We start from the raw sequence: 72,089 nt of genomic DNA, 5'->3' as shown, positions 1-72,089 counted from the left end.
AGATAGACAGACAGAAATATAGATAGACAGATAGAGAGAAAAGGAGAGAGAGATTTGGCTGCATCTGTCATTACCAAAATATCAAAACAACAACATCAACAGTGACATTGGAAGGTGGAGATTTGAACTCTGTGTGGAAGGTCACAGGCTAATAAGTAGAGGATCGAAACACCCCAGAATTGTCATTTTCAGAAGAGCATAACAAACCTGTGGTCTAAAATATTACCTCCCCAGTTAGTGTGGTAGTGAAAGGTGGCAGCCAATAGCAGAGAGGAGAGGAAGAGAAGATGAGTGGAGGGAGGAGTAACAGTCAAGGCCTGTGCCAGCCGCTCTGTTCTCACGTGGGACGACTGTAATTAATTTGGACACTTGGCTGCTAGGTGGCATCAGCGATCATTGTGTGTTTGTGTGTGTGTGTGTGTGTGTGTGTGTGTGTGTGTGTGTGTGTGTCTGTGTCTGTGTCTGTGTGTGTGTGTGTGTGTGCGCCAGGCCTTTCATCAGTGATGACATATCCCCGCCCTCCCACTGTATGTTGCCCTTGAGGTGACTATTTGCATTAGTATCAGTACCGGGCTCATAAGCTAGCTGACACAAAGAGAGACACACACACATGCTCACCCACACAATCACACACAAACGCATACACACACACACACACACACACACACACACACACACACACACACACACACACACACACACACACACACACAAGAAAGTACTCAAAAGAAGGTACAGTATGAAGGCTGTCCTCATTTAAGATCATTTCCAGTGTGATATTCCCCTATGAAGAAATGCTATTCAGTAGGATTGTTTCTGTAGTGTGTAAGGATTTTTCACAGGATTTTATTCAAGGACAATTTGTGGGAATTGTCCTTGATCCTCGACCTCTACTCCCCTACAGTTTGAATTTAAAACACAGCTGTTAAAAATACATACAATTACTGTCAATCATTTTTAGCTGCTTATTCCTTTTCGGGGTCACAGGGGTCTGGGGCCCCGACCCCAGCATGCATTGGGCAGAAAGCCAGGACACAACCTGGACAGGCCGGTCCATCACAGATCTAGCTAACACAAGCAGGCAGACAATCGCTCACACTCAAATTAACACCTAAGGGCAATTCAGAGTCTCCAATCCACCTTGGAATGTGGCAGGAAACCCACAGAAACCTCTATATCCAGGAATCAAACTCAGACCACCTGTTATTATTTGTAACTAAGGCGGTCGTAGTTGCAGTAGTACATGTAGCAATTGTTGTAGTTGTAGTACAGTAGTAGTACAGTAGTAGCTGCTCTTGTTATTGTTGGTGTTGCTGATTTAAAAATAAAAATGAATTACTTTTTGTCTAAATGATGCCAAACCCTCATGGACAGGACACACTTTTTACAGCTATGACTAGATTCAATACTCAGATGCCATTAGTGTGTTTTCTAAAACAAATCAGCCACATTTGATAATAATGGATTATACTGTGCTAGCACTGAATGTCTTGACAACCAGAAGGCAGTATCAAAGTGGAAGAAGTCCCAACAAAAAATTATCAATGAGGACATGTATTGACAGTTTATGCAGTACTTTTATTTTGAAAACCAAGCACTTCACATTTACATTAGGGAATGTCCTTAGAATTTGAATGGATAGAAGCAACCCCTCCTGGTGCATGGTCGATCTACAATGGCATGTCAGTTTTAAGTCAAATGCATCTTCACTAAGAGGAATTATTTCCAGTTACTTCAAAAAGAGAGATTCATTGCTTTGGTGTCTACTCAGCTTATTAGGCCACCAGATCAAATCTAGCAAATAAAACTTCCAGTAGTTGCAGTATGGCACAGAAATAATAAATGGAATTAGGCTGATGTAGAAAAGTAATATTCAATTTGTTGTTGAACGATTTAGCTCTTTATGACAAGACAAAATGGTTTTAATAGCTTTTTAATTTTATTTTAGCAATCCAGGAGGTAATTGCAAAACCTTGGTGCTCTGCTCCTGTGGATTTTTATATTTTATTTATCCAGGGAAATTCAACTGAGCACTCTTGCTCTTTTCCAGCGATGGCCTAATTTACATTCATGCAGCACCACATTCATACCTGGGAGCTGACCTGTACAGCCACAGTCTTCTACTGTTGGCCACTGAGGAGGCCATTGGAGCGGTTGGGATACTCTTGCCTCCACCTCTGGACCTGCAAATAAGAATTTCACACCTTCTGTACCCAGTGAGTCGGATTCAGAGGTTTCTTTAAAGCAGGCCATCAAAGTAGAGCAGGAAACTTTCCACCTCTGCTCCCATGGGGAATATTGTAACCAAAAGTATGATTTTAAATGAGGATTACGCAAATTTCATTGATGATTTCCGCACACTGAGTTCAGAGACTGCTACTAGGTGTCCACCACGGCAATCGGCAAAGCTCTGCTCCTGTGGATTTTCTTGCCTCTTGCATCACATATGGGAGTGCAAAGATGAAGTCCACAAGCTGTTCCACAACTTTCTATTTCTGCAGCTATGTATTATCCAGTCTCCACACGGGCCAAAAACAATGCTTTCAAAGCTATCCAAGGTGAAGGGATAGAGATTGATCCTATTGTCAGGGAGGAATCAAAGCTTTTGAAGCTACAGCCACTCTGGATGAGTTATATAAGTTGTTGATATGAATAAAACAAACAATTTGATATATTTTCAAGTGATATTTAATAGGGCAAAGGTGAAAGGGTAATCGCCCATATTTCAGAACAATTTGCATGCATAGTTCATTCTTACTGGATATGTATCACATTATGCTCTTTAATCACATCAATCACTTCTTCTATGTTCCTTCTATGTTCCTCAAGCTAAAGCAGCAATACGGGCTACAAATCATATGCAAAGTAAGAAAGATAGTCTACTCTAGTCTAATAATTTAGGCAAGGGACAAGCTTTAAAAATCAGTATACCACTGAGATGAGACAGTTGGATATTAGATTTCTCGTCTCCTTTTCAGATTGCCTGAAAGGGAACACAATCCTTCATCTAATTTTGCTCTCTATTTGCATTTCTGATTATTTTATTAATTAAGGGGGGCTTTTGCCTGTAAGATGTAAACTTAGTAAGATGTAAAACGTTTTAAACTATGAACCCAGGAACCATACTGAGAAACCATCTGGGGTGTAAAAGTTATTCAGCATGCTGTGTAGAAGACACTGTGTGTGTGTGTGTGTGTGTGTGTGTGTGTGTGTGTGGGCGGGGGTGGGTGGGTGTATGTGTGGGTGTGGGTATGTGTGTTGAAGTGGGGAGTGATTGTGTTATTTTCAGAAATCAGTGTCAGCAGGTATGGCTTTGCACCACACCGTCTGGTTGTACTGCCACAGCACCTTGAGGGCTCCTGGTGTCTTGGCTGAAAATACACACTCAATCACATACTTACACGCACACACACACACACACACACACACACTATACAATGTGATAGAGGGGATGTCACTGAGTCTATGGGGTGGCTATAGGGTATTTGATATAGCTGTGTTTACCCTGTTATTTGACGCGGTCCAGATGAGGGTCAGCACATCTGAGGAGACCGTTCTCTCCCACAAAAAGGGGGCCTGTCCCATTTAGGTGGGGAGTGAGCTGCCCCAAGTGGAGGACTTCAGATATCGCAAGGTCTTATTCCTGAGTAGGGTAAATGGGATTGTGACATTGATAGCGGTTAGGTGCAGCAGCTGCAGTAATGTGGGCGTTGTATCTGCCTGTGTTGGTAAAAAGAGAGCTGAGCCACCAAGCAAAGCTCTCAATTTACCAGTCAAGCTTCGCGCTGACCCTCACCTACAGTCACAAGCTCTGGGTAGTGACCGAAAGAATGATATCTTGGATGCAAGTGACTGAAATGAGGGCTCTCCGCAGGGCGGCTGGGCTCGCTCTCCGTGACAGGGTGAGGTGTTCAGTGATCTGAGAGGACCTCAGAGTCGAGCCGCCGCTGCTCCACACTGAGAGGGGCCAGCTGAGGTGGTTTGGGCACCTGGTAAAGATGCATCCCGGGTGCCTCTCGCTGGAAGAAAACCGAGCATGGCTGACCGGGAGGAGACCCCGGGGCAGACCCAGGACACACTGGAGGGAATACAGTTCTCAGCTAGCCGGCCATCCCCCAGGAGGAGCTAAAGGACATTGCTAGGGAAACGTTTGAGTTGCTCTGCTTGCCCTGTTGCCACTGAGACCTTGACCTGGATAGGCAGCAAGAAAATGGATGGATGGATGGATGGATGGATAGACAGAAAAATTAGCCTCCTGTCTCTCCTCTTTCAGTATTATGAATGATGACTCAGTGATTGCTCAGTTAGTCCCAGCATGAAAGGGAACTCAGCTGAATAGATACATGGTTATATCACCATAAAAAGGAATATGCTTACTTGAACAATTAACCAGGAGCATAAGGATGGTACCGTCCTTCATTCCATGTTACAGTGCAATGCACACTTAGCACTTCCAAACTTACTCTAAAATATTTGAGCAGATATTGATATTTGCATGCTTTGCACCAAACATCAAGATCAGCCAACACCAGGTGTTCTTGCAGGTAATGACATCAAACCAAGATGCACACAATTCAGCATAGGAAACAGAGGAACTATGAGTTTAAAACATCTAAGGGATGTATGGTCATGTAACACAACAGTGTTTTATATATTGTTGGCAGTGTGTCCTCTCTCAATATTGTATTCGTTTTTCCAATACATTGAAAATAGACAGGAAAGTGAAGCGTTTTATGAGGCAAGTTTGGCCCGACACTGCATGGCAGGTCTGCCAGCCTTGTCCTCTTAGTACTCGCCACAGTGGGACCTCAGCAGGATGTTGCTGACTCATGTTGACATTAAGGTTCAGTCATGCTCTGCCAAGGCCACTTCTAAGCACAGGGTGTTTAGATGGCTGCTATGGGCACCATTCAACACCACAGTCCAAAATCTAGCCTACGGCACCCAATGTAGCAGGACTGGCTGACTGATTGTGGCCAATAGTCCTCATTATAGATGTCAAGGCTGCCCCCTAATGGTCTAATGGGGATCATGACAAAAGACAAGCCGTAATCAAGAATCTGTGCTGTCGTTATATATCATGAGAAAATAACCTGCCCGCTGTGTCACTACGTGTGACAGAGAGAGATACGAATGGAGAGAAATGAGAAGGTGAGAGAGAGAGAGGAGAGAGAGAGACAGAGAGAGAGAGAGAGACAGAGTGTGCATGTGCTACAGTCCTAATTAGTCAACCTTGGGCCCCCTGATGAAGGACAAAGCATTGACAGAGGCAGAACTATGCCTGCAGGCAGACGGAAAGGGGAACACACATTGACACTGAAATACACACACACACTCACACACACACGCACACACACACACACCACTTTAATTAAATTTACAGATGTCAAAGCTCTGATCACGAAAGCAAATCCCCACCTCCCTCCTGTCATCCATCCATCCATTCATCCACCCATCCCTCCCTCCCTCCCTCTGCCCCACCCATCCCGTGCCACTAAAGTAGGACAGTTGTGAGTGGTGAGACTGTTAAATGCCATGTCATGTCATTCAAACTGAAACACATACTCTCTCTCTCCCTCTCACACACACACACAAGCACACATGGCTACATACACTCTGTCACACACACATGCTTAGAGGGAGAGAGAAAGTGATTCCAGACAGTTATTGATCTGTTATGTAGCTGATAGGACAGTAATGAACTTCCCGTTGAACAAACGTCCGACTGTAGAAAGATAGATTTGCCCTAAACATCCGTAGCACATCATGGTTTTCTGACTTTTTTATTTTTATAGTCTTCAGTGCCATTTTCATTTTCGAGAGCTCATGATATTACAACACACAGCACTGTAGTCTTGTAGTGTTGTTATAATACCTGAAGTGGGATATTATACACGACTCTCCTCAACAACATGAACCTTGGACGTATGAAGAGGTTTTGAAAATGCACAGGAAAAGTGTATGAGAATTGAAGTTTGACGCTCTTCTTATTTTTCATTCTCCCCTGCCTGATGTTTGGTTTCCTTGTGAGGGGAAACTGCACCAGAACACAAACACAGTGATGATGAATAGCCTTCACTGAGCTCTATACAAGAGGCTGTAACTGTGTTTACATGCCAACTGGTTTTGACCGCCAAATACTAAACAGTACTGTTTCCCCCTGATTTTTTTTTTTTTTAAATAGAAAAGGAAATAACTAATGTTTCCCCTTGAATTTCTAATAGAGATAAGAAAGGGATTGAAACAGCATTTAGAGCATATATCACTCCACAACTTTCCATTGAAACCAATACATAATGCAATTTGTTTAGGCTGGCCAAGGAGGATCTTCTGAGCAGAGTGGCCAGTCTTATCTTTTCAATATTAGAATGGGCATTGCTCTGCTCAAAGACAGCAACTGAAATCTGTAGGCTGCGGGAGAGTGAGTGGGCACATACACACATAAGACGATGAAGTCCCCTTTGAGTGTCAATGCAGCTCCCCGTGCCACTCGTCAGGCACTTAGGTGGACGACTCAAACTCCAGATAGGCCCCATTACATTCTCTTAAGGACACAAAATGATCATGAGAAACGCCGATAAGAGCTGACCTTGCTTCTCCTACAACCGTACAATGTACAATCTCTCTCAACTTCTCTTTCTCTCTATTTTCCTCTCTGCTCAGAGCTGTATCACCATTAAGGTAATGGAGCCTATAGAGCAAAGTCTGGCTGTGTATGTGACGCACACACACACACACACACAGCAGTATGCCCTCAATGCCCCTGGCTCATCCCCTGAATTTAGAAAGGACCCCATCAATCTTAGTGTCCAGCTGTCCATCCAGCAGGAGATACACACGGCACTGACACTATAGTATGTGTGCGTGTGTGAGTGTGTGTGTGTGTGTGTGTGTGTGTGTGCGTGTGTGTGTGTGTGTGCGTGCGTGTGTGTGTGTGTGTGTGTGTATGTGCATGTGTCCTGAGGGGAGCCACTGCTAAAGGGAATATAATGGGATGTAATGGAGATGAGGCTTATATTCTTTCTCTTTCCCTCTCTTTTACTCTCTCTCCCCCTTCCTTATTCATCCTTCCGCTCTCATGCTTTTACCACCGTCTTCCCTAAAGAGTAGCCTGTAAAGTTTCACTCTCTGACTGACAGTCGGCGTACTATACAATTAATGCTTCGCCCAGGGCAGCAACTGAACTTAAATCCAAGATATTCCTTTAGGATACGCCGCAGCCAAAGAGAGGTTTTAAGAGCGAGAATGCGGGATACACTTTCATCTTCTAACCTGTCTTGCATGGGAAGGCTGAATTCGAGCAGAATGCTAAACTGCATATAAAATATATTAATTTTGCCTCTCCGCTCTCTCTTTCTGCAAGATAGCAAGCTCTTAATCCACTTTGGGTTTTTTTGTCAGTTAAAAACCCCACCAGTAGTTTTCAGCTTGTCAGGGATCATTCGCTCCACCCCCCAACATGCATAATCTGAAATTAAAAATGTGGCTCTTCTCAAACGTTTCTACCCTGTAGTAATAGTGTGGAAAAAAATAAACCATAAAAACATGCATCGCTCAGATATTACAGTTAACAGAAACACACAGAAACAGCACAGACAGACACAAACATGCACACACACACACACACACACAAAGTGCTCGCACACATGCATACACACACACACAACCAGCCCCATCAGCGTTATACACACACACACACACACACACACAAGGTTTCACGGAGAGCTTTAGAGGCTGGTTTAATAGATGGGGATTTACCTGTAGGATTTATCATAAGAGACCTGCAATAAGAGAGAGACACAGAGAGAGAGAGTAACAAATACCATACAGCAGAGCGCGGACCGCACTGAGCTCCAGGCGAGATGCTACGTGTGGGGAGAACTAAATTATAAATTCAAACATTGCTTCCATTTCTCCCCCTCTTCTCCCTTTTCCCTCTTCCCTCCCGCTCAATTATTCTGAAACACGGTCCCTCCTCCCCTCCTCTACTCTCACCTTTCCTACCTTATACACCCCACTCTTTCTCTCCTTCCTCCTTCCCCACTTTCCTCCCTCTTCTCCTCCTCGCTCCCTTTGAGCTCTACCCACCTCTCGAATCTCGGCTGTGACAGTGTTCAAGGTCTGTGGGTAGCAAGGACACTGGAGATTTGTTTCTGGTTGTTGCCCGTAGTTTATTCGGCACCAAGCATAAAGTAAACACAACATTAATTACGCACCACGTCACTGTTTCTCTTTTCCTTTTCTCCTCTCAGCGCTGAGTCCACAGTCTTTAAATAAATTATCCCCTTATGGGTTTAAAGGAATACACAGAGTTTGAGATTTGCCCATTGGCCAACAATTGGGATGACACCAAACTCATCCATGTGTCCCCGGCAGATCATTTTGTCTGACGCTCCATGCTAACACTAGCATACACTATGTTGAGTGATTGTAGGTGACTAGCATCATCTCAAAAGTGAGAAAATGAGAATTTGTAGCTCTAAAGCTAAATGACGAGAAATTTTAAATGATATGAACGGCAACAGAAAGTGTAAAACACAAACTATGATACAAAAATAACATGCTGCTTTGAACCATCAGGGACTACTTTCTCTGTGGAAAGGTTTCTCATCCAGCGAGACTTGGGAGCGTGACTTGTTTGATTGCCACAGGACGTGAATGTGGTTGGTTGGTGATGGGAGACTTTGTTGTGCAGCAGATGAATACATGGTGGCTGACCTGAAATAGTTCAAAAGAATAAAGCATGGCTAAATCAGTTATATTAATGAATCATAATTTAATCATAATTTAATCATATTTTGTTTTAAAAATGTATGAATCTACACAGCATATAATAAAAAGCACTGTCAGTCTTCTTACATCAGATAATCCTAGTCACATCCGATCACTTAACTTAGGATAAGCTTAATGTGTTAGCACACCGCAAACAAGCTACCAGAGACACTTTGATGATTTTGAAGTCTGTGTTCCCATCACTGAATGGTGAACTTGACCAGTATCCTTGATGTAATACTTTAAGTCCAACAGCTTGTATAGCAGTCTTTTCAGGCCAGAAGTACGACCATGCCGCCATGCTTCAGTCCTCAGGCTCTCTAGCTGCACCGACTCACACACACATACACATACAGGTTAATTAGCTGCAGGTGTGCTTCACTGACCAGCTGGACTGCTCCTGGCTCTCTCTGCCCCCAGACCAAAACTCAATACCCCTGTTGCGTTTTCCAAAACCTGGTGCAGTAGTAGAAGGGCAGCACTAATGGCAACTGAACAATGGACAGGGAGCAATAATTGACTAAAACGCTTAAAAGTGGAAAGAATTTGACCAGGCATATCTCATGTCCCATTTCAGGTACAGTCATGGAAATGTGTGCATCTCCTAATGTGAAACAAGTTGGTAATGGGGCATGGAAGAAAACTGGTGTGGAACTGGCATATCATCTTGACAATTGCATAGCGTTCTACTGAGTGCCATCTAGTTTAGAAACCTTTTTTGGAGAATCATGATAGAATGCATTGACCTTCTTTCCATCGATCCTCCTACATCGGAGGGACAGCAGTAGTCCAATTGTTAGAGCAGTGTGCATGTTATTGGAAGTTTCAAATCTCCATCAGAGGGAAATCTGGATGGGGGGAAACGCACAAGATACGCTCCCCCTCCCTCAACAGCAATCATTGAACTGTCCTTGAGCAGTGCACTTAATCTCCAACTGCTCCAGAAAAGAGGCTTTGTGATGGCCAACAGTATATAAGTGTAGCTATACTGAGCTTTACCCTGGTGTGAATGTGTGTGTGTGTGTGTGTGTATACCACTCCAACAACACAATAACAACAACTTGTCTGGTAAAATAAGGATAAAACAAGAAAAATCAACTTTTCACTACATGTTCAGACTGCCTGTATTCTCTCTCCCTATTCCCCCCTTTTCTCCTTTTCCCTCCCTTCTCCCCTTGTCTTCTCTCAGTCCCCAGACACCCACCACCACTCACCATCTGTTTTAATCACCAGATGCAGTGCAGGTACACTCTTCTGCCTCTCTCTGCATGGGACAACAACCAAGAGGGTAATAAGGCCTAATTATGCTGTTTACATGCAAGGAGGTTGAACACATACCGAGTGACAGTGGCTCAACTATCTTCTCAAAGAGGGATGATCTTATCCATCCAAACAGCAGGGTCAAGATTTGGATCAAGGATCTTACACAGTGGCTGTTTGAAAACAAGTAAGTAAGTTTGGCTGCAATGATTGGTGATTAAACTCACACCATTCAAAGGTGGAAGCAGTGTGTTATCTCGCCCTGACTGTGTTAAAGTTGATGTTTTAGACTTTGGCTTCATGCTACCTTTCCTTTTTAATGAGTTTCCAATAGTCCACTGGCACTCACATTATCACCTGGAAATCCATCCCATCTCAACATACTCAAGCCTGCAGAGGTAAGGAAATTAAACATGCACCTTGCATTATAGAATCACACTGCGTTCCAACAATATATATAGGCTGTATATTTAAATTTACAGCGTTAGACGAAGAGGATTACCTTCTGAACCTCTGAACTTTTCTTCACTGAAGCAGTACATCATGAATATTTTGTGCCTTTTTCGGGAACATTAATTTCATTTTTACCTTTTAAACCAAAACCTAGCTCTATGTTACATTTTTTTCTGAGTGTAGAGTGTGGGAAACCTGTGTTATGCCAACAAGGTCAGGCAGGGCCAACGATCATCATTACAGAGTGCTTATCAAACACCATTACACACTCCATATATCCTTTTATATGATCTGTGAATGGACTTCACTGAGGAGGATGTCCACTTCGTCCTTGGTTTAATGGCACTGTAAGTCGATAGTGTTCCTACTACAGACACTATAATGTGTATGATGTATTGTATAACTCTCCTCTCTCTACATAGTCTCACAGTATGATGTAAGGTCATCAGCATGACTTCTATGGGGGTTCTTTGAGGAGAAAGGGCCCATGGACCTTGAACAGCTATCATTGCAGAGCTAATAATATTCAGGCTCTCCATATTACCCGTGACTTCTAGAAACCACGAGGTCATGATACGCCAGCAACGTTTTGCGGCAGTGTAAATGTGCATATTTGCTAATGGTTATTATCAACAATAGTTTCGCCATATGTTTGTTCTGTATAACCCACTGTGTTATGCGCAGTGATTTTGTCTAGGATACCTATTTTTACTCCACCTGCAGGGAATACTGGCCTCTGAAAAATGCATCAACTCAAACAAACATTTGTTTTGGAACAGTCATATCCCCCATGTCGCACTATTCCTGACCTCTATTATAAGAATAAGAATATAGTAGTAATACTATAGTAGTAGTGGCAGTAGTAGTAGCAGTTTTCTTTTTTTGTAAGTTAACATGTATAGCATGTATTTGAGAGAGTGTATTGAGATGGATAGATAACCTGACCACTTTCTCCACTCTTATCTGTACTTGACAGTGGTATTTAGCCTGACAGCCGCTTCTTTGAAAGTCAATGATATTTTTATACATATTCATATTCATGTTCCCCACGGTGTATCCTTCCCATGACCTCTGCATTACTAACGGATCTGCCATGAGTAAGGTAACACACACACACCCACAGAGCCTTGATCTGAATAACAGGCACTGCCTCAGTGCATTGGAGCCAGCAAATCTCTATTTTTTTCAATCAAATCCAATTACTTGTGTGGCTGGTAAAGCAGTGGTACAGAGGGAGGGAGGCAGGGAGAGCAGAGATGCATGAAAAGGGGGAATGATGGATAGATAAAGGGGTGGAGGCATGGGGAGAAAAAATGATGGAGGGAAGGGGGAAGGTGGAGGGAAATTTGGCGGTGCATAAAAACAGGTGAAGGAAAGAACAAAGGGAGGAAAAGAGGACAATCATGCAATGAGAGAGGGAGTGGACGAGGAAGGGATAGCTGTATGAACATAGTGAATTATGCTAGATGGAACAGAGAGGAACAGACAGAGGGATGGAGGTCCTGTGTAGTTCAGTAAGTAGAGCATATAAAAGGGTATGCGCTTTCGGTACTGTAAGGTGCTTTGGATCAAAGCGTCGTCCAAATGGCATATGTAATGTAGAGAAGAATAGATGGAGGGAGAAATGGACTGATGGAGAGGCTAGAGAGGGGGTGGGAAGGGCAGAGAGAAGGGCCAGAGCTAAGAGATAACACCACCTATGTGTCTAATAGTTTGTTGTGTTGGCTGCCTGTTTTGATCACCTGAGGTCAGGAGAAACTAGCATCTGCAGTGGCCCAAGTAGCAGAGACTAGCCTGCCTGTCAGAGAATTTATGTAAGGCAAGTGTGAGTATTTTCCCTTCCTCAGAATGAGCAGGATGAGTCTCCCCAACCAAGGGGCTGCATCCTGCCTAAAGGAATTGAATTGGTAAAGTTTGTAGTGGTTTTAGTGGACAGTTTTAGTGGCACATCATTTAATTGCTGTTTCTGGGACTTTTTTTTTTAAACCTTTTACACAATAGAAAATGATTGGGTAAGTTTTATTTCTGGGTTGTGTTGCATTATAAAGACCCCTAAATCCACTCACGTCCAGAAATCTGTTGCTTACACATTCTATCACCTCATTTGAAAAAAACCCCAATCAAGTTATTAATAAACTTTGAAGAGAACAAAGCAAATGTGCTACACTGCACACTCCTAATGAGCAATTGCAAAACAGACTTACTGCCCTGTATATTTGCTTCACATACAGGGCAACTGTTAAATGCTCTTAGTTAAATTTCCAGAGGTTATGAGCTTTGCTAATTAGCTCATGTAGCTTCCAAGTTCACTTGAACTGAACAGTTTCAACATAACTAGTGTGGAAAAAGCAAGAAATGGGACCAGCTGGTGGTGGCTGCTTTATAAAGTCACCCAAGGCTATGGGGTCCAAAACACAAAACAAATATGAGCAACACAAATGGTATTTTCCTCTTTTATTGGCTTTGGGTCAAAATGACTCAAAATAAATATTAACTTATGAATTACACAAAAGCAGTAAGCAGTATTTCAAAAATGACAAAAATAAAGGAACATTGACATTTTCTTTGTTGTTTTGTCACTAAAGAAATTAGAAATAGGCGGCAGATAATTAATCAACACAGCTCATAACCTTTACAAGTTAATTAAGGGAACTATCAAGGTTTTAGTCAAGATGTCAAAATTGCAATTGTTTTCATGTTTCTGCTGGATATACTGTACATATTCTGTAGGCTACACATGCCCAATAGGTGGCGCTACAAGCTCCCATAATGCACAGCTAGCATAGCAAATTAGGATTAATCAGGAATCTATGTTTATATATGCCATATTTCAGGGTTCTACCTAAGAACGTACGTCTACTGTATGACAGTTAGTCAGTTCATACAGTGTCGATCTTCTGCATGGACTTTATAAAATCTGAAGGTAATATGAGCGATACATGACAGCAGCTCCACTATAGGTTCAAATCCAACTCAGCTGTCAAAGGTAAAGCTGTTCCAGCGCGCAGTACAGAAAAACACTGATACACAAGTGACAATATCTGTGTGTGTGTGTGTGTGTGTGTGTGTGTGTGTGTGAGCGCATGTGTGTGTGAGTAGGCTTATTGTGGATCCTGGAGGGATATATTAAACTGCTGTGAGGCAGAGAGCGGAAATGTAACATGCCTGTGTTGATTTAGAGGAACACAGTAGCCTTGTCGAGATAACTAAGTCTTTGTTTCAGTCTGGCTGCGTCATAGCCACTAGGGGTTGCTGCTACCTTTGATTTTCTGCAGACTCTGTACGTGTGTGCATGTGCATGTGTGTGTCTGTGTGCATCCATGTGATTAACATTTAAGGGTTGATTAAAATTTTTGATTGAAGTTCCTTTACCTCAGTAATGAGAACAGATGTCAGATCACTGGAGCAAGTATGAACTGCTCTTGCTCTCTTGCTCTCTCTCTCTCTCTCTTTTGGCGAGTCTCTCTCTCCAGTGAGGATAAAGCTGAGTGAGAGAGAGGAGAAAAGAAAAGCGAAGAAAAAGAGAGGTCGGGACATAATCACAGAAACCTTCAAAGAGCTTTTAGTATTTAAATGTTAGCTGTTCCACTCTCCGGGTCTCACAGGTAATTTATTTAGTTTAGAATGGAGGCTTCACTACTTAACTGTTAACTCTGAAATGGTCAGCCAGCGCATATTGAACAATGAGAAACAACTAAATATTTAATGCAATAGGAAAAGTATGAGCACACAAGGGTTTGGGATGCTTTTGGCAGCAATTGATTATAAGCAGAGCAGAGAAAACAAGTAGCAGCATTTGCATAAATGACTTTTAAGAATCAGAGCACACTGGAAACAGTATGACATAGTAAAAATGTGTCTGTTTGGGAGATATCTCAACAACGTAGGTGGTTTGGTTGTCTTTCTTCATCTTGGCACAGCGGTATAGTGAAGAGTTGTACCTGAAATGGCATAAATTTTTTATTGCTGTCTCAATCTCTCTGATTCACATACTGCATCAGTATGCAGACCACTGAATACAAAAGTTTTTATATTATGAATATGTAACAAAATCATTCTTTCAACAATCTCTAAATCAGCACATTTTCTCCATCATTGCGTTTTCTTATCTGCTGGTGTATGAGTTCAGGGTTTTATTCCTGCCAGAGATAGTGACAGGCAGAGGGATGCTGAATGAATACAACATGCAGGGATTTCTGTGTGTTGATATTATCTGTCAGTTATCATTAGTATTACCTAAAGAACATGAACTGTTTTGCCATCCATGTGAACTTCAAGCATGCAGTGTGTTGCCTTAATATAAAGCATACAACTTACTCAAACCAAAAGCTTGTCTGATTTAGTCCCACAACAGCAATCACAAATCTGAAAGTGATATGAAAAACTCACATACACACAGATAACACATTAGCACTAAACACCAGCAAATACTTCCGGCTGTTGCTGGCTGTCAGTTCTTCTTGCCATGTTGGCAGGTAACCAATCTGTGTTCAGTCTACTCTACTGTGAAAATCATTCATGAATATGCCATTTTAATGAAGGCAACATGTTGCCATTACCGCTACTGAAATATGTTCCCCAATCCTCAACATTTTCTAAAAATGCAATTATAAGCAATAGGCACATACTACAGAAATGCAGAGATACAATACACAATACATGCATATATCCATATCCACCCCTGTTATGAATGCTGCAGCAGACTATGACACACACTGTAATGGAGAAAAGGCTGTGAAATTCAGCATGGTGATCAATCTCAAACACACGCATACACCTTCCTCCCTCTTGCAGCGACAACAGCATTATGTTTTGTTTGTTTTTTCGCCCCCACTTCCATCAAATTTATGCCCATCTCTGACTAAAACCTTACGCATCTCCCAAGTCAGGGAGAAACCATGTTGGCATGCTTGACATAAAGCTCAGACCCAGCTGTTTTGATTCAATGCTGCTGCACTGTGACAGAGACACAGGGAGCAAACTAATATGATGCCAGTCAACCAGGCTGAATAGCAGGAGACGAGTGATTGCGCTGTTGATGGGGATAATTGCACGGGAGCAAGTGGGGGGTTAATTTGGGCTCTGTGATTGATAAAAGTGACAGCTCTCCGTCTCAGCCTGTGAAAGTCAACAGAAGAGGGCATCACTCTAAATGAAAGACAATGAAAAATAGCAATACTGCATTGCATCATTATAGTTTACAGAGAGAAAAAGAAAAGAGAGTGAAAGACAAAGACACAGAGAATGATAGGGCGTGTTTGCAGAGAAAGTGCTGCAATCAGCATCTTGTCTTTTGGACTGAAATGAACAACAAGTTCATTATGATTCAACTGCTTCGAATGACGTGAACCGCTTCAGCGTCAATGTCGGTGTATTAAACAGCTCAGATGAATAATGTCTCCACTAAAAGGATTGAACATAATTGGTAAACAAATCATATCACACACACATGCAGACGCACACACACACACACACACACACACTCACATATTGTAATTGAAGGTAGGATGTGTGTTTTTGGCCATGAACAATGTCAAAGTTCACAGAAAAAGGAGATCAATATATTCAATTCAGTTACACTGGATCAATCTTGATGGGGTCACTGGATGTAAGACCAAACAAAGTGCTTCATACAAAAATCAGCACTGGATATTAAAACACAGCAAGCAAGTGAGAGAGAATAGGGCATCAGTCCAGAGGACAAGTACATTTTAATAAATAACAGGTAATACTGTCTGGGAATTGGTAAGCGAGAAAATGTCATTTGGCCCAGGTGGATTCCTATCTGGCTGGCTTTCTGACATTTGACGTTTGAGTTCCCGAGTGGGAAACCCATCTTCAAATCTGATTTCTTAAGACAGAAAACAAAAAAGCATTCTGGAGGCTCCAGCTGCTTATAGAGACGCCCCATACTCCCAAAATTCAGGATTCAAATCCCAGCTCATGTTATTTTATTGTGCTTCTTTCTCCTCATGTTCCTGTCTATCTAACCTGCAGTACCTGAAAAACAGATATGGATCTGGGCTGCCCAGTGTCCTAGCGTGGAAAAAACTGCAGAGTGAATTTGTGGTACCAAATAAAGACTATCTATCTCTTCATACTAATGGCAACAACACATGCCAAAACAGTCATTTTCTCCTTGACTCACTCCTCATCTCAAGTCTGCCTCGGAGCATCAATCTTGTCTTCTATCACCAGAGAGCAGCTCTGATTATTTAACTGCCATCTTAAAAAGCCTAGCTTCAAATCACAGACCCAGAGAGTGAGGCAGAGAAGGAGACGGTTATAGAAGTAGACAGAGAACATCAGGACGAGAGAGAAAGAAAGCGAGAGAGAGAGAGAAAGAGAGAGAGAGAGAGAGAGGAATAAATAGAGAACAGAGCAAGAGTGAGAGAAATTGAGACACGGAGAGAGGAGATCAGATCAAACTGCAGGGAAAGAGATTAGTAATCAGAATCTCCATAAATCCAAATATGCATATCACCACATATCTCTCTATCTATCTATCCATCCATCTATCTATCTCTACATACATACCTTTATCTCTATATATGTCTTTGTTTTCCTGTGCGTCATTTGTTACATTGCCGTTGCACTGCCGCTGACAATACCGCAGGGAATTAATTACTAAAGTACCAATCTATCTGTTGCAACATATATTTCAATTGAGCAAGCAAGGAGAGACAGAAGGGAGGGATGGTGGAACAGTGGAAGGGAGTGTGTGTGTGCTTGTGTTTTGTAGAAAGAATCATGGAAAAATAGAGAGCCCAGGAAATATATGGGCATGAAATTATACAAAAAGAAACAGCAAAAAAAGAGAAAAAAAAGAGGGAGTGATGATGTCCTTGTGGTGTGACTGAATGACAGTATCCATCCATTTTCCCAAGTCTCAGCAGTGGGCCGTCTTAGCTGAGACACTCCAGGAGAGCTGCAAGACCAGGGGTCACTTACAGAAAGAGAGAGAGAGAGAGAGAGAGAGAGAGAGAGAGAGAGAGATGCTGCATTAAGAGCCCTCGTTCTCCCAGCAGCAGACACCATTCTCCCACAGAGTGAGAGGGAGAGGGAAGGAGGGAGAGAAAAGAAAAGAGAGAGAGGAGGACAGAGGAAGGAGGGGGAGAGATTAGAGTAAGGAGTGGGTGCAACCCCCCTACTCACTGTTAAGTTTGAAATGGGCAGGTCAAGGTATGGCAGCAGAAGAGACAGTTACCATGGTAATTGGATGGGTGGATGGGTGGGCCGTTGTCTAAACCCATTTAGTGTAGTCCGAGTTTGTATTTGTGGCACAAGGAGGATCTAGTGGTTTTCCTGTGACTAGCAGGCACACCAACATGACACTGGTGATGGTCTGGACTAAGACTATAGATTAAGACTATACTACAGTCTAGCCTAAAACATTGAAACCACATCCCCATAGGAAATGGTCATCTAATTCTATAGTGCTTTGAGGTGGGAAAAACTTGAGTTTTTAACCCAATCATCAGCTGTACTCCCATGCACTCTCCCTCATCTCTCACATTTCAGGACATTTTGCTGATTTGCAAAATAAGTTTCTTCCTAGTTCCATGTCAGAGGAAAACCACTCTGGACTCCATCTGGATTTAATACCTGCAGTGGGTTAGGCCTATGAAATATCAGGTTAATACATGCTTCTGATAATAGATGATGCACTGAGGTACAACCAAACAAGATTTTTAAATGTGTTGCCATTACTCCTACTAAAACATGTTTCCTAATTCTTTTTAAAAAGTAGTAACCACCTAGATATGAAGTACAAGTCAGACTTCACCACTGGATTTGCAGTTTATAGGAGGGCAAATCCAGCTCTATTCATTTGTAGAATATGACCTGCAAAGGCCCATGGCCCTAAATAAACTATGAGCCAGAAAATCACCTTGAACAGATCACTTGATTAGAAACTATCAGTCCATTGGTTTGTCATAGCTCGTAAAAATTTCAGCATGTATAAATAATGGACTTCTATGGACTATGCTTCTCCTGTATTTTGCCAGCACCTAGAAGCCCAAGCTGTGCAGGTCACTCACTATTTATTGTAAAATATCAATATCTAGCGGATAAATCTATTGTGCAAACTGTAGCAATTACTACTGTATCATTTACCACTAGTCTCTGTCCCTCAATGTTGGAAGTCGACTCATTAGCCCAAGTCCAAACTGACCATCTCCTTGCACAATAATGATATTAATTCTCAAATCTGCCAATCCTCCAAAAATTCAAAGACTAAACATGAGGGTTTTGCGTTTTGTCTTGCTCCTTGACCTTTAACAAAACCAAATGCAACATATTAGATTTTTTACTGGCGGTACCCATGAGAGCTAGTATATTTCCATTCAACCTCAAATAAACTCTAGAGGTGTAGTTTTCGGTCAATGTAACCGGTTAAGGGAAGAAGCTTTAAAAGACTCATCTACTCTTTGTGCAGACTAGATCCTCGTTTGTCACTGAAATAAATCAGTCCATCCCCAATCCTGCTGCATGATGTGCAGCTCACAGTCTTGTTCCTAAAGTACCTGGATTTGTAGCTCATTAAAAATGAAAGGAATTCCATTTATTTCAGTTCTCCAAGCATAGTTAGGCCCGTTCAGATCTGCCGAACGTCAGCGTGTCTAATCCACTAAGTGGCCCTGGGCTTTCCCAGCAACCAGGCTGACTCTTTCCCAGAGAGAGCGAAGCTGAATACGTTTTTCCAGCGCTTTAAAGAGAAGATATGATGGGTCCTTAAAGCAAGCTCAAGCACCTGCACACGGAGAGAGGATAAACATGTAAGCAGGGAGGATTCTTTCAAGGTTTTTGATCAAAGTAGAGGAACTCAGAACCCAGATGCCCTCTTACATTGAAATTCAAGAGTTTCAGAGGAAAAAGTAAACTGTTCAGTCATTTTTGCCTAACCCTTCTCTCTAACTTCAGGACTCCTGTATCTGGAAAATCTGGTTGGGTGGGGGGGATTAAAGAGTGTCACTCTCAACTTTAACAATTTTTCTTGTTGTCAGTACCCTTGAGCATGATAGTTAACCCATAACAGTTCCAGTGGAAGTTTTACATATCCACTTGTATTGGGCAGCTCCCGGGTGAGAGTGTGTATGCGTGTAACCCTCCCTTCCCTTGCAATTATCCTTCTTCACTAGCGCACTGTTGTGAATAAGAATGGATACATAAGGATCAAAACAAGACAAAGCACAGACTTTGATCTTGAAGCACTGATACAAATCCCTAATGGTAAATGGTCAGATGGACACTAGTGCACTTGATGATTGTGGTGCAGCTCCTTAAATGTCCTGTAGACATTTTCTCCTTAAAACATTTTTAATGTTACCTGGAATTTAACTGAAGATCAATTTAAAAACCTAAATAAAGAAAAAAAAAAGCTTGCAACAACAGCCTATTTCTAAACACTCCAAACACAAAGTCAAAGACAGCATTGGGTGGTGATGATAAAACTATTTTACTTATATTACTACTAATATTACTGTATTATATGCTTGAGTGTCTCAACTTGAAGGCATTGTCTGAAAGAATGTTATGATTTATTGGCCTACATATATTTTGGAATGGCATATAAATATGAAGATGAAAAAATGTCGCTATCCAAATTGTTCTAGAGCTCCCAGTATATGCAGAGATGGCTCGGCCTGTTTACCTAAACACTTAGAGATAAGACAGAAGAGTGAGCCTCGTTCCATAATATGACACGTCACACAACTTTACAGCTCCATAGTGAATAGGGAAAGATGGAAAACTTGATTGTGCCTTTACCCAGATCACCCAGATTTTGTGGGCATAAGGGTATTTCTGGCTTAAAAATTATAGTATTACTATAATGCAGTATACGCCTCATTTGGTTGTTAAAGTTCAGACAAATCTTGCATCGAATCACCAAGATGAATCTCCCATATATTTCTCTACCACATTTACAGATTACCCAACACTGATAATACTTTGTGACAGTGTACTTTCATGAGTATTGAATCTATTAATAATTTTTCACCGACTACCCTATAGGCATGTTGTGCTACAGGCATTTAAATCCTATCTGGTTGACCCTCCATTACTGTACAATCTTTGTCGCCTGGAAATCTTTTATTTTATAGTGCTATGAGGGAGTTGGAGTAGATGTCATTGGTGACAGTGTTGTAGAAAAGTGTTTTAGCAATGACCTATCAATCACCAACAACTTCACCCCCATCTATTACCATAGCATACATTTTGAACTCATATTGACTTGATTGGCTTGCAGCTCTAAGTGTCTCCAAAAAGCATTTAAAGCACTCTCAAGAGAGACGTAACTTTTCAACTGTATAAGTAATGTTTTATTGCAGGAATCATATCGTCAGATTTGCCATCTCCAACCCACACAAATTGAAAGTGAAACTCTTAATGTTGTTTTAGATGTACTTTAGATGCAAACATGATGAAGAAACACAACGGCTTTGTTTATAACAGTATAATCAGTAGTAAAGGTGTAAGTGGAAGCAAAAGCTATTGAAGAATAATAGCAGAATGCAGAAGCACGAAGGAACACAGGCAGTTAACATCAGCCCTGTTTAATCTACTTGTTTTTCAAATTTGATCCCAAAACACATCAGTGAAGAGGATTCAAAAGCATTTTGAAAAAGCAACATTGCAAGTAATATCTTCTCTTTCAAAACAGTAAAAGGCAATGAAATTTAGGCCTACGTGTATATATGTTTTGTGTCTCATATTCCTAACTAACTGGTAAAATAGATCTAGTCGAAGACATCATGATATCCAGTTCTGTCTGACCCTCCCTTCTATACTGATCCTATCTTTTCTGTTAATGTTCACAAACAAACCTCGCAAACCCAGTTAATTCTTTAGCAACAGATCTGTCATTTTAAGGATTTTCAGACTGCCTTCTTCTTTGGTCTTCCTCTACGTTTCCCCGTGTTTTGACCTCTGTCCGTCTTTTTCTTCCTTTTTTCTGCTGGGTCAAAATCAGAGTCACTGTCATTCTCTTCAACCTTAGAAATCTTTGATCTTCCTCTAGCTCTGCCTGTGCTCTTCCTCTTTGTCTTGCTTCTCTTCTCTTTCTCCTCTGTTGGGTCGAAGGCTGGGTCGCTGTTGCTCTGCTCCCCCTCACTCTCCTCATCACCACCCGTCGTTCTCTCCGCCTCCGCGTTTGAACCCCCAGCCTCCGCTTGCACCGCCTGAACCAAGCTTGCACCCCTGACCGCTGCATTTCTCTTGGGCCTTCCTAAAGGTCTACCTGTGGACCTCTTTTTAGCTTTTAGTGCATCCTTCTTCTTCTCCTCCTTCTCCTCCTCCTCTTCTTCCTCCAGTTCTTCTTCTTCTTCCTCCACATAGTCAAAATCTGGGTCTCTGCCGCTCTCGCTATCCTTCTCCTGATCATCACCAGTGTTGCTCTCCATTTCATTCATCTCATCCTTTTCAGACTCGGACTGATTCGGGTTCATCTTCTCCATCTCTTGCGTTGTCCCGGAGCCAGGGGCTTGGCTATGGTAGCGCTGGACATGACTCTTCAAGCTAACGTTGTGATTGAAGCTCTTGTCACAGTGCTGGCATTTGTAAGGCCTCTCCCCGGTGTGCAGGCGCATGTGGGATTTGAGGTGTCCCGCCTGGTTGAAGGAGCGCTGGCACACCTCGCACACAAACGGCTTCACTCCCGTGTGCACGACCGAGTGTCTCCGGAGCTGGTGCACGTAGTTGAATTCGATCTTGCAGACATTGCAGGTGTGTTTCCTGGGGCCTCTGTGATCTCGTAGGTGGTTGTTGCGTGCTTTGCTGTTAGTAAATGTCGCTGAACAGTCGGGGCATTGATAGGGCTTTTTTCTACCTTGGTGGGACTGCTCATGTGCGAGTTTGTCCAGCCTCGTTTGAAAAGACACAAGGCAGAACCTGCACTGATGCTCATAGTCTTCCCTGTGGATTTTGCTGTGAGCTTTCAGAGAGACCTCAGTAACACATCTCTTGCCACACACATTGCAGGAATAGGGCTTAATTTTGTACTCACACGTGTGAGGCTTCAGAATGTTGAAAAACTTTCCACACTCTGGGCAGAGCTGATTGAGTTTGAGGCCAACCGGGGAATCCTCGTCGTCTTCGTCTTCACAGAGTTCCTCATCAGACTGTTTTGTAAGCTCCTCGACCAGCAAATGGTTGTCCGGGGGATTCCATTCCCAATCTGAGCTGTAGTTCTTGTCACCCTCCTCGCTCTCTTCCCCTCCTTCGTCTGAGGAATCACTTTCGTCATCACTGAAATTAATAATCTCAGAGACAACTGGGACACTGCTGCAGTTGAGGCTGTCATCTGATGCCGTTGCCTGGAAAAGATACAGATCAGAAGGTTCAAGGCTCATGGTTCTTTATTGTCATAAGCACAACAAAACAGCAAGATGCAGATAATGCTATCTGTGAAATTATTAAGCCTAGAGCTAGCCACAACAATGTAAACAAAGTAAACAAATAAAGTATACAAACAATGCAATAATAAGATAGCAAGAGCAGTAATCTCCACTGCAACTGGAACGCATCTCACATGTTTTTCACGTAATCACACAGGCTGTGTACTAAAGCGACACATGCTTGCAAAGTGATGAGTAAAATTTTACAAAGTACAGCATAGTTGGTGTATTGAAGATTACAGCCAAATGCCTGAAGATGAAGTGCAAGCAGAGGAAACATTATGCATAATTATTACAATTAAGCTATTTATTTTGAAAGAACCAGCACAAAAACAACCACACCCAACAATTCTACATTCTCAGCAGTGTGCAAAAACAATGGCCAAAATACTTAACTGTAAAATATAGATTCTGCATGCTTCCGTTTTGGAAATTTTCTTGGAATGGCTGTATTGGCTGTGCACATTTTCAGCTGTGATGGGTCCGTTTGGATACGATGTTGCATATTTACCAGGTAAAGTCCTACCTGTTCGGTCTGTGCGGTTAATTCTGCGTCTCCCGTCAGGTGTTGCCCCTCAGCTGTTGGGAAGCTAGCATTGGCGAGGCTCTTCCACTGGTGTCTGTACTCGCACTGAAGGCACTGCTGGTTCATGATGAGGAGAGACCCATGGGTGATCTTCTCCAGCTTACACTTACTGCCACATGACGGACAGTTCCGCCGGAACAACTGGAGGAGGCAGCTTTCATTCACAACATACTTTCCTTTCATTTGCAGAAGTGCAGCTCTAAAAAAAAAGAAGGCAAAATTAAATATTGTGAAATACAGTTTGAAATAACTAAGCTCAAAACATTCCTGGCAAAGTTAGAAAAAATGTCTGTCTGCTTATTTAGCACTCTGACTTATGCTGGGTCCTTTCACTCTCTCACACCACACACACACACACACACACACACACACACACACACACTTCACTGGGTTTGAAAGGTTGACTTACTTGTCCTTGCTTAAGTCGCTGTCCGCATTGACGACCTTTGGCTGTGTCTCACCCGATCCAGTGGTTACAGCATATGAAACATCAGTTGAACATGAAACTGAGACGCCACACAGTACTGGGTTTACTTGGGCAGCTGCAAATGAAATTGAAAAAAAAAATCATTCACATGAACAGAATTTTATTTTTTAATGGTCTTTGCTGTAAAAATATATGTATGAGTAAATAGCCAGTTCATTAATATTTCTATTAATAATGTTACGTTTCTTACCCTTTGAATTTAATGTTGATTCTTCGGGACAAGAAGTTGAACGACTGCACACTTGAAGTCGATCACACTGAGATCCAGCATCTGTGGTTTCCTCCTCCTACACAAATAAATAACACAAGTTAACAAACGCTACATACAATACACTCAAAAAGGCTGTTTGACTGCTGGATGGATGTTTCCATCAAAAGCGCCTTACAGTACCATGAATGCATGTTTTGGTCACTATTGGAAAATGGTAAATGTACGTCTTGTATCATTGACTGGCCAATGTGTATATTGATATATTGAATATGGGCAGTGGTATGACAGTGTCTCACAGTCCTTGTGTTATATATAGCCTTTGCACCAATGGCACGGCAATTGCACATCATCTGTCCCCTCCACAGCACTGTACAGGTACGTCAGTATGCCATCAGGCGCCTGTCAGGACAAGATTTCGACTGGGGGCAACATGCCAAACAAGAACACACAAGATGTGGACCTGCAGTACATGCCAATTTGTGGAAATGAGAATATGTGGATGTGGATTTCTCATGTTGTATAAAAGGGGGAGGACAATGAATTTCTATTGTTTATTGCTTACTGTGCCAAATGTTGATTTGTACTGGGTTGGGAGTCGGGACAGAGTTCATTGTGATTATTGTGTCACATGTTGATACCTGAATAGCTCTAGTGATTGTATGGAGGGCTTTATTACAGGCTCTTGGTGTGTCTCAAATGTGTGTTTCTGATGAATTTTTGGGATGAAGAAATAATTAGGTAAATGAATAACGACCTACTTAAACACCTACTTCCTTGCATCTATCTATCTATCTATCTATCTATCTATCTATCTATCTAACAAACCAATATAAAATGCCTGCACAATTACTGTACTTGGATATTACTTGGAGATAAAATTTCTCACTCTGACATTATTACACTTTATATCCGGATAAAACGAGTATAGGTTTAAAAACAGTCACGCTATACTTCATGGTGTTGGAATGGACTCCGACCGCTCTAGCCGTCCTGAATCCAAAACAAGCAAACCCTATAGGAATTATGGCGCCAAACAGGTAGGACACGGCAGTAGGTGGTATATTGTGTGTGTGTGAGTATGCAGGCAATGTGGGAGAAGATCAGATATGCATGTGTGTAGAAGATATTGCTGTGTTGCAGACGTCTAACCAGACTCACCTCACTTTTAAGGACTGCGAGTGTGGGCTCTGGTTTGTGTGACTTGGGACCGAGCGATGGGACAGCACTCGACTTTAGTTGAAGCTGGCGAGCCAAACCCTTTTGGACCCGAGTCAAGTTTTCAAAACAGTCGTCGGTAAAGTGGTCGCTACAGATGCTGATATCAGTCCAGGACGCCTCTTTGAAATCTGTGCATTGCTACTGGCAAGGAAACTGCACCCATTCCAGTCGTTTCTCTGGATCCTCTGGTAACTTGAACCGTTGCGCAGTGCCAGAGGATTCACATCCCATGATGGAGCACATCCCTCCCGGACTTTATTTCGGTCCCTCCACGTCTCACAAAGACAGAGTAGCGTTATATATTAGTAATGAAGACTAAACTACTCGTTACAGGCTCGATTGTTTATAAGCACTGAACTAGCTAGCCAGTTTTGCAGCGGCGGCGGTGGTGGCCGAGTGGGCGGGGTTGTAGCTTTGGGTGTGCACGTTTTGTTTTGAGGCGCATCCCGAATTTAGGTTCACGTGAGATGATAATCCTTACTCTTGAAGGGAAGAAGAGGAAAACGATCTACTTTACAACTTTGGAGAACTATAGGTCTATTTAGTTTGCCAGGAAACTAGATATTTTGAACACAAGGTCTGAATCACGTTATTGAGATTGAACTGACAAACAAGACAAAACGTGTGAGACAACACTTTACTTAACAATATCCACTGAAAACGATTGCTAACCTAAGGTGCTACATGTCATAGCTCCTTCCTTTAAAAGTTGTAAAAGGTGCGACTGACGTTATAGACGAGCTATTACTGTTTTGTGCTGTGACTTTATAGCACATATCAATTTTGGCCACTTTAGCTACCCATAGCACCATACGGGACTTTACGCTCACGCAATGTCGCCTGTGGGCGGTGTCTTACGTCTTACGTCACAAAACATGTCTGCTGTGCGTCCGTATGATTTTTTATATCACCACAAAATATAAGTGACTTCCTTGAACATACACAATTGGAAACATTAATAAATAATGAAAAACTATGTTAACTATTAGGTGTAATTCCAGACATGTCCACTGTATCTGCAAATTATGGCCAGTGGAATCAAGATGAGAATTAGGTCTAATGTGAATCTGTCTGTTTTATGTTACATGATCTGTTTGATCTGCATTCGTCCACAGTTATTTATTTTTTTCACTGTTTGTTATAATTATGAATCATTTTGTTTGTTTATAATAACTATTTTTTCAGGCTATTTATGTAAATTGCTAAGGTGTTTGTTCTAGCCTTCTGTTTACACTAGTTAGAGTATTGTGTGGACCTTTATGAACGTACAGTACTTTGAATTGAGTGTAGTCCCAATGCTGTTCTCTTGTATGGAGAAAACAGCCCCAAACTCCTTTAAAAAATCTTTCAATTTAATGTGGCCTAGTTTAAAGGCAAAGTACAAATCTGTAGGTTACTACATTAAATGACTTTTTACAAACTCTTGCCAGCTCTTATTTCAATAAAATTTCTGCTTGTGGTTCACACTGCCCTCTGCAGTGTAGCTACTTTACAATTGAACTGATAATAAAGTTGCCCTTTTGTTGAAATAAGTGTTTCTTGGTAGTTTATATGTATGGCAAACAAAAAAGAGGCTTCTAAAGATTGAGAAATGGTCGTATTTTATGGTGCATGCAGCTACCTTTGCCAATAATGAAGGTTGCCTGGCTTATGCTACTTACAAATATTTTCTACTTTTATTTCACACTGCACACTTTCACACACACATTTTCCCGTGCAGACTAAAACAAAACTGGCCCTCCTAGACAGATTTTGAACAGGGGAAAGCCAACTAGTGCTATGTGTGCAGGTTCAGGAAGATACCAGCAGGTGGAACTATTTAGCTTAGAAAGATAAATTGCACATAATGTGTAGCCCAGTGCATAATGAACCTGAATTACACTTTCCACCATAGTGTATAGTATAGTATAGCATAGCATAGCATAGTATGGGATAGTACATATTGTTTGAAGTAATTACTCAGTTTTGTGGGCTGTATTGTCAAGGCTCATCTTTAAAAAATTTACTTTATTATTTATGTATTTTTTGTATATTAATCAAGTCACTTACACTATAATTGTCATCCTATGTTACACAGCAAGGAATTTGGAATCATCTGTCAGCATAACAAAGCCAGGAGCTTTATAAAAAATCATCCAGTCAATACCCGTAAGCTGTTTTACCAGGATAATTTAGGGACCTTTTGTGGAGACAGACCAGTTCTCTCAGTCTCTGAACATGAACGTTTTATTTACTATATCAATGAACACTGCATTATCCCCAGTGCTTTTTGAGTTACCTGATTGTCACCTGACTACATGAGCAGCTGTAGAATTTTCCATCTTTCAATTTCCTGAAAAAGGTTAAAATGCACACCAAACCCTCCTGAGGGTCATCGGCCCCCACACATACTTTCACAAAAGGTGAACTGTAGTTTAGTGTTGAACAGGAGGAGGTTTGGTTGGGTGTGGGAGGGAAATGATGCCACTTAGTGCTGTGGGTCCTCTCAGAAGTGTGTGCGTGTGTGTGTGTGTGTGTGTGTGTGTGTGTGTGTGTGTTTACCTTTGTAAAGCAGTTAACACACAGATTTAATCCCCCAAGTGAAAGAACACAGCTTCTTTAATGTTTCTACACCACGTATGGTGGAAAAATGCTTTCCAGGAGGTGGAGCACATACTGTAGCTACATGTGGTTTTGCTCATGTTTTTCCTTGTGTTCTGCCTCTCAGGGGATCTTTAAGTGAGCGTAGAGCTCAGCAGTCACTGGATTCCATCTCTTAACTATTTAACGCCTGCAGCCCCAGTTGTCAGGAGTTAAAATGAAGTCATTTTCTGGCTGTATTGTCAGTAGTTAATGATGCATAGACACATAATGGCATCCGGTATGTGTACAGCAATGCAGCTCTGCAGGTCAAGGGTTCTCAAATGTTTCCATCCAGAAGGTTCCTAATAGATGAACAACTGGTCAAGAACCCCAACATACATAAATATTTGACAGAGGACCTACATTAGATAAATCATAGCCATTTTTTCAAACTGGATGAAATATTTTAACCATTCTTGATTTCTCTGGAGAACCCCTGGGACCCCTCCAAGGACTCCTGCTTCTTTTAAAAAAATAAGTAGAAGGCTGTATAATATATAATAATGCTGATTTTAGACCAGTTTTTCACTCAAGTTTAGCACAGGGACATATGACTGAAATATGGATTCGGGGTCACTGGTGTGGTGTTAAGCAAATGGACTCTGAAAAAAAAAAAAGAAACAGGAATGTCATTCACAACTACAGTGTTTGCAGCAGGCTCGTGTAGCAGGTGGTGACAAGTTACTCTCTTGCGTCCCACCAGGCATAACACATGTATTACCAATGGCCAAAAAATGCTGTGGTTTTTATGACAAGAGAAGCAAATGACGAGACTTTGTCGATTTATTTTCCCTCTGGGTGTTTTGAGGATCTCTGCTAGCTGGGGCAGACTGAGTCTCTGAAAAGCTATTCCATGTGTCCATTAATCAATGCTGGATATATTTACCCTGAGGGGGGGGGGGGAGGGGGGGCAGTCAATCAATATTTCAACACTGAACACATCACCACACTAGAACCCTGTCTCAGCATTTGTTTGTATCCTGTGTTTGTTTGTGGTGTGTGTGTGTGTGTGTGTGTCCTGTGGAGAAATGGTTAATTTTTTAAACAGAATTTTGGATTAATATTTTCTCACTCTTAATGAGTGTTTGGCCTTGTTTATACCAGAATTGTGTCTACTAATTAGCCCAACGTGAGGAGAGGAATGTGACGGTCGGCATTCCAAAAAACTCCTCCTCTCTCTCTGACTTTGATATCAGCGTTCACCATCGACATGTTTGCTGAATGTGCTGAAACTTCAAAGCCTGAAGCTTATTAGGAATGTGCTGTTAAACCGTAAACATCAAGAGAGGGCAATAAACTCGGCAAGCGCACACGAACACAGTGTGTGAGAAGTGTGAGAAGATCATTTCCACAGTTTACACACCAACAAATCCATTCCTTTCATGGTGATTGAGGTCAATGTGGAGTTCTCATGTGACTGAGCAAGAGAAAGAAGGGTGAAAAAAAAGTCTTTAAAAAATGTAGCAAAATTAATATTCCTGGCGTCTGCTGACATGCTAGAGCACAACAGTATTTGACCTCCAACCCCCATTTACGTTCCATCCGTCTTCATCATATTAATTCTGGGAAAGAGAGCTGCGGTCGAAACATGTCAGCCGCCTTTCACATTCACAGAGGAATGTTGGCCTGTCTTCACAATGTTGTCAGTCAGTACGCTAGATAAGCGCTCTCAGTTCATAAATAAGATTGATGGCATTGCATACCACCAGTTCCTGTTCTGTGTTTTCCCATACAAGTTGCTCTGTCAAAAGCATCCATACTATCTTGCCAACGAATATCCTCTCTTTACAAAAAGCCGCCCTCTGTCCAAGTCCAGGCATGCTTGGGTGTTTTAACACATCCCTTATCTAATTATCAAACCGCACCACAGCAGTATATGTTTTACCTTCGCTTGCTGGAATGTGAATGTGGTGTGTGTGTGTGTGTGTGTGTGTGTGTGTGTGTGTGTGTGTGTGTGTGTGTGTGTGTGTGTGTGTGTGTGTGTGTGTGTGTGTGTGTGTGTGTGTGTGTGTGTGTGTGTGTGTGTGTGTGTGTGTGGGGGGGGGTGATAAAAGACTGAATGAGCTTGGTGAACAAATGTTTCAAAGCTGGCATGGAAAACTGATTGTAAATAGCTTGGTAAAGGTATAAGTTAATGGATAACTTTAAACAACTGTCTGTTTGCCTCATCAACCCACTGAGTCACATTAAACTGGAAGCCATACGATTATGAATAAGCTCTGGAATTGTTATGCAACGGTAAAAAGTTGCACAGCTTTGGTCCATCTGACTTGTTTTGTGATTCATCTATGAGTAACTCACAACCAGAGTAGCGTTACTGTTAGCTTCTCACTGAGGGATAATAATGTAATACTTTATGGATCCCCACAGGGAAATTAACAGAACTACAGAGCTGCATCCCCAGAGCTGGGAGGGATTCAGTGTCTTGCTCAAAGACACTTCAGCAGGGAGGATGCTTGCCAACATGGGGGCTTGAACCCAGGTCCTCCAGTTGAAAATGGGTCTCTCTACTCACTACTTAACCCCGCTGCCTGTGGACTGATAAAAATATGCAAAGGCTTCTCTGCCACAGGCTTTTTTTATATGACGAACACACTCGTGCGCCTGCAGTGGGACGATTGGTGGGACATGTGAGTGCACCTCTCTATTTGTCAATCCACAGCACTGATGACACCAGAACATTCATTGTCACTGTCATTGTCATGGTCATTGTCCTGCTGCACTGTGAAGTCTCATTGTCAGGGCTGCACAACCGCCCCAAACTGGTACAAGTCGATATCTGGGGCTCTCTTGTGTGTGTTTGTGTGTGTGTGTGTGTGTGTGTGTGTGTGTGTGTGTGTGTATGGGTGTGTGTGTGTGTGTGAGAGAGAGAGAGAGAGAGAGAGAGAGAGAGAGATCCATACAGAAACAGATGCCACATAACAAATCTCACCATTCTATTCCCATCTTCATCTCAACCTCAAAATAGCACGTAAACACCTCTGTAAGTCTGGGTGTAAGCTGAATCGGAGGCAATAGAGGAGGCAATTAGGAATGCAATGCATGTTAGCAAAGGTGTATTGCAGTACACAGGAATTTCAGATGGCATTAGCCGTTAATCTGGGAGAAACCTGTCTTTGTCACGTATATGGTTACGTGTCCCTTTGAGAATGCTATCTATGTCAAGCATGCTCTTCATGGCGAGGAGAGAACAAGAGAGCAGGCCACCCGAGAAAGCTGAACCCAAAAGAATGCGGCTCTGGTATTCATTAACGAAGAGCACTCTGCTCTGTGGAGGGATGTGAGAAGAGGAATGGAGAGATAGGGTGACAGTGAGAGGGCGGGTTGGGAAGGAAACAGGAAGAGAACATGCATAACATTTACCAGCATAGTTCTTCTGAATTTTTAATACCAACAAATTAATTGCATTAGACAGAAGATATTTTTTGCACTTTTTGCCATTTGCAAATTTCCATTTTACTGAAACAAGTCACAAGTCAGGGAGACAGATTCTTATATATTAGAATATTTTATTGCTTTATGAAATGTTGCATGAATTCAATTTTAAAAACCTTCATATTGTTAGAAGTTCACAGAAATGTCTGTTTGAAGTCAACACTTGGTTGGTTGGTATACAGCTTGACATGACCGTGATTGTCTGCACATAACTTACAACGAACATACATAAATTCTTTGGCATCCTGCACAAAGCACTATCATATCTAAAATAATACAAACATCTGTATAAAATATATAATAATAATAATAATAATAATAATTAACCTGTTTGTTAGTTCAAAGCTCACAGTAAACAAAAACCAAAACGGTGTAGTTTTCAACTTTTATCCCCATGGTGACCAGACCAGCAGATACACCATATCAGGAAACACACTCGCACACGCACACATGCAAACATACTTTGAGAAGGAAAATATAATCAGAAAAACAGATGATGAAATCAACACCATGATGCAACACCCTCCCAAACTGAAAAACGACACGAGGTCTGTGTCAAACAGTTTGGCAAAAAACATACTGTCTTTTGCATATATATTGCATTTCACTCTTCACATATTTCTAAGCCTTTATAGAGCCAGCTACTGGGGCTTAGGGAATATGGGCAGTGAGACCATTTAAATCAACAGTGTTTCATGTTTTAGGAGTTTAAATTATTGAGCAAAGAGATGTCTTCCAAACAGACAAGCTCCATGTGACGAGAAGGAGGTTACTCAGTTAACGCCACATTTTTGGAGGGGAGGGGAGGGGAGGGGAATGCAGGTCAGGAGTCCACAAAGATAACCTTGTCTTGAATATTTATCTAGAAGAGCTTGAGGCTTTAGTTAATATTTGGGGAATGTGGAAACCAGATTAGATAAATATGAAGCTTCTTAATTCCTTGGATTGGGAAAGAAGGAAAGGGGGATAATAAATGAGAAAAGCAGCAATTATATAAATATTTTGGCATACACTCTATGAGAACATGTTGCCCTATTACAATCCACAATACTGTCCAAGTACCTCAAAAGATTCACATTTTCTCTCCCAGTCAGACAGCCTGCCTGCAGCTGCCCAGCCTGGTGAGAGAGACCGAGTCAGAGCGCAGCTCCGTCTCTAAAATGTGAAAACAGTCCTTTTTTCACACATTGCCCTCTCTCTCTGCAACATTCCTGCCTCATGCATTTTCCATTCTCTAATCAGTGACATCAACTTGCACTCCAAAGCCTCTCAGATGCTTTACTCTTCATTCTTTTCTTTCTCATCCAGAGTCCATCTCTCAGTTCTTTAAATGAAGATTTCCACTGCCTCAGACTCCAAGTCATCCAGCCCTCTGAAGGGATTTAATAGCAACTTCATAGGCGCTGCCGTGTCTGGGAAAAAAAAAAAAGAATGAATAATTAAATGAATGTTTTATGGGTAAACAGTGGAAATCTGTCCTAGATACAGCAGATACAGCAAGACTGTCAATGACTAAAGGTTAATAGAGATTTTCCACACTGGAACAAACCATTCTGGTAAATGTGCTCAGTCAATAGATCCACATAATTTCCAAACCATGCACATTCCACAAGGCCCACATTGTGAACCGTGACCTGGACAGCTGGTATCTGATTGGCTGGTTAAGCCACAGCATGGTTAATCAATGCGTACCAGAATCCATCCATGCAGCTGAGGTTCAAAACTGCTTTCATGTGCATGGGAAAGTGTGTGTGAGCTTGTGGAGGAATGTTTATGCGTTCATGGCACAAAATATGTGTATATGTTAACTGTATGTGTGCAAATATTTTAGCAATATTTTAGCACTATTGGATTATTGGCTGTCTTAAACACACACACACACACACACACACACACACACACACACACACAGGCATATTTGATAGACTACTCACCACTGTTGAGCTTAGTTCCACTGGCAGGCTCCTTGGCCTTGGTTCCCTCCTCCTGCCGGTTTAGTGTTCCAGGTTCGGACTGGGCAGAGAACCGACGGGTTGGCACAGTCTGGTCATCTGAAAGACTCTTACCTAGAGGACAACGTTACAAAAATGTCAGTATCTGTTACCAGTGCTTTCACCTAAATCACTCTTTTCCTGCTTTTCACTACCAATGTATTATCAAAGAGAAAATCTGTACAGTAATGCTGTATTTGCTGATAAAGTGTGTTTGTATGGAATGTTCATTGTGTGTGTGAGTGTGTGATGTTAGAAATACACTAGTTTGGTACTATCCCTTATTATCAGCCCCAATACTGACTAAAAAAAAGCAGCAGTAAGTTCCTCACCTCTGCTCTTGGTGGTGCAGTTGGCGGTGCTGATGGAGGGGGTGGAGGAGGCCGGTCGCAGAGGCGGCCCTGTGCTCTTCTTCAGGAGGTTTGTGCGGGGGCACTGCCCCTCCTTCCTCCCTTGGTCCTGGTGCAGGCGCTGGTGGAGGATCTTGATCACAGCATCCTTCTCCAAGATCTGAGCATAAAGAGCACGGATCCTAATAAAGAAAACAACAGAGAGAAACGTTAGGAAACAGCAATAGCTTTTTTCTTCCATAAATTACAAAATTACATGACATAAATTGGCTTGACTGAGTTTTAGTGGAATAGGTTACATTGATTTTAAGTAATCCTGTAATACCATAGTCGTTAATTAATATAATTCATAAAATTCATAATTGACAAATAATAGAGTTCCAATATAGCTATGCACCTGTTCTCCATCTCTTGATTTCTGTAGTCAGCAACTGGCAGGTCCTCATTGAAGCTGTTGTTGGAGGAGTGGCAGGGTGAGTGGTTAATGATGGTGGTGTCTCTGTAAAGGGAAACAGATTACATAAGGATTTAGCACACAGAATAAGTTGCCCAATAAGCACCTGTCAAACTGCAATTCCGGTCTCTACAGCCCTGTAATTGGTAGTAAACACACTTGCAATCGAAAAATTCAAATTAGCTGGAAATGTGTATACATAGAACGACTATCCTGTCCATGTCAATTTAAGCAAATATAGAGTGATTCTGTAAGTTAGCCCCTGGTGAATCTTACCTCTGTGCAGCGGCAGTGGCAGCCACCTCCATGGCAAACTGCCTCATGGTGCTCTCCTCCAGATACTTCTGCTCCCAGCGCACCATGTCGGCCTCGAGGGCCAGGATGCGCTCCTCGCGCTCACGCAGACGCTCGTGGAGGGAGCTGACCGTCACTCCTGGTGGCTGGGACTGCCTCTGTTGATGGAGGGAGAGAGGAGCTGTTAGGTGACAATAAATACCGAAACCCGGGAGATGTCGTAAAGGGATAGGTTGATATGGGAGTGGAGATCAAGTGGAGAACTGTTGATATATTGTAGTTCATGTGGTCTAGGATATGAGCAATTCATTTTGTCATAGGTTTTCTGTGCCAACCCACCTGCTGGGCCCTCAGACTCCTCAGCTCCTGCTGTAGACGCGTCCTCAGCCTCATCTCCAGGCTCTCCCTCTTCTCACAGGTGGCCTGTAGCTGAGCCAGGGCGCTCTGGAGCCGCTCCACCTTCTCCACATAGGCCCTCTTCCTCCTCAGCTCCTCCTCGAGCTGACGGCTGCGACCGCGAGCCGCCTCCAAGGCCTCCTCCAGCTGCTCCGCCCTGAGGCCCTGCTCCTCCGCTGTGGCCTGCAGCCGCTGCAGCTCCCGCTCCACACGCTCCCGCTCAAAGTTCTGCTCCTCATCTGAAGCAAAGAAGAAGGAAGGAAAAAGGAAAGGGGGCAAGGTTTAGTGAATGTTTAACGCATGTGGATTACATGATTATAGGAAAGGATGTGATGATAGTTTTGGTCCACAGGTGGAGTGAGATGTAGTCATTTCAGCTGTGTGAAGCCCTTGTTAAAATGTCTATCCACCATTTCTCTCTCCTGAGTCTAACCCCACTAATAAGTCCCAGGATTCCTACATCATGGCCAATGTTCTTCATTTACCAAAGCGCTCATGGAATGCCGAAAGGAGGAGGAAGGAGGAAGGGGGGGAAAGCCGCCCTATCCCTTTGACCCACATAGCCCAGGACATTCCTCACCAAGGCCATACAAACACCTCCACTCCACTCTGGTCCAGGTTCTTAAATAGACAATATAAATCAAACCAACAACAGGTGGGGGGGGGGCTCATCTCAACCACTTCCACTGCTGTTGTGTGATTTAAAGCCAGTTAGTTTCCTTCCTCCTTCCCGCGCAAGGAGGTGGATTGAATTCCCCATTATTAAGCCCGCTTACCAAATAAGCAGAGGTTGCGCAAGTGAAATTCCTGCATGCAGGATGTGCTTAGCTACAAAAAGGGCCCCATGCTATGCTACAATCCAATCCAATGATGAATGCTGATCATAAAGGAGGTAACAGAGGAATCTAACCAGACAGAATGGCATACATACTTACTTTGTTCAAGGAGTTTAGCCATGATGTGCTGGTTGTGGTCGGCAGCCTCCACTTCTTTTGCGACGTGTGTTCTTGCATTTTCCAGGTTTTCTGTAATGCAATAAAGTTCCCAAGTTAGAATGACTTATAACCCGTACAGACTTTGGGTCAGCACACAAACAGAAAATATGGCTGACTACTTCTATCTGGTATCTGAGGGTCTTGTTGTGGCAGTAGTCCATACCTCTCAGGTCTCTGTTGAAGTCCTGCAGCCTCCTGATCTCCGCCACCAGCCTCCTCCTCAGCGTCTGCTCCAGGTTCTCTCTCTTACTGCTGCCCTGCATCAGTGTCTCGTAGGCCTCAGAAATTCGCTGGATCTCCTGCTCCAACTGGAAGGGAATGAAATGGAAGAAAAGGAGAGGAGATTGGGAAAGATTGGAGCAGGGAGAGAGAGAAGGGGGGAGGAGAAGAATTTTTGGTTAACCCACTTCACATGCCAGAGAGGAGATGGAATGTTGATTCATGTTGTTACAGTACATAGATATACATATGGGCACATATATAACTGTGTGTGTATAGTATAAACAGTACGCGCTGTGTGTGTCTATAATCCTGAGAAGGAATTTAAGCCTGCACCACTCCCTGTGAGACTGATTTATATCTACATTCCTGAGGGCCAATAGCTCTAGTTCCAGGTGTGAGCACACAAGCGTGCACCCAGGAACGCGCACGTACACAACACGCCACCAAGCATGATGCCGCATACACACAAAGACGCATATACACAGAGGTCCGGGAAGGTTGCCAGTGCGGGGAAGGTGTGCATGCCTGTGCCTGGGTTGTGGAAACGACTAAGAGACGCCCACCATTACAGCAGTCACACAGGCATGTTTACTCAGGGCTGCGGCCCGACGGAGAAAAACTTTCCAACCCTGGCAATTATCATTCTTTAAGGCTGAGACAAGGCAAGGGCCGTGTGACGTAACTCCAGTGGAGAGCAGTGGATTTTACATAGATTGGTTCAATGGTGTCAAATCTCTCCAAGGTTGTTTCCACCATGTTGAACGAGAAAATCTACTCTTTACTGCAGACCCACTGACTGAAAAGTTAAATTGGGGAATTCAGCCAAATGAAAAGCCAAAGAATTGGAGTTGCGTGTTAAATGAGAAAAGAGAGGAGGGTGAAAGTGCAGTTGGGTACAAAAGGGACCTTTCACTTTTTACATAGCAGCCAGCCACCTGCCATGGATACCCCCCTCCTCTCTCTCTCTCTCTTTCTCTCTCTCTCTCTCTCTCTCTCATCAGCTGTGTAGAGGTCACAACCTAATCGACTGCTGTCTGACAAGCCCTAGATTAGGCTGAAAAATCTATGGCCTCGCTGGAACTAATGCACACACACTTGTGCATACACAGACACACACACAAACACACGCACACACACACCCTGCTCTCCTCTAGGTCAGCTACACAATGAAGGGAGTGTGGACACAGTAGCTGCCTGTGGCCTCTGTTTGTGATTCTGTGGTATGGAAGGTAGCAGCTGCTGATCTCATCTGTCCAGTCCAGATGAGGGAGTGTGCCTGTAGCTGGATGTCTGAGAGACAACTGTTAGCTGGGGTTGTGTTTCGTAGACAGGTGGCTGAGAATATGCTGCTAGGCTGTTCAGCGAGTAAATAACTTCAGGGCATTTCCCTTCGTTTGACAACAGGACAGCCAATGTGATCCAACTGTAATTTTCACAATTTTTAAGCTGCTGTCAGTAACATTCGTTTCTGGACTCGAGAACAGCCTGCGACCTTATTAGTTTAACAGAAAAAAAACGCATCATGGATGTGTACGCTTTAGTTCAAATACTCATCAAGCTGGATCTTGGGGTGCAAACAGTGGGTACTGAATTTAGTTTTGCTCTTCCTTCTGCAATAATTTCATTGCAATATCAAATACACAGAGCCTGTTTGCCCCCTACCTTCTGGATGCGGCTGGTCTTCTCCCTGTGTGCCTCTAGCTCCTGCCTCAGCCTCTCATTCTCCATCAGCAGCAGCTCCATCTGGCTGGGCTCCTCCAGGCCAGCAGGGGGCATGTTGGTGAACGTGCTGTAGCAGGATTCTTCAGCTGGCTGGCCAGACTGGGCATATCTAGGAAAGAGACATTACTGAGTAAAAATTGTTGTGATATTAATTATGTATCTGAATTTTATCTCAAAGGCCATCTTAGCTGACTCAAAAAGTCTGGGGGAGGGAGCAAAGGCAGATATTACCAACTGTAATTGTCTATATTGATAATAAGGCTTCCTCAGCTGGCTATACATGGATTGAACGAGTGTGAGAAAGGACTATATTTGACCAAGGCATCTGAACATGAACACACCTATCCTCTATTCTCGTCTATCAGCAAGTAGACAAGCTGACTCCAGTGGCTGTAAAGAATGTAAAATCCTATATGAGGAACATACTTTCATAAAAGCATCCAAAGTATTGCAAGCAACTGGAACTATCCTGTTGCAGTATGCAAAGCATTACAAACACTATGCAGATCAGTTCCACCTACAGGGCCGGACTTGTTCCCCGTTAGTGTTTCAAAAATGAAATGTGAACTCGTACGCATGCTAGTGTGTGATTCACAGTGTTAACTATGTGTTTACGCATGTGACACACAATGACACACTCCTGGAAGTCGATTACAAGGAAGACGCCCACAGAAAAACTGCAACACAGAATATGATGTAATGCCTCCAATCTTAATGGTGGGTCAGAGAAGGGAAAACAGTTCAAATATAAACATGAATATAAACACACATACACACACAGTCACACATATGGCCTTGTACTCCAATGTACCTGTGCTGCTGTGCCTGCAGTGGCTCCTGAAGCTGGTGAGGGATAAATCCTTGGCCCTGGATGGGGGCTGAGTACTCAGGTGGCGGGCTGCGTTTGTCCTGGCTCAGCCCGGCGCTCTGGAGTCCTTGTGGGGTGTAGTAGGCCAGCTCAGGGAAGCTGTGAGACGAGCTCTTGATGGCCTCCGCTTTTGCGTCTGCATCGCTCCTCTCCAGAGACATCTGCATGAGGCGCTCGCTCAGTGACCGCGCATGGCCGCGCTTCACCTCCATCAGATCAGCCTCCTCATGGAAGTCCCCCTCATGCAGGAGGGTTCCCTCATGGAGCTGCTTCATGGGGCCTGTGGCCACCTGCGCAGTAGGGACCCAGTGAGAGGCCAGGTACTGAGAGTGCGCCTTGGCCTGCTCATAGGTTGGCAGCTCCTCTCCGTGCAGCTGGTAGAGCTGGTAGCTGCTTTCTGAGTGCTGGTAGTCTCCCTGGTGTTCCTGGCCCTGCGGCTCCTGCCTGGCCGACAGCTGAGGGAAGTGAGGGTCCTCCTGGGTGAGGCTCTCCAGAGAGGAGCGGGGGCTTCTGGTCGCGTCTCCTCCACTGCTGGGCCCGCTGTTGCTTCCACTGCCTCCACGCAGGGCCTGCTGCTGGATGGCCAATAAGGTGCGGGCGTCTGTGGGGTTTCCATAGCGAAGATGCTCCTGGATGAGCCGGTGCAGGACCGTGCCAGACGGCTCTTCAGTGGACGTCATTTTGGGTTGTGGACGTTGTTATTCTCTCTGTTGAACAGTTGAGCTGTTTCAGTTGTAAAGTATTGGAGAATCAGCAGTGAACCTGAAAGATAACAGAGTGAATGAATAATTGAGGAATACATGAGATGGTGTCACTGAGTACGAGAAGACAGTGATACACATTTATTAGATCATTGATAGTTGACTGCATTGTTATACTATGAAGGCTACACTAATAATTATTTCACAAACAGAAGAAAAAGGCAAATAGGCCTTGGTATTGACATAAACACTTAGCACAGATATTATAATATGATTCAAATGTATTTTCTTCATGAGAAAATATTTATATTAATCTAATCATATAAACGGGGGAATGTTTTGGTTCGAGCAAGTATTTAAATCAAAATAGTGCAGCCTAGTCTGCTTTACCAACAGCGACAATAAAGAGGTGTGGAGAGATTTCCTACTACAGCCAAATAATATGCGTGCGCCAAAAATTCCAATCTCACGGGGGAGCAAAAGCGCACAAAAATCCGCATGGTAAAATAACTTTATCTTGGTCATATGGCACAATTACCCCATTTACAATGCTGTAAATAAGTTGTGATGTTCTGATAACAACATTCATAAGCACAAGTCCTAAACAGATCCCAAAGTTACAATGTACAATATTCATGTTTGGGGCTCGTTTTCCTATTGTGGCAAAGGGTGAAAAAGGACGCTCATCTTACCAGCTCACGCTCTCATCATAGCGAAACGTTTTTCTTCAAACTCGAAATAAGTTCAGAGTAATCCACTATTTCCACAAGTTTCTCGATTCAAATGTTTCTCATCCTGCCCCCCTGACGTGCGGCTGCGGTCCTTGCTTGCTCTGAAATGGTTGTCGAGAGAGCAGGCGGCGATAATAAGTAACCGAGGAGGGACTGAGGTCGGAATGCCAGGAATGTAAAACGCGAGGTCCCTCGGGGATCAAAAGCGTAAAACCACACGGGAGGGGGAGGGGGGAAAGCTGCAGTGCTCTTTATCATTACCAATGAGGAGTTAAAATGAAGTTTAGGTTAGGGCATTTATTCCCCAAAAGGCTTTAGGGGGGGGTATTTGGTCATAGAAACAAGGAATGATGTTTATTCTTTTTGCTTATGTTCAGAGATCAGACCAGCCAACTTACTCTCCTCCTTGGAGACACTTGTAGAAACGCCAGAAAATTATTTGTTTTCTGATAGAGCTGCATGGTAGAGATTTTTCCTTTTTCTTCTTTTTTGTGCTTCTTGTGTGTGTGTGTGTGTGTATGTGTGTGTGTCTGTGTCTGTGCAAGAGAGAGAGAGAGACAGAGAGACCCTGATAACTAAACACCTGACCTTTGCACTCCTCATTTTTGGCTGTCTGTAATTTTGGTGGTCTGGGAATTCAAGCTTATTCTACATTAGCGCTCATTGGAAGTCACTCTGGATAATGTCCAAAAAAAAAAGTAAGACCATGTCTGTGCAAGTGTGTTCAGGCAATGCATTCTTTTGCACCCGTGAGTGTGCGTGTGTGAGAGTGTGTGTGTGTGTGTGTGTGTGCCAGTGTGATGTGCGGCAGCTGTCTCCTGGAATCTGACGCCTGTGTCTTCCCCATTACCAGGAACATAGTGGCTCTTTGTACCCAACACACTACATGATGCAGTAACAGTGACTGGAGAATGCCAGAGTCAATCCACTCCCCCTACTGATTTTCGGGTTCAAATCACAAATATGCACAGGGGTTGACTTCCTGCTGGGACGAGGTTGCACACATAGACAGATGGATGGATGAATGGATGGATCCAGAGATGAATGGCCAGCCGAGAATATACTTCCCTTCACAATAGATGAAGTAGTTGATTGATTTGATTTTCCTTAGACATTTCAGTTTCTTTCTGCATCTTCTGCAGCTGACTCACGGCTCATAAACCCATCGCAGACTACAACACAAGAAGCTATTTACAGGATTGGAACATCCATTTTGGTTGGGTTTCCATGAAGAGATAAACTTCCCCCAGAGGCAGAAAGAAAATCTTTATGACAGGCTTTATTTTTGTCTTGAAAACCCAAAGGCAAGTCAGAGCTATTTATTACCTGTTTGGACCTAAGAGCTATATGGAGGACTTTAGACGGGGAATCTGACTTGTAGTCTGGGCCCTTTAAATAGCAAAGATGTTAGTCATTATAACCTAATGGTGTCGGTGGAATGTAGGGATAGAGAGAGACAGAGAGAGAGAGAGAGAGAGACAGACAGACACTATCCATGAAGATTGCCTTTACATAATCCACATTTCCATTCCAAAGGCCCAAAGTTAAAAAACAAATACAAACTCTAAATGAATAGATGAATAGATTGATGCAAACAAAACACAGCTAGCCCCTGCAATTGATTGTTGCATGTGGTCATTGGCCTCAGGCCAACTATCTCATTAGACCAAAAAATCTATAGGCCTAGAATGAATTGGTATTGAATTGCCAGTGGTATGCATCCCCAATCATCTCCCTCTCTTTCACCCTCCTTAATCAAACACACACACACATTCCCATCATGTTTCACATGTCGTTGTTTAACAGACTGTTTTTAAAAACATCCAGACACTACGGCTCTGCAGGCGGCATTCTCATAGAGATGACTGATAAGCAAAGTGGAACATGTTTGTGTTTCCCCTTCAGGTCTACTGAGAAGCACCACTGTCCCACCTTTTAAAAAGTCTAGCCATGTCATTTAGCACCACCTCACTACTTCCTCTACTCCCTCATTTTCTGTGTGTGTGTGTGTGTGTGTGTGTGTGTGTGGCCCTTGCCCTAGTCTCTGTTGGTGGACAACGCCTCTGGTCATTTGCCCTCCATTGTACAACACTTCCTGTGAACTTCCGAAGGAATGCGAGGCTGACCCTTTGAAAATTATGGACACTTTCAACAAGTCATTACAGGAGTTGGACATCCAAAATGGCTTGCCACAAAAATTCCTGAGTGTCTGTATGGAGACAGTGGAACCTCGAGCTGGACAAAAGTTATATTCCATGAGTTATTCCGTGTTTATGTGGGGGAAGAGTGGCAGTCGGGATATTTGAGGACAGTACAATGTTTTGTTGTTATACACAGCAAAATCATATTGCTTTTGAGGTTTTGGCACCAAAACAGTGAGAGTAGTCAAACTACCAGTTACACAATTGGAAACAGTCTGACTCTAAATTTGCTCTATGCCATCTTAGCCATGTGTTAAGGTCAGGATAAAAATGTCTTTGTCGAAGGCTTTTTCAAAATGAGGGAGTCTGGAACTGTGTGGGAGGAAAATCTCTCTCTCTCTCTCTCTCTCTCTCTCTCTCTCTCTCTGTGTGTGTGTGTGTGTGTGTGTGTTAAAGGAGGGACAAGACACAAAGTAATATTTTGGTAAATAAGTTATTTGATTAATCTACTCTTGCAACAAGGATATGGTGCTAAATTCACCAATGTGCCTTCAATATATAATGGGCCTAAACTAGTAAACACTGGAATTTCAGTATATGCTAATACTTTAGCACATTGTACGTCTACTGGATGGTATTCATTTGAATACGCTTAAAAGTGAAGAAATCAATCTTCTTGCAATCTTCTTTTTTCCAGTTGGTAGCCTGTGGCTTTACGGCTTCCAGAAATTAGTTGGAGAAGAGTTTGGGAGAGGTGATTTCCATCATCTAAGAATCAAAGGTCTAGAGATGATGGTATAGTGTCATTTGAGTGGCATTTATTAGATGGGATGGAAGGTGAGGACTGAGATATAGGCGAGTAGAAACTTTAGATTTATCAGGACAGTTGCATACATCAACTAACATTACTAGGTTGACATTAGACGGGCTGGATACTGAGAGAAGTATAGCTACATCATTGTTAATATGTGAATAGTTTCGACTTATCTGAATACGAGATGGACCGCAGCTACTGTAAATTCATTCATTCATTCTAGGCAATCCTGACAAGTTGAAGCTATGGCCTGTTGCTCTGAACATGGCCCTAACAAAAATCATCGGTAACCCTTTAAATTACAGGCCATTAATTACACTGTAACTGGAAATAAGTAAAATAGATGTAATAACTACTTCTAGCATTAGGATGACTAATTGCTGAGTAATATACAAGTAAGAAAAGGTGCTTTTACCAGTAATTGTATTTGATAAATGGAACTACACTTTTGACAACTTACTAAAAAAGGTGCTGGAGGCAAAGGATAAACTAGTTCAAAAAGGAAGAAAGCTTCCGCACACTAACTCCACTGATTTATCTTCCGAGGGACGTTCATTACAGCAAGTGACGACACCAATCTGTTTTTCTCATTAGGTTTTCATTTGTTTACAGAGTAGAAAACATACAATAATACATTACGTATATTAGAAAAGACATGCAAATACTGACAATGTATAATATTCACATGTGTATAGCTGGATCAACCAACCATGGAGCCCCTGGGCACACACATCCTGTTATGATATACTGACAGCATTGTAGCCAGCAAAAACATGAATGTAATGTTATCTAATCTTAGGCAACTGGCTTCTTTCTGGACTCCCTGCTGGCAAAATCATCCACAACATCACTAAAGTCCAGCTCCCAGACCAGATCTGACTCTATGGCCGTAAGTAAAGCCACTGCTGCCCCATTGTGGTCCTCAGCTTGTTTTTAATCCTTGCCATCTGCTAAAAGGACCGCTCTCCTTTGCAGTTGGTGACTGGGCTCGGAATCTTTCGGCTGCCCCTTGTGGTTTGGGGATGATAATATCCCTATTATATTTTGATAGGGACCATTTTAGGATTACTATAATTCTTAAGTGGAATGTCAATACTCCTAAAGAGAAGCTCATGAACAAGTTTATTTCAGAGGAGCATATTTTCTACATGATGACTAATATACTCAAACACCATGAGATACCATGAGACATATCTTGTGAGATGCTGCCATCTCATCGGTGGATCCCAACAGGAGGAACCAGTAACAATGTGACTGTAAGTGTCAAGTGTCACTGTTAATGTAACTTGCATATGTCAATTATTTCTGTTCATGGTGGAACATCTATTAAAACATTCAATCTCTGTACAAAACGTCACATCTCCAGATCTCGGTGTTTACCATTTTGATGGGTCGCCCAAGTCTATATTACAATAGTTCAAGAGCACTTAAAGGCAGCAGATGTGTCACTTGACACATCCAAACTCAGAGTGCTGACTTGCATGGAGTCCACATGTGCACAAGACAAACATCCCCTGTGTCTCTTTCTCTGTGGATGTGCAGGGAAAAAAATGTGAACTTGAAAGCAGGGCAAATAAACCTGCTGCCAGGACAGGTTGTCCTGGCCCCATTAAATGCCAGTTACATTATGTAATGAAACATCAGCAAATGTTGCGAGCCAGTGTGAGACCTAAATTTAAAAAGGACTTTACTAATGGACTCTGCTGAGATGTTTAAGCGAGTTGTGGGAAAATATATGTGTTGCTAAATTAACTCTCAGGCCTATTTATTTCATTTTCTCAGAATGAAGAAGAAAACAAAAGAACGTACTTGGAGAGAGTGCTGAAAATCTCTGTAAACCTCAAGTGTTTCGCTCACGATGTCAAGCTTCAACAGTAACTTTGCAGAATAATTTGTATCACTTTTCCAATTTTACAAATCAAGTGAACTTTGCATTTAATGTTAGTTATTTGGATGTTTAAAACAGGTTCCACTCTCATGGCACATATGTAAATTTATAATAGTGGATATCTTTGTGCTGTGTCATGAACCTTTACCCTAACCTGATTTCTGCTGCAGTTGTTTCAACATGAGAGGGTTGTTGTTTTTCTGTCATTCAAGAGTGCCATTTGTGTGACCACATCTAGACATGTTGAAGCCATCTATTCTCTGGGCCCAGTGGAGACAAGCTGCTTAACAGACATGTAATAAACACGTTTCTTTTTCAATTATTTTGCTCTAGAATGGTTTAAAGCTGGGTTATTATGTTTCTTCTACGTTGGCAATGAAGTTAATCTGTCCTCAAACAAGGAGGGCCTAACTTCACATGCTGGCACTGAAGATGACCTGTCTTCAAGCAAGGAGAGCTGAGTTCCATGGAGCTGAATCCACCTGAAGAAGAAGAAGGAGGATGTGAACGATCTGTCTGCAGAAGAGGAGCAACAGAGTTCAGATGATGAATAGAAATGAATAGAATAGAAGATTCAGACTCTCGTGAAGGTTTTGAAGCTGTTGATCAGACCAAAGAGATTGAAGAAGGTCTTGCTGAGAAGAGAGGCTTGTTGAGTGGTGCACTGATTGTGAGGCAGAGCCAGCAGTCACCTGCACCAGAAAGCAGTGTAAGAAGATGTTTTCCTGTGGGGTGTGTGTCATTGAAGGAGAAAAAACTGGTGAATTTGACCAATTCTACATTGATTCAGTGATTCAGTGCATTGGCTGGTTTTCAAGATTGAAAATGAACATCATCCCAGATCTTAACAACTGCTGTGTTCAGAATGTGGCCTATCTTTTCCCCACAAGATAGATCATACATGTGTGCACAAGCTGAGGAATACTGTTTGATAAGATTGTGGCAAGCATTGCTCAACTCAAATTGGCATCAAGATACACCAAAGTCACCACAGTGTGGACCTTGTTTATTCATGCAAGTTCTGTCTCAAACCATTCAAGTCCCAGGTAAACAAACTTGAGAAAAGCCATTCCGAAGAAGTGCCATTATGCATGTTCTGAGTGTCTAAAAAAATAGATGAGATAACTAAAATAAAACCTGAAAACCTGAGCAATATCTGCTTCAGATGTTATTTCAAGTTGCCACCACCTGGTTAGACACATGTTGATCCACACAGGAGTGAAGCAGTTTGTGTATGAGGTGTGCCAGCGCTCTTTTGTCCAGGCAAACCATCTTTAAGTCCTCCATGCATCTTCACAAAGGGAAAGACCTTTCCAATGCCATCACTACGGTAAAAGGTTCAAGCCAGAGTAATGATCACCCAACAGAGGAAAAGAAAAAGAAGTAGGGAAACACGATGAGGGTGATGACCACTGGGAAACAAAAAAGAAACAAATGGACAGTGACACAGGCGTGGTGACCACCATTGGCTTCAGTAAGGAGATGAGGAAGAGACAAGAGGAAAACCAAGCATCTGAGGCATTTGAACCAGACAAATTCAAGTAACCCAGGCGCAGAGTGATAAATATCCAGCAAGTTCTAAAAAAGCAGGAGGGAAGGCGCACGGTCCTAAATATGGAGGACAGTTATGTTGAACTTCAGCTCTCTTAAAAAATGTCCCGCTGAAGAAATCACTTAAAGTGAATGTAGGAAAACAAATAGGTGACATGACATGACATGATTTTATTTTGCTCAGAAAGTCATGGTTGTTATAGTTGACATAAGTGATTATAATACATCAACCAAGATCTTCCTTGTTGTTGCCCAAAGATGACTGATTTAATGGTTCAACAAGTACATGTATTAAGTACACTGTATTAAATATACTTGATGATTCACCTTTTTTAAAGTCTCTCTCTCTCTCTCTCTCTCTCTCTCTCTCTCTCTCTCTCTCTCTCTCTCCCTGAGTTTCTTTTTGTTCCCCCGATGCATGCTAAGCGCTGTAAATTACTTTGGACATGGGGATCATCTGGATCTGGACCGAGTGGAGAGACTAGAGTCGGACTTAAAGGGATTGGACAGGATGGATGCTACAGTGTTGGATTGTGTGGGAAAGAATGAGATAGAATAGAACACAAGGTCATCTGATATGGTAGGATTGGTAAGGAATGCAACTGGATAGGGTTGGAAGGAGTGGGATAGATTCCTCTCCTTGACTCTCACATCCATGGTTGGCTTCCTCATTCACACAATACACAATAGACAAGGATAAGGTGCAATACACTCAAGTGGTATCCTGTTCTCAGCTTCAAGCTTCCCATGTATTCATATTTCCTGACAACTTGGATTGTGTTATTGGCAAATTAAAGTGATTCCGGGGTTGGTTTTCAGATTAAATCAGGTAGAGGCTAGCAGACGAGCATTGTCTAAGCGCACCTAATTTCTCTTTAATAACTGTTAAGATAAATGGTATGGGGAACTATTGATTGGTATCCTGGTTTTATAGTGAAGTGCTGCAAAGTTTCTGCATGTTTCAGCTCGTCTAGCTGCATTCGAGGGAATTTCCAGAGAAGTTCATAGCAGACAGACATCAAACACGTGAGTCATGAGAGTAAAATCTTTTAAGTGTGTGACGACAGAACAGATGTGTAGGTGCATTCATGTGTGTTTTGAGTATAGCTAATGTAGGTTTTACCCTGTTGAGTCCAATATAGACTCAAGAAAACTTTGGAACCGATTGAAAGGAGATGAGAGCAATCACTTCCATTCTGTGCTCAGGATGATTGGTGGTGGCAACCTGAAGTTAATTCAGGAGCTGAATATTGAAATTAAATCACTGAAAACATCTTACAGTCACAGCAGATGTCCCCAGTATTCATTACAACAAATTAGTTATCAAATTAGATTTTAATATCCATTTTGAATCAATTCAATTGACCCAAGTCTGATTTTCAGGTCTGTTTTCAAAGAGACCGTATGCGCCCAACCCTCTCTGCGGAACTGGAAAATCCACATTTTTCTCCTCAGTCATGATATCTGAGATTGTCTTCTTGTGTATTGTAATATGATGGGTGCAGGTCTGTGGCGGTGAATAAAGTATTCAGGCCCTGTGTCAAACTAAACACTATTCGAAAGTGAAAGAAGGAGTTGAATATGGTATGCAAGTGAAAATGTTTGTTCTGACTGGAAGCATTTTAAAATGTTTTGCGTAAAGTAATTTATTACTTATATCGAAGTCTATCGTCGACCAAGGAATTACAGCTTTGGCACAATTTACAGCGGCCTGTAACTGACACAAATAACTGACACATTACCACAATAGAGATGAGAAAGCTTATAAGAGTAAGCTATCTAATTAGAGCAGAGATCCAACAGAAACATCTAATTAAGAGGTAGTATTGCATGATGCATGATAATACTGCTTTGTCATTTGTTTTTTTTGGCTTGAGAACGAAATGTGTTGCAATGCCTGTCACTTGTAGCACTGTCCTCCACTGCTGAGCAGTTGAAAATGTGAAAGGTGGGAGGTGTTGCTCCAAAAAAAAGAGAGAGACTGGAAAGTGATTTTTGAAAACCAGAGACCTAAGCATCTGGAGAAGTAATTGTTGAGTCCTTGGTATTGATCAACAACTCAATCAAACCCCCCGCAGTTATATTATGGTCATTTTGTGCTATTTTTGGGCAGTGGAAATCTTACCTATTGCTTGCTTTATTCCTTTAGCACATAAGAATTCATAATGATGTCACCATGGCAACTTCACTGTTTCTTTTTGTCTCAAAACACTCAGAATATTTGGCATCTGCTCTCAGACTCATTACTCACACACCGCTGAGGGCAAATAGTTGAGAGTCACTGTAATGATGTTCCCTTTTCCATTTTCTTCCCACCCCCGTTTCTCATACCACTCTTCTTGATTTCCCTCTGACTTAACTCAAACATAACATGTGTGGCTTGTCTCATCTGTATTTCTGACACTTGAAACAAATGAATCTTGACAGGTCAAGTGTGAAGATGCACTTTGAAAGGCGTAGGTCAGCTTAGAGACAAGGAAAACAAGTCGTATAGTTGTGCAACAAAAGCTATCAGCCATAGAATACTAGAAGCCAAGGGTTCTTTCCTTTTGCAGTGTGACTTTACATATCAGTTTCTAGCGGGTCGTACATCATGCAATGCACGAAGATGCAGTCTGAGCTAATGGCCCACATTTATCCAGCTTCTCAGAATAGAAAAGCTGGTCTGGGATCACAGACGAGATCCCCTTGGAATCTCAGACATCCAGATCTTGAGGGCGAAACTGAAACAAAATCAGCGCCCCTACTCTGAAGCCCTTTATAAATACCGGCCCAAGCTGCCCTTTTGAGGTGTGAAAACATTTGCGGCCGTCTGCCCCGGAGACAACATGCCTACCGCAAACGAATGACACAGCAACAAGCCACGACACCCTGTCCTAAAACAGCCCTCCACCCCGGCAGTCCACCGCCAGCCTGGGAGGTCACCCGAATGCCAGTCATTCATTCGGGCCCCGGCATGTGTGCCCCCAGCAAATAGCTGTGCTCCTCTGCTGCTGAGCCGGCACATAGCATGTGATCTGATGGCTGGCTTTGGCCAGCGGCGTGATGGAAAGAGAGAGAGAGGGCTCTGTGTCTGCATGAGTTCAGCAGCTCTGAAAACCTAGCAGGGGCTTTCCGTGGTCCAAAAGCAATGAGGGGAATGTGGGATGGGGTGAGGGGTGGGGGGGGTGGGGGCGCGAGGTGGGGGGTGTATAAGGGTTCAGTGAGGGGTAAACAGAGGGGGTGAGCAGGTAGGTGGTGGAGGTACTAGGCTGAACAGGGAGGAGGTGATGGGACAAAGGAAACTGGGTAGAGTTTAATGCAAATCTTCAATTGTAAATGGAGGAAAAATGTAAAAAAAATGCATTATATTTTGCAGTATTGGTATAGATTTATGGCCTATAATGTAGATGTACTCATGTACTCACTACATATCAGGTTAGAATTACAAGGTAAGGCAGATAGAAGTGATGAGGGTGTTTACATTCACTCTTCTGGTAGAAATATTGGTCTATTTAACTTATTCAGGAGATGACTTTTGAATGTTAACTGGTAGTGTACAGTAGGTGTATATCATGCTGCCACAACTTGATAATATTAATGCTCACCTTGGATTATGGCACGAGGGATAGTAACATCATATCCTGTGTATTGATAAATGACACCTTCAACGCTAAGAGATAACAATCTCGTCAAATAGTCAACTCCCTCCACCAGGGCCTGTTTTTGTGCTTGGCTTGCAGTAGCCTACTATACAAATCAAACAATTTGTGATAACAAAGTGTTATCTGGGAAAAACCCATTATCTGACAGATGACTTCCAGCTCTGGTGTTACTACCAGTAACTGATGATTCAGCTGTGAGATATGTTAATGGTTGCAACTCAAGGCCTGGACGTGTCTGCTGATACACAAAGGCTGTATTGTGTTGACTAAAAGACGAGCATTGTCTTATTTTACACAGACAGTCTATTTTTAAGGCTGTGGGGGAATAAGCCAGGGGGAAAATGTCTATTCTGAGATGAATAGAATTCAAATGACCAATAATACCATCTGGGAGAATTTGAATTGCTTTTAAGTTAGAGAAATGAAAAGTCATATTATGCATTAACCCAGATAGATGAAGTGGGCCAGCTGTGTCTACATTATGCAGTTAATGCTCTAAGAAAATAGGCAGAATGAGTAATGTTGATGTTGATTGAATTCTATTACATCTTTCTCCCTTATCTCCTTGTTTATAATTTCTATCACTGATCCTCCATGACTTGACATTATAATTTGAGCAAAGAGATATTCTTCACCCAATTTACTAACTAAGCACAACTGACCCAAGCTTTGTTCTGCTGTGGGACATATGTCAAGAAGCATCATTACCCACTTATCCAGATAACTGTGAAAATGAATTATATACCTCTTGATGTTTTGAATAATCTGTCAAATTAAACTTGGCTATTAGTCTAATGGATGTAATACAGTTAAACAAATCAAATAATCTTTTTACTTATGAACAACACTTAAGAGGTTATTTTATGATAAACTTTAGAGTTATCTGGCTGAGTGATCCAGCTTCTTGAAACACATGGCCTCAGTTACATCAATTACTCACTTGATGTAACTGAGGCCCTACTGGAGCTGTGCTGGGAACAAGTCCATCACATGAAAAGAAATGATCTTGGCCATTGCCCAGTTTTCCAAATACATGCTAAGATAACCTTAGTATTAGCCTATACGATGTTAGCTGGAAGCCCAGCTCTGCAGTTTGGCTCATTCTGATGCAGAGATGTAGAGATGTGAAAGCCCCAGTCTGTAATTACAGTATGGGGATGTACAGTATGTTGAAACATTTGTCCCGGTTCTGTCTTTCAGGAAGTTATGATGCACTGAAGTGAACACATTTTTTTCACCGTCAGACTGACTGGCATACTATTTTAGGATTTAAAAGCTTTGTTTATGTTGCCAAAGTTTGTAAACTCTGAAGAAAAAACTGACATTAACAGGCTTAATTTTCCATGTTCAACTCAAACTCCTGAAGAATCTATGTGAAATTTATATGACCAAATAAGTTGCAGATTTGAGTATGAAAAAAGAGGGAAAAACCATGAGTTAAAAGTACCATAAAGAACTGCATTCTGGATTTATTGGCTATGCTATACCTGCATTATCACTGCCCAGTTCTGAGGAGAGCAGAGGAATGCTCAACATCTGCTAGCCTTCATTTCCCCTCATATAATTTTCACTCGGGACAGGGCAGTGATCACAGGCGATGCTGTTAGCGCTGGTGTCCCAAAGGAAGAATGCAAACACCCGAGAAGCGCTTCCAAGAATCCCCAGTTGAGGACCTTTCTGGAATGTCCTAACGAGCCTTCTCCGCTGTGTTTACAGTTCCAGACCGATGGCAACCCTGCAATCTGCCTGGCAGCGTATCATTATCTGGCCTCCTCGGGGGACAGCGAGAGAAAGAGAGAGAGAGAGAGAGTTGGAGTAGTTTTCTTCTTCTTAACTAGAGGTTTGGATGTTTGTCCTCAGATCTGACCATATAAACCCTTTAAAAAAAAAAGAGAGGAGACGACCACAGGCAGTGTCTTCATGAGTGTTTAATAAATTGCCAAATGCAGCAAACCGCTGTGTATTGGGGAGACGTCTAGACAAATAGTTAGATGCAGGGGAGTTGCTGTCTTGTCAAATTAATCTTGTTGTGTTGTGGTTACTCAGTGGTGTGGGCTCCTGACCACATGGTTAAGAAGAGACTGATTCATTGTAAAGCTGAGCAACGTGAGCATTGTTTTGTAAAGACTTCAGCCCTGTGATATATTACATACTAAGCATCACACAAGCCAGGAAAGAACAGTGGACTTGACATTTTACTAAAAGTGGAAACTTCAAGTCAGGATGGAGAAGAGAGTGAAAGGTTCTTGGCAAAAGGGGGAAAAGCATGTGACGCAGCTGTGTTGGTGGTGGTGGTGGTAGTGTGTGTGTGTGTGTGTGTGTGTGTGTGTGTGTTGGCAGTGCGCTCGCCCCCAGCCAACAGTATGTTCTGATCCACTTCAATGAGATCAGAAAAACAAATAAGGACCTGATTGACTTCAGACCGCTCTTACGTAACACTGGAATGTTGGAACTTGGCCGTTCCACTGTATCAAAAGTTGTGGAGAAAATAGAAGTTAAATAATTTAAATTGGTATGGCATTCTCTTCTCAAATGTGATGATATGTCTGTCTTGATGCATATGATGTATTATTGTATCAGATATATCGTGAAAGGAGGCTGCAAGGACACTCAACTGATTTTAGGGAGTGAATTACTACTCTAACCTACAAATCTTTGATCATAATCCATTGGAAAAAGCAAATAAAATTGTAGTTACTATGCTGAACAGGATTTCCAAAATTTACAGTATCTCAGGGCCATAAAATCATATTTGTACTATTATAAGAAGTCAGTAGTACAAATAACTAAGACCTTAGGCTCTGAAACCTCACACCAGAGCTAAGACAATGCACCCCCACCCCCCCAGTTTCCTGCCCATAACAATGGCATAAAGAGAGAGAGAGAGGGGGTCCTGACTGGAAGTAGTGCAGCCTTCACCCCCTCAGATACCCACAGACCAATGGTGGCCCAGCAGGAACACCCGCTGGAAAGCTGCCCGCAAATATTATGCTCATCTGAAGTGCCAAAAGCTGTGAAAAGAGGATGCCCAAACCGTGGGAATTTCACTTATCATACTTTTCCAAAGAATTCCACGTCTGTGACCAATAACATCGTAACAGGAAGAGGAGGAGTATGTGTGTGTGTGTGTGTGTGTGTGTGTGTGTGTGTGTGTGCGTGCGTGCGTGCGTGCGTGTGTGTGTGTGTGTGTGTTCAAGGAATGTTGCCTTGAGACTTCATAATGAATGACACATTGAGTGTATATGTGTGTGTGCCTCACTGCTATTTGCTTTTTTTTTTTATCTCGCTCACTCACCTCCCAAACATGGGACTATCATCTGAGAAACGTCTCAGTCTTCCAAAATAAACTCTAGATTATTTCTAAGCCTGATAACATGGTGTGAAATATACAGAGTCAGAGATTTGGGGGAAGCACACTGAGCGTCACACACACACACACACACACACACACACACACACACACACACACACATTGTCCTCTTGGATGTACAGCATATTTATTTCCAATAAATCAGTCAACACATATGCATTTTGTGCATTATAGTCTTTAGAGCAGCACCAGCCAAAGACGCACCCACAGCCCAAACATGGCCTTACACAACATATTAATAATAATTGTGATAATTTCTGTGACATTTCTAGTTTCTCACATCAGACAGGTGATGAGTCAGGATCAAAACTACAACATTGTAAATACATTGCACCACACCTATAGCCCACTGAACCACCCATACATATCTTATACAATATTTTTCACTCTCAGGGCACCAGTGCCTCTAAACCTAACCTACTAATATACCCTAAACTGCTTACTTTTAATACTGAAATGTGTGTCAGTGAGTCTCAGGGATGAGCTGAGCAAATCAAATTTCAAGTTTAATTTCCCATTAACATAAAAATGCAAGGGAATTCTTGATCACAAGCCTCAAATCATTCAGACAAAAAACACATAAGATAGAAGGTAAAGGACAAAGACGCATAAGAAACAAAATAAAAGCATGATAAAACATAAAACATATGCAGCAGTACATGCATTGTCGGCAAAGTGTGATAGTTGGTGGAGTTAGTAAAGTGCAGGAGCGCTACTTATTTAAAAACTGAGGGTAAAAAATTGTTTATAAGCCTATTTGCCAGATCACTTGTGGCTCTATAGGTAAATGTATTGATAAAGTGACTGTATTACATTATATTGTGAAGCACAGCTCATAAGACCAGGGAGAGGCAGCAAGGCAACAGAGAGAGAGAGAGAGTTTGCATAAGAAGAGAGATGTGCCAGGCCTGGTTTTGTATAAATACCACCTACATTAAGCACATTTTCTTCACGCTGTTGGTATCAAATATTTGTTTTGGAAATAGAGTGGCAGTGACCCTTTGAGCCAATGAGAAGGCTAGGTAATTTAGATTAACTTCTCTACATACACAAACATTCTCTTGTAGAGGGAAACACATCCTGTTATCATATGGTGATGGTTACTGGAGAATTATGCTTCACAAATGTTCAGTGAAATATGGATGACAGCGTTTCACTACATCAGCATCAGATGAGTGCCGCCTAGTGGTAAGAAGCTGTTTTCTTTTTTCTCTTTTTTTTGCCTTTTTCAGAAGAGAGTGAGCTCTTGGAATGTTTTATCCATTTTTCATGTGGTGTCTTGTTGTTACGGTACTAGGAAATAGAAGAAAGCTGTGTGATAGCATAGCATGAGTCAGGATCCAAACCCACGCACAGTAAAGGCAAAGATATATAGGCAACTTTTTTTTGATGCTGTAGCCATATTACCTTTAGACGGAATGTGAATGAGAAAAATCATCCAGGCTGATATAGGGGAAGAAATACTCATGGAAATATATAGTTTTGGTCATAAATTGTGACAGGCTATCAAGTGTAGTGGTGTGCACACACATTGCCGTTTACTGCCAGCTGATGCTAAAATTATTTATGGAACAAGATATTCTTTGTTTTGTTTTTTTGTTCTGTTTTTCTAGTTTCAAGAAGGATTCCAAGGAAACTGTTGCCTCTCTGTTGTTAGAGATGAAGCATAAGCCTGCAAGGAAAGAGCGGGCCCTCAAATATGCAGCCTGTTTCATGTACCATTAAGAAAGTGGGCTCATAAATAAACACAGAGACGCACACATGCAGATACACACACTGCAAGCAGCATGTTTCTCCTCCACTGTTTTGGGCCTGTAGGAGCAGGGAGCCATGGCAACCAAACACCGAGGGGAGAAAAATCTTTCTGCTGCCTGGCAGACCTCCATCGCTCTGGCAGTCATGCTAAAACTCTTGAATCCCATGAAAAAAACAACATTCCACATCTAAGTGATAGTCTTCAAGGAATTGCTGTTAAACAGAGGCATTTCTCAGCATGCATACCTCATCAAACTGAAACCATCTGGTGTATTGTGTGAATGTGAACTCTTCCCCAAATCGGGACAATGAGAGAGAGACACAGGGAAATCGTCTGTGTGAATGCATGTGGAAGTTTATATTGCATCTTGTATGTTATATACAGTACTGTGCAAAAGTCTTAGGCACCCTAGCTTTTTTATATAAAATGTATCTTTGATGTTTATTTGTTTTCTGCATTAGTGTGTCAGTAGACTGCTCTTTATAGTGCATTTCTTTGATATGGACAGAGAAACTTTTCATTTCATTATTTTTGAAAGCATCTTTGCTTTATGGATGATTTTTACATGTGCCTAAGACTTTTGCACAGCACTGTATGTGTTTTCCTTTGCATGTAAGTATGTATATGCGTCTGTTTATGTGCTGTTCTCCTGCTCTTATCTTACATTGGTGTGACTCCAGGAGGTGAGAGCCTGAGTATGTCCTCATCTGTTACTCTCCCCTCCAGTGTCACCTCCCCTGAAGGTATAAACATATTCACATTCACACACCCGCACACACGAACACACAACTAACATATAAAAACACATAAAGGTATCAGTGGATTACCAGGATCACAGTGGTGGAATGATGGCAAACATTGGTAAACGATGACCACAAGGATATAAAGTGTACACATCTCTGTTTGCTGGACAGTTCGCCACAGCCTGGCCTAATCAGAAATGTCCATGGCCCACTCCCAGCTCTCCCACATCAGCGCTGACCCCACGTCCTGCACAACAAGGTCCTGTTCAAACCAGGGGGAGGTATCAAGAGGAGTGGGAAGAAAATTAGGAGTCCCTCATGGGAAGCCAAAGACCTGGACAGCAGGAGGGGGTGAGGATGCATGGGAGGGAAGGATGGACAGAATAACTGAGAGGAGACACTCCCACTTTTCCAACATCCCTTTATTCAGAGAAGCATCATAAAAAAATCCCTGGGTGTGGTATGCAGACATTACTTACTTTAACAATCTGGGTCTGAGTTCTGAAAATTTTCTTATTTCAGTCAAAAGCATTTTGTAAATTAAACACATTTAGTGCAAGCTAGCTTTGTGATAAATTGGAGAGAAATCATCAAAATTGGCTTCTTGGAATTACAACTAAGATACTGCAGGCTATATTACTCATCTGTGCATGATGTGTGTATGCATAACAATATCAACAACCAAATCATTCAATCCAATTGTAGTTTCCTGCAGCAAATGCTATATTGACAGGCTGTATGGTAGAGCTTCTGTGAAAATAGAGTTCAATAGCCACATAACCACAACTAATGCATATTGACTACACGCTTCCTCTGTGCCAACTGTTTGAAACCTATTGTTTGAAAAGGTTATATTATTGTTTCACTTAAACTGAAGGACGCTTTGATGCCTACGCCCTAAGTGTATTTATTTATTTATTTAATCTCAATAAAGAAATTGGCTTGGCTTGGCTGTATATATTCAGCAGGCTATTTAATTTTAATCAGGTATATTCATTTCACCAATGCATTATTCAAAATGTTCAAAAATTATCAAAATGTTTGTGCAGTAGTACATGCTCCATTGTTTGTCACTGGTAGTATCCTTGACAGTCTGGAAGAGGCCTGGAGATGTTGTGGAAAGCCCACTGCAAGATCCCATCAATGGAGCCCTGCTGAGATAGAAAAGAGCAGAAACAGCAGGTATTAGTATACAATTTGACTAACCACTTGTCCCAATTGTCAGTTTGTACCAAAACTGATAATGACCATACTGTCAAAATCATGGCCTCAAGAACAAGTATGACATCACAAGTCCATCTAACATTGCTAGATTTAGATTGCAGTTTTATATATAAGTTATATTTAACTTTGGCTGAACGCTGTCACTTTTCAGGACATACATACTCTCCATTCAAAGTTCAGGATTTTTTTTTAAATGGCTTGCCTAGTTAAATAAAAGTTAAAAGTTAGTTAGAGACCAGGATAAAGGACTTTCAGTCTCAGTAATTTCAAACAGGCAAAATTGAAGAGTGTGCTCCGAGAGACAGAATTAAATAATATTTCCTGTATCCTTGATTTTAGATATGTTACAATTATATTTTTAAGATGATTTTGGACTCCTAATTGAATTGAATTGCCTGACAATTTCTAGAAATAGCCATTAGTATTATTAATATAATAGTATTTTGTCGTTATACGTTTGTTTCTTATAGTATTCCCCATGTATGCCCATCCCCATGATTCTTATCACGTTTAGAATAGCAAGCCGTAAAGCTATACCTCGAAGCTGTGTTTTACCATAGGAACTCATCACCTCTTTGGGTGACAAGACGTAGCCATTTTGTGTCTGATGTAGCTGGCTATATTGATGCCATGCCTACATCTGTGGTGTCGATATACAACTAAGCCCTGCTCACCTCTCCCAGAATGGAGTCTAATTCATCCTTGTGGAGCATGGGCTCAGGGAGAGAGGAGGTCTGCTCATGACTGTGTGCATTTTGAACCACCTGGGGGAGCTGGGAGGGAACCCACACACACACACACACACACACATGCACGCACAAGGTTGGATGAAATACTGAGTCCAGAGATACATCTGGAGACAATAAATTCAGTGATACATATTCAGAATAATCCCGGATAACAAAGGTGCACATATTCTCTGTAAACATACACACAATATTCAAACTCACCTAGAATTGTCACACACAAGCATAAAGGTAAACACATACATGCAGATGAGCACACACACCTGTACGCCTCTGGATTCAGCCTCCTTCTCTGCAGAGTTGCCCCAGGGCCTGGAGCAGGAGGAGCACATGGATCTCCCCCTACAAAACATAGGAATACTGTGAGTGAGTGAGGTTGTTTTCTGTGGCGTACAACATCGCCAATCAATATTTGATACGCAAAGCACTCAAGAACATTACAGAGTGACCAGAGGTTCTTAACCTTTTTCAGATGGGGACCTAAACTGATTAACTTTAATCTTGCTCTGGGACCCAGGCTCTTAAACCATGCTAGCTACTATCAGAAGATCTTCTTGGACACGCTGTTTAGATTATGTGACTCTTAAACTCACTCTTAAATATGACTCTTAAACTCACCAATGGAAAACATTACAAATATCACTGGTTCAAGGGAATTGGCTGGTATTATAATGTTATGATAATATAATGCTCATTCTGCTGAAAAATGGTAGAGGAAACCTGCTGTGCATCATTAATTCCCCATCAACATACAGAGGCACTACAGATTACTCAGATTACTCAGATTACTCAGCACCACTCATTTGGTGCTGCTGTTACAAGAGATCATCAGAGGGATTCGGTGTGTTCACTGGGAGCCATTTTGTAAAAGAGCATTATTGATCCTCTTCTATAATATACATTGTATACCCTGCTGTTAGGGTCCATTATGATCCATTAGTAACCATTAGCTAGATAATGATCACACCCTTAATGCACACAGTTGATCAATACTCACATGGAAACGAAGCCACAGAAAGCACTTCACAAATGGGAATGTATGTACAATACAGAGTCCAAACACTAATGTATAGTGTAATGCATGGCTCAGGTTAGGATGAGGCAGAGATTGGGGTTTGTCAAAGTGTCTGTATTTCCCATAAGCTTCACTGTGTATACTGTTGACCTCATCAACTTATATGAAGATGTCTTAGTTTTAGAGAAGTCCGCAGCAGCTGCTACTGTTACGATAAGAGATAAGGGGAAGTCTTACTTGGAGAAGTGGCAGTGCAGGTGGTAGCTCTGTAAGCACTGGAGACAGTGTGTCAGGTCTCCTCCAGCAAGGTGGCAAACACCACACACCTCCCTCACACTGACCACCTCCCCACCTGAGCACTGGTTACACACATATGCACATACAGATCACAACAAAATAAACACTTTATACATATAGCAAGTAGTAATGATGTAAGAAAACAAAACATTACAGGTGCAAAAGGAGAAAATACAACTAATACACCACAGAGTACATGGAGTTCATTTGTCATTCTGCAAGTAGTAATGACAACATGAGAAGGCGCAAACGAGATGAAATGAAAACTTCCCCAAGCATCACAGCAACAACTCTTTACCTGGTTTCTGGCACTGGGGCCGTTCTTAGCTGCCGTGACACTGGAGAGAGAGGAGGAGGACAGCGAGGAGTAGAAGGAGATGTCTATGGCGGAGTTACTGGAGCTCGTGTTTGTTTGCTGAGGCTGAGGCATGAGCGGCTGGGATGGAAAATGCAATGGCTGTGGTCAGTGTTAGAAAGTGCAGAGCATCAGTGTCCTGCAAAACCTTGTATTCCTAAAAACTAAGCTTTTCTGGCTTGATCCCCATGCAGCTGGGACATTTTACAATGTAGTTTTTTCAACTTTATAAAGGTGGGGAGCAATGTCAGCTGTCAATTTCACTTAAAATAGCTAAACAATTGAAATATGAGGATTTTGCAAGATTCAGATGATAAGTAGCATCGTCATTTAAGTATTATACATTCACAGCATTTTGTGTTTTTCTCATCTTTGTAACTATGGGATCTCAATAAGCTACTTATAAATCATCAGGAAACTTTCATCAAAATAGCACTTATGATCCACTAGAATTTGCTTGTGGCTGGCAGGGACAATTACCAAATATCACTATGTTATCTATGAAGATATGAAGTCTGTATAAATTTCTAGTAGAATCAAGCAATTTTCCCTCAGATACTTACTTGTAAAGGTAGCTGGGGTTTCTCCTTTTTCACTCGGTTGCCATGGCACCACTGACATCGCCATGAACCACTGCAGATTTGACATTGAGATTGACACCAACATTTTCAAAATAAGACTTGAAATAACACAAAAGGTCCCCGGATGCACACATGCTAATATATTGACCAATTACATACATTAAACTGGATTCAGGTGTGAAACTTATAATGTATCGTTTAACAATCAATCATTTTTTCATCACATTTATATGTGTGTATTCAGGGGCATCACAGCCTGTGTATCCACCACAGACTTCTATAATGAATTACTATGCTGGGCTTGTATTATAGACAGCATCAGCCTCAGTGATAAACGTCCAGAGTGACAAACAATGGTAAACTGTATTGATTTAAAGTCAGCCTTGCACCTTGGTATGCATGCGAGTGGAGGGTCAAGGCAGGCCAGATGAAAGGCTCTGGGACAGCCGTCACAGCATATGAGCTCCCCTCCGTCCTTACACACCGCACACTCATCATCATTAGAATGAACCTGCACACACACACACACACACACACACACACAGAGTTAAGATAATAGAGCTCCCAGCCTTATGTATGACTCATATGGTTGCGAATCAGTGGATCCTGTGACCTCTGTCCTGCTGGTGTTTGTCTCCCCCCTGTGGTGAAACATGGTCTTAGCTGCTTTGGACATGGTTCCACTTGTCTCCTCTGATGGACCAGAGGAGTAATACTCCCCACCGACTTCAGTGCACTTTTTGGCACTCCCTGTTGAATGACAAACACATTCAAAATGACACCACACCACTTGAATACACTTCTAGGACTTTCTGATGCAAAATAATCTCTTCACAACTCTCATATCCCAACTTAAACGATGCAAATGTAAACAAACGGTTTACATTTTCAAAATAAATTCAATACTTATGTTTAGATGTCAGCCAGTAGTTTATTTTCATAAAGTGCAATTGCTAATTCCCATAAGCTTTGCCAGCACTGCAGTCACTATGCACCAAATGCAGATATTGAGAAAGATTTGTTGCCACTGTGACGCATTTTAGGATTGTGCTTTCAGCAGCTTTTTTCTCTCCAATATTTTTCTCACAGTACTTGCCACCAGAACATGCATTGTTCAAATTTAACAGACAAAACAGCAATATCCACTGATTTCCTCTCAGTTGGCGCTTAAAAGGGAATATGACTCAATAAAAAAATTAACATATGGTGTTAGTGAAAGTGAACAACTCCCTCCCAAAGGCAGAAACCTGAGAAGGAAGACTTTCACCCCACGGCTTACCATCAGAGCCAAACACCTGCTTGATAAGGATCTCCTCTCTGGCTTCATGGCTGACTGGCAGCTCAGTGGAGGAGGACAGAGTGACTGCTGTCTGGACTGACGAGCACACCGCCTTCACACCTAGGGCACAATAATGGTCAAAAGTGTTGACAGTACAAAAACAATGTTTCAGGCTTTCTTTTGTTACAATTGGTTAGACTAGTAATTACCATTTCCAGATGGTAGTTGAGGGACTGGAGCTTCACTCTTCACTCTGTATAACTTCACCTTACCCCCTGCAGCAAAGACACCACAACACATTTTGTAATTATCAAAAAGAGTCAAAACAACAGAGTTTGATTCCACAGATATAGATATCATAGAAGCATCACTTTTTACTGAATACAAAGCCAAAAAACATGAACCACTCCAGTGCTGCACTGTCCCAAAATGAATTGTGAATGAATTTTGTTCTTTTCTCAACCACCAGAAAGTGCAAGAATAGATCTGAATACCAGTCAAATTCTGTGTTACCGCATTCATATTCAGCTCTACATACTGTTTGAAAACAAATAGGATGCAATGGCTGCTGTAGTATTATCGGAGGACAGAGATGGCTGCCACTGCGCAGGCATCTGTAATGAGAGATAACCTGGTGGATTGTTGGTCTTAGCATGGTACTGGGAATGGTGATGGTGGGAGGATGTCTGACTGTCGTCCCGGCTCCTCTTCTTGCTGTGAGGTGGTTTGGAGCCTCCTGGGGACCTCTTCCCACTTCTGGAGCCCTCCGAATCTCTTCCTGTCAGAAAGTGGCAACAATAACACAGGTTGCAAGCTCCCCAAATTTTAGGTTATGATAGAGATACTGTAGTTTAAAGGAGCAAAAAATTCCACATCAGACCAAATGATCAAATCCAATATTATTAATTGTTTGGAAATGTCACATAGCATTTCATATAACAGGTGTGTACTAAATTTCAATCTGTACTTGAACTCACTCTATTACAGTTTCTATTGTTATACCGCACAGCCTTCTGTTTTTGTTTCCAAACATAATAACCTAAGATGAGTAGTGCTTGATTTTACAGTAAATGTTCATGTCTATGATCGGTTTAGCCAAGAATGAATGATTTGAACTAGTAATATAAATATAGGGCTATGTATTATGTATATACAAGTGAAATCTGGAAAATATTATTGTGAACAGTAGATAGATAGATAGATAGATAGATATAGATAGATAGATAGATAGATAGATAGATAGATAGATAGATAGATAGATAGATAGATAGATAGATACATACATACATACATACATACATACATACATACATACATACATACATACATACATACATAGACAATTTTGACAAATAGATGTATAAAGTATTGTCATCATTACTTGAGCATTCCTTAACATTTGATCGTTGCAGGTTAGTGAGCAGGGCCTGCAGCTTGGGGTAGCTGTCCAGGTTGTAGTCTTTGGTCAAGCTGCTCCAGAAGGCCTGGATAGTGGATCTGCTCTGCTCCAGGACCCAGGACAGCAGGGAGTACATGGCCTTGTGGATCCCTTCTTTACCTTCCCTCTCCAGAGTGTCCTAAACATCCACACAAACAATGAGAGGTAAAACATATAAATAAAAACGTGATGATTTAAATAGACATTTCACAGGGTTTGGTAAAGCTGATGATCCATAAGAAACTTTTTGAGACAGTGGAGATTAATAATATTGTCTCCAACTGGGATAGTGATTAATCAAATCAGTGTGAATAACCTTGTTAACCATGTTTCATGACAAAAAGTGTCGGTCATATTTATCAACAAAATTTCCCATCACATATCTCAGTAGGATTCCTGTGTATGATGTATATGCGTACAAATGTGTTCATGATTAAAATAGATAAATAGGTTGGCTACAGGGTAAAAAAAAATACTTTTATACAAATGTAGATTTATCTGGAACAAGCAGACAAAAAACTGGTCATATTTCGCCAGACTGAGTAAGCAATATTTATCAGAAAAATATGAATAGCATCAATCGAACATTGATGTTGATGGCAAACTAAGTTCTTAACCTGTTTCCATAGTAGTTTTTTCCACTGCTCACCTTCAGTAGTTGGTCAGTGATGATGTTTTTGTCAGCCAGCCCATAGACCAGAGGGAAAGGGTCATCCACAGCCATGGCAATGTCGGTACGCAGCTCCCTCAGCTGGGCACGATGGTTTGTGTCCCTAACAGCCTCGACTCTGGACATGATATGCTGTCAGTGTGTGTAATGTATGTAGAGCATGCGAGATGTGCAGTTCAAATGAGATCCAATGTGATCTCGCTTTTATGTGTTATGTAGTATTGTTATTTAGCCCTGATTTGGAGAGGTGTAACAAGAGGATCTGAGATCATACATGTGGCATTTTGGATCGAAGAGGTGTGTCCTCCTCATGGAAGGAAATATGGTACAGGTGCACTGTTTCATGCAGACTGTCGGATATCTTGAATAATTTGTGTTCAAAACATAATCTTTCATGTCTAGTTTCATACAATCCAGTGTTTTCTGGTTTTAATGCACGCACACAGACACACACACACCTGCACACCCACACACACAAATAATCACACGCCCAACAACTACTACAATAATGGCACCACTATTGACCGCAGCCAAGACCTTTGGAAAGTCCATGGTGAAGAGTTTAAAGAATCAAGGCCCCCTTGTCTCTCTGGAGTTCATCTGTCCACTAAGTGCACTAACTGCCTCCATCTACCTGTCCCCAGAGGGATCGAATGAAGCGCTGTCTATCTAGGGGAATACCTGTGCTATCACATGAGGAGTGCTGAGTACAAGTGACCCGACACATTGCAGTGACAGTTGGCTTCTTAAAAGGTGCTTTCCACTTCAACTTCCCCTTAACTATCAGGTTTGCCTGTCAGAAACACTGACTCACAATGGGGACCGCATGATTAGGAAGATAATTATGATTCTGCAATAGATTGGAGGGAATTATATTGTTAACACTGTGTGTGAAATGTGCTGTGTGAAGTGTGATGAAGTAAGACATCTGCAACTGGAACTGCATGTAAACCTGCTGGTATAAGATCAAACTAGAACCTGCTCTTTTCTATCTTGCTTTCTCAATGGCAAAATGCTGCAATGTTGATGTCAGTTACACTGTATGAAGAATAATATTCTGCATAACCTTCACAGCATGTATTCAAGCAGTAAAAAAGGAATAAAATCCTAGACAACATTCAATAGAGTAGACCATTTTGCTACCAGTTAAGTGTTGATGGGTAGGAGAGTGAAGCCCTTTAATCTGTAATTTATTAATCATTAAACATTATTACATTATTCATACTGGTGAACAAGGACCACTTCTACAGAGGGACGTTCACAACATACATATTACATTATTATATACAGTGCAGTGCATTACAGTGGATCGTTATATGTGTAGTACCGGGATGGAGGGATGGGGAGGTTGGAAGAGAGGAAGGAGGGAGAGAGGGAAGGAAGGAGGGAGGGAGGAAAGGAAAGGAGTGGTTGGAGGGAGGGGAGTTGTGATAGTAAGTTGTTCTTTTTATTACTTCTTTTTTTTTAACCACAGTACAGTTTGTTCTATAAAAGTTAAACCCATAGAGAGATAGAGTGCCACATTTTCACAGCTACTGTTAGGTGAACCTACTGTAAGTTGACTCTTGTGGGAATATCAAATGAGATACGTTTGTCATGAGATGCTATAGAGAGATGCTATAAAACATTCTAAGATAGTCAACCTCCTTCCTGGGTGGGAAGACCCTGGAGGGCAGCCAAAGGTCAAAGGTCAAAGATCAGATCAGCGTGCATGCGTGCTGCAGACATTCAGACGTGTTCGGCCATCTTGAAAATGGCTGACCCCACTATTTCTCCTTTTATGGTTAGGCATCATTTTTGGTGCTTTCCCTTTTTATATATAAAAAATACAAAACATAACAGCGAAAAGAATTCCGTTTGTTGTCCCATTTTTCTCCCTTTTTCATTTTTCCAAAACTCTTTTTTGTTAGTTTTCATTTAGTTTGATGTTTCTTTTTTTCTTTTTTCCTCCGGTCACTTACATATTGACAAAGTATACAATATTTTACAACTGAACAAGACTGAAAGATAACATTTGATTTGTCCAATCAGATACAAGGCCCAGATCCCATATCCAATTAGAGAAGTCAACTGGAAGCTAACCAGTAGTAAGCAACACAACAAGCCTATGGTGTGAAGGGAGCTGTCCAATAGCAGCTCTGCATTAACATGAGCACCCGCCCTCGGGGACAGTAGGTTCTGCTGGTTTGTCCAGCTTGATGTCAATCACTGGGAATTGTCCAGTTAAGGAAAACATAGCTGGGTGAGAACAAGTCAAATATGATTTGGCTTCACATCTATTGTAAAAACAAATCAACTTGTAAAAACTTACAAAATACATTGAAACAGCTTTTAATTCATTCCCTATTTTTTTCTTTTGCCATTTGTTTCTCTCTCTCTCTCTCTCTCTCTCTCTCTCTCTCACACACACACACACACACACACACACACACACACACACACACACCAAATGCATCCATCCTCCATCACAGCTCCTCAGCTCTTGTCACTACCCAGACAGCCACTATGTGGTGCTACACCAATCTGTACATCCACACTACTATCCTGACTCAATACATTTCTTATGTATTGAGCACAAAAGGTCTAATGGCTGGTGCCTCAGTAGACAGTAGGCTGGGCCAACTGTTTGTACGAGTGCCAGCAACCACTACAAGATTAAAAAAGCTGCCTTTCTCTCGGTTGTTTGGCAGCCTTGGCTGTCGGCACAGTGAGTCACAGCGGCTGTAAAGGATACTGCCTTCAGGATTTGCATCGTCCAAGCTTTCCATTCCAGGTAAGGCTGCTGCAACACGACGAAACAGCTAGAAAGAGAGAGAAAGAGGGGAGGTGGGGAGGGAGAGATAGAGTTAGGGATCAGGAGGGGAGTGGGAGAAGAGAGAAAGAGAGAGGGAGAGGGAAGTAGGGAGCAGGTGGGAAAGGAAGCATGTAGGAAGGAATGCAAGAGACACAGAGAGAAAGAGAACAGAAAGAGTAGGAGGATTAAAGAGTAATATTCACTGTTATCACAATGTGACATATTTACGCACAAAAAAAATGCAATCTTCAACAGTGATACATTGATGACTTGATCACCTTGGGTTATATCTAAAGGAAGACAGGGACACGGGACTGGCAGAAAGTCTGAGAGCAACTGACGGCCAAAATGTTGTGAAATATGGTGAAACTGCAGGGATCACCTGTTTGACATTGCAGCCTGTCTTGGCACTGGTCTCGATGAACATGACGTTCAGTTTCTTTGGCTCTCTGCTCTCCTTCCTCGATCGTGATTTGCCTGTGGGGGAAAAACCGCGCCAGACTCAGCGTTTTAGACGTCAAAGGCTAAGAGAATCAATACCGACATGACGCTGTAATAGCTTTCTACTCAGTGATCAAAATGGCTTCATGTCACGTCACACTACACAAGGTTAGACAATACATGAATGTTTTTGATATCTATTGTACAGTACATGAAGGATGTCAAATGCACTCACCTCTTCTCCTCCAGATCTGTCTTGTTGCCCACTAGCATGATGATGACATCACTTCCTCTCTCTGTCCTGACATCATCAATCCATTTGCAGGTCTGCTGGAATGAGTTCACATCTGTGGAGGCCAGACCCTTGTTTATATATAATACTTTTTAGCAGATAACAAAATATATTTACAATTTGGGAGATAGATAGATAGATAGATAGATAGATAGATAGATAGACAGATAGATTAAAATGCAGGTTGCTGCTCACTTGTAATGTCATAGACAACCACAGCTACTGTAGAGTCTCGTATGTAGCTGGGGATGAGGCTCCTGAAACGCTCCTGTCCAGCAGTATCCCACAGCTGCAGCCTTACCTGCACACAAACACGCACACACACACGCACCTTCAACAGCTGTTTCACTGTTAACCATCATACTACACGTAGACTATACAGATCTAAAGCCTTGCCAGCACACATCCAAAGGGATAAGCCAAAATCAGCTTGTATGCAGGCTGACAGGGCATAAAGGAAATATCCTGACAAAGAAATTGTATAAATACTAGCTAAAGTAGATGATCCAGTAAAAGGCTTTGACTTCTTAGGGCTCAAAAAGCCACAGTACCAAAGCCGTTACTACCAGAAATAACCTTATGATAATCTGGTTAGTCTGTGAAGAGAGCAGTAATTAAGCAAATCAAATCAAAGATTAGTCAAAACAGAGAGGGGAGAAATGGGGCATTTCTTACTTGGGATGAAGTAAAATAAAACACACTACTAAAATGAGACTACAAACGCAATACTTTGTCGATAGATATGTGTCTACATGTCAATTAAATGACAACCAAGGCTCCCTACTGTTCGGTCTTCCAGGTACATCGTCTTTGATAGGAAGTCAATCCCGATGGTTGCCTGCGGTACAAAAAGAACAAGAGAGAAAAACATCAGCAATACCCAGACCCTAAAAGCAAAATGTCTCCCTGTATCATCAGTTGTTCCCAACAGAGAGTGACCATTGTTTAAGTGGAGGAAAACACAAAAAGCTGTTAAGAAAAAAGAGCCAATACGCACAGAAATTGAATCAGACTGAAAAACTAATTTAATTTGTATTGCCCTCAGGACTCAATCATTCAGACTTGTTATGTACCTAGCTTCTGCGAAAAGCAAGGGAGAGAATAAACTGCATTCTCTTTCTAAGAATTTAATATCCCTACAACATTTCCTTGTGATAATGCCGCAATTGCATTGACAATATTCAACTTAGAGCATCATTGTGACAGAGTTATTTCATATGGAGTCTTAATCAGTGACAAAGCATTAAACTTGAACATTTCTTTCCATTAAATGATTATATTCTGTGTATCAAGTGGTGTTTTTTTTTTTGCCAAAAGCACTCAGTTGCTATTATTCAGTTGTTATTCAGTCAGAGATATGAGATATGTCAGACAGAGATATGTCATAGTATGCTTAATATATTGTTAGCCTACAGAATATGATTAGTCCCATTAGGCTATTTATTCTGTAAAATGTAAGATTGAGGATGGTGGTTAGAGAAATCATTGTTTACATTAATATTTTCAATAAATTATGGCTTTAATCAAGGGAAGGTGGTTACAATATAGAGTCTATATGGGGAGTACTACCCTCCATCAGTTCTCAAATGGCTGATCATATCTGTAATCAATTCATGCATTAAATTCTTGTCAAGGTGTTTCTATTTTTGATTCTGTTTCTCTGGTTCTGGTTGTGGTTCCGATTGGAGGCTCACCTGATATGTGTTGTCGAAGCTGTCGTACATGAACCTAGTGATCAGAGATGTTTTCCCCACTGGAACAGAACACATGGATGTTGAATTTTAGTTCAGTTTTGCTTCAGTCCAGATCAACAGACAATCTCCAAACACATGGATAGACAAATTCCTGAATGAAATCACCATGATGATGCAAAAAAAGGCAGAGAGACGTATTTTCATTGTGTTCCTTGGTGTGACAAAATCATAATAAATGCCGGTCAAGAACATGCAATCCATCTCTCTTTCTCCATCCACTGCTATATGACGAATATGAAGAAATCCATAGCAGCAAGCAATACCAATAATGGCAAATGACTAAGCAAGTAAGCTTGATATATCAAATGTTATAACTTGAATAACTGTGAGAGAAGCTGACTGTAAGAAAAAAATGTTATTGGTCAGTGCAAAGCAAAAGGAAAACAGAGATTCTGTCCAAAAACAATCCATAATGACCTGGACCGCACACGGCCAAGCTTCAACTCTTCACTACATCAGTTTTGATCATCAGATGCAAGACAATTTTAGATATTTACCAAGTCAGTTTTCATAAGAAGTAGGATGCTGATTTCTCCACCATGAGGATCAAGGTGAACCTGACCAGCACCATTTTTACTTGCATCACACCCAGCACAATTTTTGTAGCCATTTTTGAATCAGATCTACACAGAAGCAAGTAAAGGACTTCTCCACCAGGCCCCAGGCAGTCAAGCAGAGTCCCCTATGCAGACAGCAGTAGTTTGAAGGCTGTGTCTGCTGCCAATGGGCAGTGGCCACACTAGGCCTCGCTTCAGCACCACGGACAGCAACATTGCAGCATCCGCCTGTGAGGACAGCCAGAGCCACAACGCCTATGCCAACATAACAATACACAGGGATGCTTCTGTACCAGTCGACAATAGCCTACACCATAGACAGGCAGCAGGCACACACACACACACACACACACACACACACACACACACACAAACACACCTACACACACACACACACACAAGCATCACAATATGACACAAGCAGCATTTAGGCAGTTGTCAAAAGCCTGCTAGGCCCAATTATTTTTATTCTCCATTTGCCTTCGTTGCTATATTTTATCAGTGAAGGATATGGGAACCTCTGCTGCCACTATAGATGTCTGATGTCTGAACACGTATTCAGACAGCTTTATAGCGCTAAACCATTATCGATCAGTCCCCCTGAATTTGTGCCATCAGATCAAACCACATACATAGTCATTGTCCCCTGAATAGATGGATTATTGAATAGGAATATAATGTTATGGCACTGTCAAGCCGTTTTTATCTCATTATTTATGGGACCGAACCGCGGAGACTGCGAGGTTTAGGAATGCTACAGACATCGCCAACCTAGGGTGTGTCCCGAACTGACACATGGGGAATGTTTATTATCCTCTGTTAAAAACGCATGGTGAAAAATCACACGTTGAAATGTAACGTAATGAAGCATTAGTAAAGTCGACATTCAATGATGTAACTGAAATAAAGCCGTTATCTTGAAACAGACTGAGCATATTTGTCGGTCACTGCAGCACATCAAAACATCCGAATTCATATCGCCTACTATGATGTAAAACTATGACAATTTGCGACAAATAGATCTCCCTAAAGGATATTCAATACAATTACGCTTTATTTATGAGTGATCACAGAGGATATATTTAATTCAAGGCGATTCGTGTTGCAATTTATATGCGTGCTTTTTTTTTTTTTTTCACGGCTAATCAAATTTCCTACAGGCACAGACTGTGCCATGAGCCACATGGGCGTGAAATATGTACAGGCCAGCAAGCACATTCATTCGATTCAGTTAAAACTTTAAAAATCAACAACGATTACAGACATGGCCTTCAAGATATACGCATGTTTGGCATGGGGGAGGATAACCGAACCTCCCCAAGACCTGACTCACCGCTCTGCTCTCCTAAAAATACGAGTTTAAATTTCCTCAGAGGGTTCCCCAAATCTCCTCCGGCTGACATGGTTGCAGATATAGAGCTCTACTTGGATTATTTTATGTATTCGTAATACTCTGCGTTTCCTCCGTTGTGGGTGCGCAGGGGGATACTCCTCTCCTCATAGAATGATGGGAATGCAGTTCAGCATCCTCCTGTCAATTTAGGGAGCTTGTGCGCCTGCGCGACCTCACCTATTTCATTCCCTCACCTTTCCATCGGACTCAAATCCACGCTTTGAGACATATGATTTTTTTTAATACAAATGTCCAATAAAAACATATATGACAGTAAAAAGGGCACACTGTGACCTCCAGATGGGGATCATCATAAGGGAAACTATCAAGATGTAGCCTACACTATGAATTTAGATCACAAAGTATGTCGCCCTAAAAACTTGGTAGATTCCACAAATAAAAAGGTGGGTAAACTGAGTTTAGGTGGATTTACCCTCCACTACATCCCTGATGACATACGTTTTTATGTGTCAAATCTCAAAATATTTGAGTCAGCCATGAAGTGTATTATTTTTAAAAGATTGGAAAAATAGCAATTCTAATCATTATGGTAGAAAACAATACAGAGGCAATTTTTTAAAAATCTTTTTTATATGTGCACATAAACTATACTCTCTAAACTACAATGGGTAACCAACAATACATTATAGTCAGTTTTCATAGTTACAGCATGGTGCTTATTGTGCTATTCTGACCCTTTGTTTTGCACATTTTCATTTTGACTCCTCCTGTTCAGGGAGAGAGAGACTGAGAGGCTCTTTCTCCAGTGTGAGTCCAGGTGTGTGTTTTATCCTCCAGCCAGTCAAAGAAATCAGAGCCATCTCCACAGCCATTAAGCCCATTTGCAGACCAAAGAAGCTGACGTGAAGGAATAGATAGATAGGAATAGCTTGTTGCAGCAGTCAAAACAAACAACTCCAAATATGACAATTTGTTGATTAAATATTTTTTTCATAAAACTGAGCAACCTGGAATCATGTCACTGAATACACATACACACACACACACACACACACACACACACACACACACACACACACACACACACACACACACACAGTGGCTACCTGTTCCTCAGCTTGTCTAGGTCATAGTAGCTGCAGGCTCCTGGTTTGTGCCTGCATGCCTGTTTCCTCCACCACACACAAGAGTAGTCAAAGATGCTCCCAAACAATACCGA

At 41.9% G+C, this 72,089-nt stretch overlaps 3 protein-coding genes and 2 pseudogenes across 3 annotated transcripts; 1 reads left to right on the top strand and 4 right to left on the bottom strand.

The window, feature by feature from the left end:
• Positions 1 to 20,853: 20,853 nt before the first annotated feature.
• On the bottom strand, positions 20,854 to 25,705 carry LOC139645170 (uncharacterized). The gene is made up of 5 exons (XM_071520801.1): positions 25,326 to 25,705; positions 24,147 to 24,243; positions 23,879 to 24,011; positions 23,410 to 23,668; positions 20,854 to 22,802 (listed from the first exon to the last, which is right to left on the bottom strand). The coding sequence occupies exons 4-5, from the start codon at positions 23,650 to 23,652 to the stop codon at positions 21,366 to 21,368; spliced, it is 1,680 nt and encodes a 559-aa protein (XP_071376902.1). The 5' UTR covers positions 23,653 to 23,668; positions 23,879 to 24,011; positions 24,147 to 24,243; positions 25,326 to 25,705; the 3' UTR covers positions 20,854 to 21,365.
• A 6,535-nt stretch (positions 25,706 to 32,240) lies between these two features.
• On the bottom strand, positions 32,241 to 40,297 carry amotl2b (angiomotin like 2b). The gene is made up of 11 exons (XM_071520780.1): positions 40,128 to 40,297; positions 38,678 to 39,496; positions 37,807 to 37,975; positions 36,086 to 36,230; positions 35,863 to 35,952; positions 34,871 to 35,166; positions 34,514 to 34,689; positions 34,181 to 34,282; positions 33,766 to 33,965; positions 33,377 to 33,508; positions 32,241 to 32,854 (listed from the first exon to the last, which is right to left on the bottom strand). The coding sequence occupies exons 2-11, from the start codon at positions 39,412 to 39,414 to the stop codon at positions 32,769 to 32,771; spliced, it is 2,133 nt and encodes a 710-aa protein (XP_071376881.1). The 5' UTR covers positions 39,415 to 39,496; positions 40,128 to 40,297; the 3' UTR covers positions 32,241 to 32,768.
• Positions 40,298 to 43,137: 2,840 nt separating this feature from the next.
• LOC139645175 (zinc finger protein 582-like) lies at positions 43,138 to 46,287 on the top strand (annotated as a pseudogene).
• Positions 46,288 to 57,143: 10,856 nt separating this feature from the next.
• On the bottom strand, positions 57,144 to 63,804 carry aire (autoimmune regulator). Its single transcript, XM_071520806.1, has 13 exons — positions 63,658 to 63,804; positions 62,952 to 63,147; positions 62,202 to 62,348; positions 61,780 to 61,845; positions 61,571 to 61,690; positions 60,905 to 61,041; positions 60,681 to 60,802; positions 60,274 to 60,343; positions 59,654 to 59,791; positions 59,296 to 59,417; positions 58,307 to 58,385; positions 57,972 to 58,070; positions 57,144 to 57,227 (listed from the first exon to the last, which is right to left on the bottom strand). Exons 1-13 carry the CDS (start codon positions 63,802 to 63,804, stop codon positions 57,144 to 57,146), a joined length of 1,527 nt encoding a protein of 508 aa, XP_071376907.1.
• Positions 63,805 to 65,781: 1,977 nt separating this feature from the next.
• LOC139645160 (ras-related protein Rab-6B-like) lies at positions 65,782 to 70,919 on the bottom strand (annotated as a pseudogene).
• Between the last annotated feature and the right edge of the window lie 1,170 nt (positions 70,920 to 72,089).

Source organism: Centroberyx affinis, unplaced genomic scaffold, assembly GCF_046629955.1.
Source record: "Centroberyx affinis isolate AG114_WGS23_722 - 3 ecotype Tasmania unplaced genomic scaffold, CSIRO-AGI_Caff_v1 ptg000826l_1, whole genome shotgun sequence".
Classification (NCBI taxonomy): Eukaryota; Metazoa; Chordata; class Actinopteri; order Beryciformes; family Berycidae; genus Centroberyx; species Centroberyx affinis.
The sequence above is the reverse complement of the archived record's forward strand: the minus strand, read 5'-3'. Positions and strand labels throughout refer to the sequence as shown.

Bases quoted from the DNA above. Each gene is read 5' to 3' on its own strand.
- LOC139645170 (XM_071520801.1), bottom strand. From the start codon at position 23,652: ATGAAAGGAAAGTATGTTGTGAATGAAAGCTGCCTCCTCCAGTTGTTC. The intron at 22,803-23,409 runs GTAGGACTTTAC...TATCTTTTCCAG, and splicing joins TAACCGCACAGACCGAACAG to GCAACGGCATCAGATGACAG.
- amotl2b (XM_071520780.1), bottom strand. From the start codon at position 39,414: ATGACGTCCACTGAAGAGCCGTCTGGCACGGTCCTGCACCGGCTCATC. The intron at 34,283-34,513 runs GTAAGATTCACC...TTCCCTTTACAG, and splicing joins GCCACTGCCGCTGCACAGAG to AGACACCACCATCATTAACC. The intron at 32,855-33,376 runs GTGAGTAGTCTA...TTTTTTTCCCAG, and splicing joins TGGAACTAAGCTCAACAGTG to ACACGGCAGCGCCTATGAAG.
- aire (XM_071520806.1), bottom strand. From the start codon at position 63,804: ATGTCCAGAGTCGAGGCTGTTAGGGACACAAACCATCGTGCCCAGCTG. The intron at 60,344-60,680 runs GTGCAAGGCTGA...TCAAATCTGCAG, and splicing joins CCACTCGCATGCATACCAAG to TGGTTCATGGCGATGTCAGT. The intron at 57,228-57,971 runs GTGAGCAGGGCT...TTTCTATCTCAG, and splicing joins TAGACTCCATTCTGGGAGAG to CAGGGCTCCATTGATGGGAT.